This window comes from Nicotiana sylvestris, chromosome 1 (genome assembly GCF_000393655.2).
Source record: "Nicotiana sylvestris chromosome 1, ASM39365v2, whole genome shotgun sequence".
Taxonomy (NCBI): Eukaryota; Viridiplantae; Streptophyta; class Magnoliopsida; order Solanales; family Solanaceae; genus Nicotiana; species Nicotiana sylvestris.
In genome coordinates, this window is record NC_091057.1 from 16,001,802 (window position 1) to 16,073,890 (window position 72,089).

Sequence of the window (72,089 nt, forward strand, 5' to 3'; positions counted from 1 at the left end):
GTATCTCTTCTTACCATCATGCTCTTCCTTGACTCTGTACACCCACTTGTTCTGCAATGCCTTATTTCCTTTTGGTAACTCCGTAAGTATCCATGCTTTATTCTTTTGAAGAGAATTCACCTCTTCTTTCATGGCTAGCTTCCACTTATCAGAGTCTATTACCTGCATTGCTTTAACAAAATGCTCTAGTTCTCCAGCATCAGTTAGAAGTAAATAGTGGAGAGAGAGAGTTAACCTATCTGGAGCATTCGTGACTCTTCTAGATCTCCTCAATGTAGGTTCATGAGTAACAGAATCCGAATTTGATTCAGGTCCTGATTCAAGATTTGGTTTTGCATTTGATTCTATCTCTGGTTCCGGTTCTGGTTCTGATCCAGGTTCGACTTCTAGTTCTTCTTCAAATTCGTCTTCTGGTTCTTCATCTTCAATTTCAGAATCAGTTATAATCCTTCTAGCCACTTCATTTTCTGAGATTTCTTCTAACTCAACTGTTTCAGACATTGTCTGTTTGCTGGTGTTGGTTGGTTCTGCTTCAAGCTTGTCCTTGTACATCACATTTTCATTAAATGTGATATTCCTGTGTCTTAGGATCTTTCTATTCTGATCATCCTAAGACCGATAACCAAAATTATCATCACTATAGCCAATAAAGAAACATTTCTTTGCTTTAGGATCAAGCTTATCTCTATCATTAGAGTTTACATGCATATAAGCAACACAACCAAAAAAATTCAGGTGTGAGAGAGTTACCTCATTTCCTGTCCATACCTCCTAAGGAATTTTAAAATTCAGCGGTATAGAGGGTCCCCTATTTATGAGGTAAGCTGCCGTGTTAACAGCCTCAGCCCAATTATACTTTGGCAATCCAGAATGTATTCTCATACTTCTGGCTCGTTCATTCAGGGTTCTGTTCATCCTCTCAGCAACACCATTTTGTTCTGGTGTTCCAGGAACTGTCTTGATCATTCTGATCCCATTCTCTGAGCAAAATGCTTTGAACTCTTGGCTATCATACTCTCCTCCATTGTCAGATTTCAGATATTTTAACTTTAGACTTGTCTGATTTTCAGCTTCAGCTTTCTATCTTTTAAAGGTAACAAACACGTCAGATTTATTTTTCAGAAAATAAACCCATACCTTTCTTGTGAAATCATCAATGAATGTGACATAATAGCCTGAGCCTCCTAGAGAAGTTACAGGAGCTAGTCCCTACACATCTGTATGCACTAGTTCCAGCTTCTCTTTCTTTGGCGTCCTTCCACCTTTGAGAAACTAACTCTCTTTTGTTTCCCGTAAATGCAATCTTCGCACAAACCTAATTCAACATGTTTTAGGTTTGGCAACTTTTCTTTGGATGACAATAGCTTCATTCCCTTCTCACTCATATGCCCAAGCCTTCGGTGCCACAATGTTGTATCACGACCATGATCAACTGTTGTTATAGTATCTCTTTGTATTGCAGTTGCATACAGTGTTCCCCTTTTGAAGCCTCGTGCCACAACCAAATTCCCTTTGGTTATCTTCCACGATCTGTTGCCGAATATTGTTGTATATCCTTCACCATCAATCTGACCCATAGATATCAGATTTTTCTTGAGGCCAGGAACATGTCGTACATTTTGCAATTTCCATAGCGTGCCTTGTGAAGTCTTTTATGAACTTCACCTTTTCCGGCAAAGTCGAGAGATTCACCGTCTGCTAGATAAACTTTCCCAAATTTTCCAGCAATATAATTATGCAATAATTCTTTGCATGATGTAGAGTAAAAGGATGCACCTAAGTCCAAAATCCAAGATTTGACTAGACTGTCTACACAACAAATTAGTGCATCAACGACTTGTTCAGCAATTACATTTGCTAATTTTCTTCCTTCTTCTTCTTTGGTTCTCTAAACTAGCTACTGTAGTAACCCTTTTTATTGCAATTCCAACAAGTAATGTACTTGCGATTTTTGGATTGTCCTCTTCTCCTTGACTTTGATCTGCCACGACCATAACTTTGTCCTCTTTGGTTGATTCCCCCCTGCTTTCGGTACTAAAAGCAGATCCTAGGGAATCACTTGATTCTCTTCGGCGAATATCTTCGCTTAGAACCAAGTCACTAATATCATTCAATTTGAGTTTGGTACTTCCTGATGAACTGCTAACTGCAGTTACTGTTGCAAACCAACTCTCCAGTAAAGATGATAGTAGAATCAACGCCCTGATTTCGTTATCAATTGTTATATTAACAGAACTCAACTGAGTTAATATTATATTAAACTCATTTATATGTTCCAGGATTGATCCACCTTCTGTCATATTTAAGTTGAACAATCGACGCATCAAATAGACTTTATTTGAAGCAGATGGCTTCTCGTACATATTTGATAATGCCTTTATCAGACTTGCAGTGGTCTTCTCGTTAATGATGTTAAATGCCACATTTCGTGTTAGCGTCAAACGAATCACACCAAGAGCTTAACGATCTAATAGATCCCAATCCGCTTTGGACATAGTCTCTGGTTTCTCCTCGATCAGAGGTAAGTGTAATTTTTTCTGGTACAAATAATCCTCTATTTACATTTTTCAGAATCCAAAATCTTTGCCATTGAACTTGTCAATCTTAACCTTCCCTTCTTCCGATGCCATTTTCACAAAAAATTATGGGATTAATGCCTATGAACAGTACGATGATCAATAGTGTCGCACTATTCTTGTGAATAGTACTTGCACCAGTATTGTACTTTTCTACCAGAATTACACTGTCTGTGCTCTGATACCAGTTGTCTACCAGAATCTCGTCACCTCGTGTGCACGTAGCCCCCACAAATAGGAGCACATATTAAATCAATTCACCTATGGGTTAATTCCCTCTTACAAGGTTATAAAAGAAACTTGCCTCGTCTCAAAGTTTATTTCTCAGTCTACAATTGTGCTTTAAACCCTCAATTCGGTGTCAAACGACTCGAAACTAGTCAAATATTATATAAAATAGTCAATACATGTTCAAAAGTTCATATCCTAATTATTAAAGTGGTTACTCAACCCCAATTGAAGAATTCCTAAAATTCACCCTCGGGCCCACATGCCCGAAATTTCAGAAATTTTCAAAGAAAGTTGTTACTCATAACCTCATGAACTCAAATATATGATTTTCACTAAATTTCCTAACCTTTTTCGTGGTTAAATCTCATTTTTTACCAAAACCCTAGGTTTTTCATTTAAACTCATAATTTATATCAATTTACATGTTATAATCTACCCATAAACTATGTATTTAACTCACATTTGATAGAAATTACTTACCTCAATTAGTTAGAGAAAAAACCTCTTTAACCAGCTCTAAAATCGCCTCAAGAAGTGTAAGAAATGAGCCAAAAATGCCAAAGTCCCGTATTAAATGAGAGTATGTCCCCAACTATTTCCGTTTCTGGGGACCTGGGGCCGCACCTGCGGCGTCGCACCTGCAGAAAAATCATTGCAGGTGCGGTCCTAGCCCAGGCCAGATGGCTCCGCTTCTGCAGATGGGATCCCGCATCTGTGGAGGGTAGGGCACATCTGCGGTTCCTGGGCCGCTTCTGCGGGTCCTTGCTCGCTTATGTGAGCTCGCACCTGCAGTTGGCCCTCCGCAGGTGCAATTGCACCAAAAGCTGAAAGCTTCAACTGATGCTCCCAAGTCCAAACTTGGTCTGAGCCTCATTCGATTAACACCCGAGGCCCTCGGGGCCCTCCCGAATATGCCAACAAGTTTGAAATCATAAAACGGACTCGCTCAAAATCCACAAAACAACATCAAAGTTAAGAATCACACTCCAAACCAGTTGAATCGAAAATATGAACTTCAAGTTCTTCTAACTCACTCCCAATGCACCGATATGTACTTAAACTACTCGGATGACACCAAACTTTGCATGCAAGTCATAAATCACCATACAAATTATTCTCAGACTCGGAATCCCAATTGGATCTCGATAACACCAAAACCTACTCCAAGCCAAATTTAATGAACTTTAAAACCTTCAAAGAGCCAACTTTTACTATTATGCGCCGAAATACTCCCGGGTTGTCCAAAACCCGATCCAGACATACCGCCAAGTCCGAAATCATTATATGAACCTATTGGAATCGTCAAATCCCAATTCCGACATCGTTTACTCAAAATGTTGACCAAAGTCAAACTTATCCTTTTAAGGCCAACTTAAGGAACCAAGTGTTCCGATTTCAACCCTAACTCTTCCAAATCCTGAACTAATCATTCTCGCAAGTCATAAAACAGTAAAAGTACATACAAGGAGCTTTATTTAGGGGAACAGAGTTCTAGAAAGCAAAACGACCGATCGGATCGTTACAGATTTGTGAATTTTGAAAAATTTCGAAGAAAAAAAGAGTGGGCGAGTCATAGCATTCACATTCCTTTAAAATGGAAAAGTATGCAAGATAAATTACGATGGATAAATAGCATGTGTCAAATATTCAGTGATTATTATAATGGAGAGATAGTATTTATCACGATTAAGACTGATATTTTAGCGTGTTACTTTTATGTTGTTAAGGAAAGAAAGTTAAAGATATTTAGAAATTCGAGGAGTTCCAAAAGAGGATGGGAATTTTAGCATTCATAGTTATGTAGAAAGCCTCTTCACATTTGCAAAATAAAATGAGGTACTTTTCTTTGATTTGTTTGTTTTATTAATTTTAGGGGAAAATGTCAGATTTATTCTTCTACTTTAGTAAATTATCCACATTTATCCCTAATTTTACTATCGGTCCAAATACGTCCCCTACCGTTAAGAAAGTAGACAAGAATACCCCCAACCTTAACGGCTTTCCACTGTGGCAAGGGACCCCCTTAATAAAAATGTCACGTAATTAAATAACTCACCTTTACTTTCAATATTAATATTACTTTTTCATTCTAAATTTTATTTTTTTCTTTTTCGCTGTTTTCTCTCTCCTTTTCCCTACCATTAGAATCCCTCCGCTTTCTCTCCCTTGCCCTCCCTGCATTATAGTGGGTAATAAAATTTAACCGAAAAAAATGGTCCCTCTCCTTTAGTAGTTGTCGTGCCTGCGAGATCAATCGGCTGGCTAACCTCTAGAAAATAATCTCTCCCTTCTACTATACCTGCCTGCAACATGCCGAAAAATACCCACCACCACTAGAAACCAAATTTGTCCGAACACCACAGAAAGCCACTAGACCCAAAGAGTTTTTTTTATCATGATTCACCTTCCTTGCCTACCCAAATCCATATCCTGGTCGACAAAATTAAAATGCTATCGAGCACCACTGGCCCCAAAATTACTTGGATATGGCTGATTTGAACAATACTACATAGATTATTAACCAAGCCAAGGGAAAAAAATAAGCAATTTCAGTTCTTGAGTCCTTTTTATTTAAAGAAACAATGAAGACCCGTGATTTTAACAAATGAAGACTGGAAACTTTTTGAAATATGAGAAAAAGATGGTTGATAAAGGTTGATGGTGGTGGAAGGTTGTCTCTGTGTGGTTCAAGGTGGAGGACTTGGTTCAAGGCGCCGCTACAAAGTATCAAATACCCAATGATTTAGTAGTTAAGGTTGATGTAATGGTGGAGGGAAAGAGAATAAGATGTTAGGGAAAAGTAGAGAGAAAAAGAAGAAAAGAAAAAGATTAAAAATTTAGAATTAATTATGTGGATGTCACGACCCCAATCTCCGGTCGTGATGGTGCCCAACACGATGCTAGGCAAGCCCGACCAATTCGTCACTCACAATCCCTTATGTAAAATTCATTACCAATTAATAGGATTTATTGGCAGGTTACCTGATGAAGAAGCTGGGAAGGTACCAGCTGCCTGCGTGGTGTTAAACCAAAATGCTAAAGAGAGCGAAGGGGAAATCATTAAACCTCGATCCAGCTCTCAAACTATATGATCCTCGTCACCAGTCAGCTAATACTGATAGTTGTCCTCCTACGGACCTTTGCCTTCCCTCCGTTTCCTCCTTCCCAACCTCTCCTACAGCATCCATTTCGTCAAAGAAGGACGGAGCAGGCACACTGACTACTCTGATTGGGCGAAAAGCTTGATTCTCATAGATTAGACAATACACATGTGCAAACAAGAAAATCAAACTATCTTCTTATTGATACTATATATTTATCCTTTCCCCTATAGATCCACCTTTCTTCAAAATAAAGATATAGCAACTAAAAGAAAGCTAAATCGAATCGGAATAGGTTACAAATAGAAAGTCTTGTATGAGTCCCTTCTTTAATAGGGGAAGATCTGTTGACTTATCGACCAGAAAGCCTCGAGTGACCCAACTTGATGGCAAGGTCGACCATTTGGACGGACAAGTGTAGACTATGGCAGAAAGGCAGGGGAATCCGGAATCGTTGGTCACCAGACGTCGCTAATGAGTACCGCGTCTTCCCAGTGAAGTAGAGCCGTCTTCATGGGGCCTCAACGATCCCGGTGGCGATGTCCAAAGCGTGACGGACCGGGTCAAATTGAGGAGCTTCCGGCGCCATTTCCGGACCTAGCAGCAGACGGGAATTCTAGTTCGTTGCACTCACCCTTCGTTTCTGTTAATCATTCATGACCCCTGAATGGAAGATAAGAACTTTACTTTCTTCATTTCAGCTTTGAGATGAGCCTACCGGTGACCGCCTCTATGAGGCCCTTTGGGCGGTGCTTTCTCGATCAACTGCCAAATTAACGTCATTATAACTCTGTAGCAATAGATAAACAGTACGGAAAATCCATAAATATCACTATAAATCCCATCGATCTGGTGTCACGAGCCAAGAGCCTCTAATACAAGTCTGTGTAGAAACCTATACATAGAGTTGTCTAGAACGTGGAAAATAAAGGGGATAAGGGGATAAATCGGGTCCTGCGGACGCCCTGCAGCTATCTCGATGACTCCGGAATAAGCTGAACAGCAGTAGAAAGCTCAAACTATGCCTCCGGGATACCTGTATCTGCACACATGGTGCAGGGAGTAAAGTGAGTACTCCAACTCAGTGAGTAATAGCAATAAATAATGACTGACGGAGAGAAAACTCGTAAAAACACTACGCAGTTCTATTTTAAAACGGTGAGAATATCAAAACAGCATCTGAGTGAAGAAGTCAGTTAAAAGTCCTTTAAGACAGTATTCATTTCATTTACTCCTTACGATAACCGGATTCATATTTGTACTGCTGCAGCGTGCAGCCCGATCCATATAGTATCCTGCTGCAGCGCGCAGCCCGATCCATATATATATATATATATATATATATATATATATATATATACTGCTACGGCGTGCAGCCCGATCCAAGAATAGTCGACTGCGCTCACTGGGGGTGTGCAAACTCCGGAGGGACTCCTTCAGCCCAAGCGCTAAACTACTGCGGCGTGCAGTCCGACCCATATAATATACTACAGCGGCGTGCAGTCCGATCCATATAATATACTACTGCGGCGTGCAGTCCGATCCATATAATATACTACTACGGCGTGCAGTCCGATCCATATAATATACTATCGCGGCGTGCAGTCCGATCCGCATAAATATATATACTGTTGCGGCATGCAGCCCGATCCATAGCATATCAAATACCCTCACAATGGGGTTCTCGACCCCTCTCAGTCAATATAGACTTGGCCTCTCAGGCACAATAAGATAAGATGGGGTTCTCAACCCACACGTTACTCTCATTAGGATTTAACATTTTCTAAAGCTGGTTCATATTATGTTTATCAGTTAAGAACATGACTGAGGGTATGATTTCGATAAGAAAAGTGAGGTCAACCAATACAAATGCCCCCTAAGAGTTCTACAGATCGGCACAAGGCCCCAAACATGGCAACTAGCCCATAATATAATGATATTAATTAAGTCTCAGTCAAAAGTACAGTAGAGTCATCAAACGGGATGGACCGAGTCCAAATCCCCAGTAGTAACAGACCCCACGCTCATCATACAGCGTGTGTCTCATCTCAACATAGCACCACGTTGTGCAAATCCGGGGTTTCAAACCTTCAGAACATCATTTATAACCATTACTCACCTCAAGCAGGCCGAAATCCTAGCTTGCTACTCCCTTGTCTCGCAAATCAACTTCCTCGAGCGTCGAATTTGATCAAAACCACAAGTAATAAGTTACAATAGGCTAAGGGAATACAACCCAATCGAAAAGACTCAAAAAATATCGAAAAACACGAAGTTGGCAAAACCCGAGCCCCGGGCCCACTTCTCGAAAAATCAGAAAATTCACATCACCGGATTCCTTATCTCGCCACGAGTCTATACATGTCAAATTTACCAAAATCCGAGCTCAATTGCTCCCTCAAACCCCAAATTTACATTTCAAAAGTCAAGCCCTAATTCTTCCCTTTTTAATCAAATTTCCATGAATTTAGAAGTTGAATCTACAATTAAATGATGTTTTTAGGTCATAAGACTCACCTCCAATCAATCCCAGTCGAAACCCTCTTTAATCCTCGTCCAAAAGCTCTCAACGATGTTCAAAAATGGAGGAAAAATGGGTTGGGTTCGCGGATGAAATGTTTTAACATTCTGCCCAGATCACTGTAGCTCCTTCTATGCGATCGCATTAGAGCCCATGCGATCGCATAACACAAATATTATGCCCCTAGATTTAGCACTATGCGATCGCATAGCACAAGGTCTTTACCCTGTGCGATCGCATGCCTTCCACCGCGATCGCATAGCACAACCAAACAGCCCCTCGAATTCCTTCTATGCGATCGCATGACACCCTCTGCGATCGCATAGAACAAAAATACTCTGCAATTTTTCTGCTGCATTTTACAACTCCAAACTTCCCGCTAACCATCCGAAATCACCCCGATGCCCCCGGGACCTCAACCAAAAGTGTCAACCCATCCTAAAACAACATTCAAACTTGTTCCAATCACCAAAACACCACAAACAACACCAAAACCATCAAATTACATCGGATTCAAGCCTAAATTTCTTAAAAACTTTCGAAATATGCATTTGATCAAAAACCCGACTAAAACACTTCCGAATGATCTAAATTTTTGCACACACATCCAAAATCATCTAACAAAGCTAATGCAACTCTCGGAATTCCATTCTGATCCTCGTATCAAAATCTCACCTACCAACCGGAATTCGCCAAAATACTAACTTTGCCAATTCAAGCCTAATTTCACTCCGGACCTCCAAAATCAATTCCGATCACACTCGTAAGCCACATGTCAACCCCTGAAGCTAACTAAATCATCGAAAATCACATCCGAGCCCTCTAACTCAATAGTCAACATTCGGTTAACTTTTCCCAAACAAGCCTCCCTTAAAGAGACTAAGTGTCTCATTTCCTATCAAAAACCAATCCGATTTAACTCTAACACACCGAATACCGATAATGAAACATTAAGAAGCATAAAATGGGGGAAACGGGGCAGTAACTCATGTGACGACGGGTCGGGTCGTCACATCCTCCCCAACTAAAACAAACGCTCGTCCTCGAGCGGGTCAAGAAACATACCTGGAGCCTCAAACATGTGAGGATATTTGCTCCGCATCTCCCGCTCGGTCTCCCAAATAGCCTCCTCCACGGGCCGACCTCTCCACTACACCTTCACCGAAGCGATATCCTTTGATCTCAATCTCCGAACCTGACGACCCAAAATAGCCACTGGCTCCACATCGTAGGACAAATCATCATCCAACTGGACCATGCTGAAGTTTAAAACATGAGACGGGTCCCCAACATACTTCCGGAGCATAGAAACATGGAATACCGGATGCACACTCGACAGGCTGGGTGGCAAAGCAAGCTCATAAGCCACCTCCCCAATCCTCCTAAGTACCTCAAAAGGCCCAATGAACTACAGACTCAACTTTCCTTTCTTCCCAAACCTCATAACACCCTTCATGGGCGAAACCTTCAACAAGACCTTCTCACCAATCATGTAGGATACATCTTGAACCTTCTGGTCCGCATAACTCTTCTGACGTGACTGTGCCATAGGAAGTCTTTCCTGAATCACCTTCACTTTCTCTAAGGCATCCTGAACCAAGTCTGTTCCCAACATCCTAGCCTCGCCAGGCTCGAACCAACCAACCGGAGATCTACATCGTCTCCTATACAAGGCCTCATATGGTGCCATCTGAATGCTAGATTGATAGCTGTTATTGTAGGCAAACTCTGTAAGCGGCATAAACTCATCCCAAGAACCTCCGAAATCAATAACACAGGCGCGCAACATGTCTTCCAGTATCTGAATGGTGCACTCGGATTGTCCGTCCGTTTGAGGATGAAATGTTGTGCTCAACTCTACCTGAGTACCCAACTCTCTCTGCACGGCTCTCCAAAACTGCGAAGTAAACTGAGTACCCCTATCTGAGATAATAGACACTAGAACCCTATGCAATCGGACAATCTCCCGGATAAAAATCCTTGCCAACCGCTCCGAAGATTAGTACATACTGGAATGAAGTGAGCGGACTTGGTCAGCCTGTCCACAATCACCCAAATCGAATCAAACTTCTTCAAAGTCCGAGGAAGACCACTCACAAAATCCATAGTAACTCGCTCCTACTTCCACTCCGGAATAATCATCCGCTGAAGTATGTCACCCGGTCTCTGATGCTCATACTTTACCTGCTGACAGTTGAGACACCGAGCCACATACCCTACTATATCTTTTTTCATCCTTCTCCACCAATAGTGCTGCCTCAAATCCTGATACATCTTCGCGGCACCTGGAGAGATGGAATACCGCGATCTGTGGGACTCCTCCAATATCAACTCCCGAAGCCCATCCACATTGGGCACGCAAATCCGGCCCTACATCCTCAACACTCCATCACCATCAATGGTCACGTCACTGGCATCATCCTGCTGAACTCTGTACTTAAGGACAAGCAAATGTGGATCATTATATTGGCGCTCTCTGATGCGGTCATACAAGGAAGACCGAGAAACCACACAAGACAACACCCGACTGGGCTCTGAAATATCCAATCTCACAAACCGATTGGCCAAGCCTAAACATCAACTGCAAGGGGTCTCTCCCCAACTGGAATATACGCCAAACTCCCCATACTCATTGCCTTTCGGCTCAAAGCATCGGCCACTACATTGGCCTTTCCCGGATGATACAGAATAGTGATATCATAATCCTTAAGCAACTCCAACCATCTCCGCTGCCTCAAATTAAGATCCTTTTGCTTGAACAAATGCTGAAGACTGCGATGATCAGTGAACACCTCACAAGATACGCCATACAAGTAATGCCTCCAAATCTTTAATGCATGAACTATGGCAGCAACTCTAAGTCATGAACAGGGTAGTTCTTCTCGTGGGGCTTCAACTGACGAGAAGCATATGCAATCACTCTACCCTCCTGCATCAACATACAGCCAATCCCAACTCTCGAAGCATCACAATAGACGGTATAAGAACCTGAAGCTAATGGTAACACCAATACCGGAGCTGTGGTCAAAGCTGTCTTGAGCTTCTGAAAGATCTTCTCGCACTCGTCCGACCATACAAATGGAGCACCCTTCTGAGTCAACTTGGTCAAGGGCGATACAATGGATGAAATCCCTGAACAAACCGGCGATAATAACCTGCTAACCCAAGAAAGCTACGAATCTCTGTGGCTGAGGACGGTCTGGGCCAACTCTGAACCGCCTCTATCTTCTTCGGATCAACCTATATTCCTTTGTTGGACACCACATGCCCCAAGAAAGCCACTGAACTGAGCCAAAACTCACACTTGGAGAATTTTGCATAAAGCTTCTCCTCCCTCAATCTCTATAATACCACTCGCAAATGTTGTGCGTGCTCCTCTTGGCTACGCGAGTACACCAATATATCATCAATAAAAACGATCACGAACGAATCTAGATATGGCCGAAATACACTGTTCATCAAATGCATGAATGCGGCTGGGGCATTAGTCAGCCCAAAGGACATAACAAGAAACTCATAGTGCCCATATCTAGTCCTGAAAGCAGTCTTCATAATATCTGAATCCCTGATCTTCAACTAGTGATAGCCTGAACGAAGATCAATCTTGGAGAATACCCTTGCCCCCTGAAGCTGGTCAAATAAATCATCGATACGGGGAAGGGGATACTTGTTCTTCACTGTTACTTTGTTCGATTGCCTGTAGTCAATGCACATTCTCATTGTGTCATCCTTCTTTTTCACAAATAGAACCGGTGCACCCCACGGTGACACACTAGGCCGAATGAACCCCTTATCCAGGAGTTCTTGAAGTTGACCCTTTAGTTCTTTCAACTCTGTCGGTGTCATATGATTTGGAGGAATGGAAATAGACTGAGTGCCCGGCACCAGGTCAATACCAAAATCAATGTTCCTGTCCGGTGGCATGCCCGGCAGGTCTACAGGAAACACATCGGGAAACTCCCTCACAACTGGAACCGAATCAATGCTAGGAGTCTCAGCTCCAACATCCCTCACAAGAGCCAAATATGATAGACAACCTTTCCCAACCATACGCTGGGCCTTTAGAAAAGAAATCACCCTGCTAGGCACATAGTCAGTCACGCCACGCCACTCGATCCTCGGAACACCCAGTATAGCCAAAGTGATTGTCTTAGCATGACAGTCTAGAATAGCACGGCATGGAGATAGCCAATCCATGCCCAAAATGACATCAAAATCCACCATGCTCAATAGCAATAGATCCACTCGGGTCTCCAGACCCCCAATAGTCACCATACATGACCGATACACATGGTCTACAACAACAGTATCACCCACTGGGTAGATACATGAACAGGTAAAGCAAGAAACTTACGGGGCGTACCCAAATAATGAGCAAAGTATGATGACACATAAGAAAAGGTAGAACCGGGATCAAATAATACAGAGACATCTCTATGGCCGACTGAAACAATACATGTAATGACAACATCCGAAGTAATGGCGTCGGGTCTACCTGGGAGTGCATAGAAACGGGCTTGACCGCCCCATGATCGACCTCCCCCTCTAGGGCGACTCCTGGCTGCCTGACCTCCACCCCTAGCTAGCTGGGCGGGTGGTGAAGTAACTGGAGCAGAAGTCGAGGGTTGACCCCTCTGTTGAGATGAGCTAGCAACATGGCGAGGACACTCCCTCCGCATATGCCCGAATTCTCCACACTCATAGCAACTCACGGGTGCTGGGAACTGGGACTGAAGGGAACCCCTCGTGCCAGAGTGGCTAGCTGATGCACTCGGCCTGGAAGAACCCTGACCAGATGTAGCACGAGACGAACTCTGTGCTGGAAGAGCGCTGAGAGATGGTTGACTCTGCTGAGAACCCTCATAACCACGACTAGAAGATCCACCTCGGTGTTCAGGTCGAGCTGACTGAGCGGGCCCGAAAGAACGACCCCGACCTTTCTGGAACTGGCCCCTCGAAGGAGCGCCACTGAAACTGCCAGAACCTCGAGGCCTCTTGGCCTCCCTCTCCTCTCTCTCCTGACGGCGAGCCGTCTCAATATCACGAGCAATATCAACTGCATCCTCGAAGGAAATACCTATAACTCTCCCTCGAGTCATCAGAATACGAAGGTGACAATTAAGACCATCCACGAACCTCTTAATACTCTCCCGATCAGTCGGAACTATCCATGAGGCATAATGAGCCAACTCAGAAATTCTCGCCTCATACTGAGACACAATCATATCTCCCTGGAGAAGCCACTCAAACTGTCTACGCAGATACTCCCTCTGAGACTGCGGTATCCACTTCTCCAAGAAGAGAGTGGAGAACTCCTGCCAAGTCAAAGGTGTTGCACCTGCCGGCCTACGCCGCTCATACGCTTCCCACCAAGTGAAGGCCGCTCCAGTAAACTGAAATGTAGTAAAAGCCACACTGCTGGGCTCAATAATCCCTGCTGTCTGAAGCATACGCTGACACTTGTCGATAAAACCCTAGGCATCCTCGCCCTGAGCACCACTGAAAGAAGGAGGCTGAAGTCTACTGAACCTCTCGAGATGACGCTGCTCATCATCTGGCATAACTGGAACACTGTACTCCTGAGCGGGTACCACTGTCTGAGCTGGAGGTGCCTCTGGAGTCTGTAATCCCTGCACTACCTACTCAGGTGTGCGAGAAGCGGGGGTCTGATTGCCTCCCCCGGCCTGCGAAGTAGCTGCTGCTGTGGTGGCTGAAACTGCCTGAGCCAGGCCTGTGCAAACTGATAAGATCTGTGCCAAGGCCTCCTGAAGACCTGGAACCACGATAGGCACAGCTGGTACCTGAACTGGTGTTGCTGGAGCATCCATAGTTGGAACTTGATCCGGAGCCGGGGCAGCTGGTGGGTCAACAGGTGTTGCCCTCGCTGCTCTGCCTCTGCCACTTCCACGACCGCATCCACGGCCTTTGGTGGCCTCAGTGGGTGGCACTGGTGGTTGTCCACCTCGTCTGGTAGCGCGAGTCCTTGCCATCTGCGAGAGAATCGAATAACAGAAGTTTAGCATTCGGATCAACAAGTTCGCACGATAAGAGTTTCAAGAATGTGAAATTTTCCTAACAGGTTCTGCAGCCTCCCGAGGATAAATACAGACGTCTCCGTACCGATCCGCGAGACTCTACTAAACCGGCTCAAGACTCGCGAGACCTAGTAACCTAGGCTCTAATACCAACTTGTCACGACCCCAATCTCCGGTCGTGATGGCGCCCAACACGATGCTAGGCAAGCCCGACCAATTCGTCACTCACAATCCCTTATGTATAATTCATTACAAATTAATAGGATTTATTGCCAAATTAACGTGATTATAACTCTGTAGCAATAGATAAACAGTACGGAAAATCCATAAAATATCACTATAAATCCTACCGATCTGGTGTCACGAGCTAAGAGCCTCTAATACAAGTCTATGTAGAAACCTATACATAGAGTTGTCTAGAATGCAGCAAATAAAGGGGATAAGGGGATAAATCGGGTCCTGCGGACGCCCTGCAGCTACCTCGATGACTCCGAAATAAGCTGAACAGCAGCAGAAAACTCAAACTATGCCTCTAGGATACCTGTATCTGCACACATGGTGCAGGGAGTAAAGTGAGTACTCCAACCCAGTGAGTAATAGCAATAAATAATGACTGACGGAGAGAAAACTCGTAAAAACACTACGCAGTTTTATATTAAAACGGTGAGAATATCAAAATAGCATCTGAGTGAAGAAGTCAGTTAAAAGTCCTTTAAGCCAGTATTCATTTCATTTACTCCTCACGATAACCGGATTCATATTTGTACTGTTGCGGCGTACAGCCCGATCCATATAGTATCCTACTGCAGTGCGCAGTCTGATCCATATATATATATATATATATATATATATATATATATATATGTATGTATGTATGTATGTATATACTGCTGCGGCGTGCAGCCCGATCCAAGAATAGTCGACTGCGCTCACTGGGGGTGTGCAGACTCTGAAGGGACTCCTTCAGCCCAAGCGCTAAACTACTGCGGCGTGCAGTCCGACCCATATAATATACTACTGCGGCATGCAGTCCGATCCATATAATATACTACTGTGGCATGCAGTCCGATCCATATAATATACTACTGCGGCGTGCAGTCCGATCCATATAATATACTACTGCGGCGTGTAGTCCAATCCATATAATATACTACTGCGGTGTGCGGTCCGATCCACATAAATATATATACTGTTGCGGCGTGCAGCCCGATCCATAGCATATCAAATACCCTCACAATGGGGTTCTCGACCTCTCTTAGTCAATATAGAATTGGCCTCTCGGGCACACTAAGATAAGACGGGGTTCTCAACCCACACGTTACTCTCATTAGGATTTAACATTTTCTAAAGCTGGTTCATATTATGTTTATCAGTTAAGAACATGACTGAGTGTATGATTTCGACAAGAAAAGTGAGGTCAACCAATAAAAATGCCCCTTAAGGGTTCTACAGATCGGCACAAGGCCCCAAACATGACAACTAGCCCATAATATAATGATATTAATTAAGTCTCAGTTAAAAGTACAGTAGAGTCATCAAACGGGATGGACCGAGTCCAAATCCCCAGCAGTAACAGACCCCACGCTCATCATACAGCGTGTGTCTCATCTCAACATAGCACCACGTTGTGCAAATTCGAGATTTCAAACCTTCAGAACATTATTTATAACCATTACTCACCTCAAGCAGGCCGAAATCCTAGCTCGCTACTCCCTTGCCTCGCAAATTAACCTCCTCGAGCGTCGAATCTGATCAAAACAACAAGTAATACGTTACAATAGGCTAAGGGAATACAACCCAATCGAAAAGACTCGAAAAATATCGAAAATCACGAAGTTGGCAAAACCCGAGCCCCGGTCCCACTTCTCGAAAAATCAGAAAATTCACATCACCCTATTCCTTATCTTGCCACGAGTCTATACATGTCAAATTTACCAAAATTCGAGCTCAATTGCTCCCTCAAACCCCAAATTTATATTTCAAAAGTCAAGCCCTAATTCTTCCCTTTTTAATCAAATTTTCATGAATTTAGATGTTGAATCTACAATTAAATGATGTTTTTAGGTCATAAGACTCACCTCCAATCAATCCCAGTCGAAACCCTCTTTAATCCTCGTCCAAAAGCTCTCAAGGATGTTCAAAAATAGAGGAAAAATGGGTTGGGTTCGCGGATGAAATGTTTTAACATTCTGCCCAGATCACTGTAGCTCCTTCTATGTGATCGCATTAGAGCTCATGCGATCGCATAGCACAAATATTCTGCCCCCAGATTTAGCCATATGCGATCGCATAGGCCTCCCTGCGATCGCATAGCACAAGGTCTTTACCTTGTGCGATCGCATGCCTTTCACCGCGATCGCATAGCACAACCAAACAGCCCATCGAATTCCTTCTGTGTGATCGCATGGCACCCTCTGCGATCGCATAGAACAAAAATACTCTGCAATTTTTCTGCTGCATTTTACAACTCCAAACTTCCCGTTAACCATCCGAAATCACCCCGAGGCCCCCGGGACCTCAACTAAAAGTGCCAACCCATCCTAAAACATCATTCAAACTTGTTCCAATCACCAAAACACCACAAACAACACCAAAACCATCAAATTACATCGGATTCAAGCCTAAATTTCTTAAAAACTTTCGAAATACGCATTTGATCAAAAACCCAACCAAAACACTTCCGAATGATCTGAATTTTTGCACACACATCCAAAATCATCTAACGAAGCTACTGCAACTCTCGGAATTCTATTCCTACCCCCGTATCAAAATCTCACCTACCAACCGGAATTAGCCAAAATACTAACTTCGCCAATTCAAGCCTAATTCCACTCCGGACCTCGAAAATCAATTCCGATCACACTCCTAAGCCACATGTCAACCCCCAAAACTTACCAAATCACCGAAAATCATATCCGAGCCCTCTAACTTAATAGTCAACATCCGGTTGACTTTTCCAAAACAAGCCTCCCTTAAAGAGACTAAGTGTCTCATTTCCTATCAAAACCAATCCGATTTAACTATAACACACCGAATACCGATAACGAAACATGAAGAAGCATAAAATAGGAAAAACGGGGCAATAACTCACGTGACGACGGGCCGGGTCGTCACAGTGGATTATTTAATTTGTGTGGCATTTTTAATTGAGGGGTCTTTTGTCACAGTGGACAACCGTTAGGGTTGAGGGTATTTTTGTCTATTTTCTTAACGGTAGGGACGTATTTGTATCGATAGTAAAACTAAGGATAAACGTGGATAATTTACTAAAGTAAAGGAACAAATCTGACCTTTTTTCCTTAATTGTACATAATTAAAGGCATTTTTGTTTTCTCTTTTTCTAATCGCCCCATAAGAATCAATTCTCATTTTCTACTTTAGAGTTACATTAGTGACGGTGATACTTTATCTATTTTCTTTTGCCAAAATGATTTAAACTTCAAATTGAATTTTACTTGATAAATCTTTTTAGAATTGCAGAATAAATTGGTTTTTATTTTGTTAGAACCGAGGAATGAGGTTTTCTTTAAAATTACCAACGTGAATTGGCAGAAAATTTAAGAGAAAGACCATATTAATTAAAGGGTACCTTTGCACGCTTTAATCTTTTATTTCTTTTTAGGAAAACGACTTTGAAATCGCCCTAAACTTAGCACGGTTTATTAGTTGATGCTTTAAATTAATCGTTGTCTTAATTACCTCTCGGACTTGGATATCCGATAATTGTTACCCCCTAGACGATCTCATCCCAAGGAAATGGCATGCACGCGCCTGCCACATGAATTTTTCTGTCCACATGGAATTTAATAATAAAGTATATTTTTAAACCTTTTTAAATGCATTAAATTTTTAGATCATCTTTTTTCGGATCAAATTTATGACAAAATTTGGCTAAAACTTCAATATTTAGATTGAATTTTTTACTTGGCTAAAACTAATGAAGTTTCAGTTAAACTTTTTAAAATTTAGCCTGAAAAAGAAGTGATACACATTTAAAATAAATATTAATTGCATATAAAAAGATATAAAATGAAATTCGCAATTTCATTAATTCGGCTAAGATTTTTATTTAGATATAAATTATGGAGTTCAAAGTAAGTAATTTTTAATACAAATTTTGCACCCAAAAAATACAACGGTTATAATAAATAGGCATTTGCATCTAAAGAAGAATTAAAAGAGTACACAATTGCAGATTTTTCCAAAAAAAAAAAAAAAAATTACGGAGTCAAAACTTAAATGGTGGCACCAAATGATCCAACCTATGCAAATTGCCCCACTTTAATGGTGTTTTGGTTAAATGCATATATATATATATATATATATATATATATTAAAAGACCAATTCCAGCTTTTTGATTTTTCGTTTAATGATAACTCTTTAGTCGTGTGACTATGTTTTTATTGAGTCCATGGTTATCGAAAACAGTTTTTCTATCTTTATAAAATAGGTGTAAAATTTGCATACAAACTATTCTCCTTTCCACTTGTATAATTATACTGAGTTTGTTATGAACTCAACAAAACGATACCTTGATTAAACTTCCAAATAAACTGATTACAATAGAAATGCAAAGGATATAGTCATGAACTAAGGAAATAGCAGTAGAAAGAAAGGAGATGAGGAGATAGAGCCACAGAGAGAAATAGACGAGGAAGAGAGAGACCATGAGAGGGAGTTTTCCAGATAACAATTCGCCTAACCGTATACTTGCACGAATTGGTAATTATAGTAACTATATTCCTTCTTGTTCAGTAATTCCTTGACACATGTACCTCTAACCTGGGTCCCAGTTGCAGCCCAATAACCTCTTGTTGGGCTGTTTCACATCCTGACTAGTGTGCAACCCACTCCCAGGCCCAAGTACTTCATTTTGGTTTAACCCATTCATAACAATACTCCTGTCCTCGAAAAGAACCTTGTCCTTAAGGTTCGAGTCTGGAATCGTACTAGTAGCATAGTCGCAACAAATTGTCGCCATACCGAAATGTTCACAGTGGCCTAGGAAGAATATGTAGCCCAGTGTACTTGTTGCAGCAACAACAAGCTCGTCAACAATATCAATTAGGCTATGTTCAACATCAAAACTCCATAAGACAAACAAGTTTTTGCCCAGCTCAATGACAGCAAAGGCATCAACTAGAACTTCAAACATATGTGCTACAAGCTTTCTGTACAATATGATCTCAAGTATAGTAATAGCAAATAATTCAGGTTCTTGATCCTTAAAGCCAATTGGATCATAAAATCTTTCTAGTAGCAATGCAACTATACTTTCTCCCGAGCTATTTCCACCTATGACGGCAACTATCTTTGTGAAGGTCACATTTTGGAATTTAGTGTTTCCATATGCAAGAAAATCAAGCTTCAATGATTTTAAAGCAAGCGGAGTAATCATCGAAGGATGAAAGCGCAAGCTCATATCAACACCGTTCATCCTTTTCTCCACATAACAAAGTACACCGTTAGGATAAATGAAATTTCCTTGTCTATTTACTCATCGAACCTTATCGAATGCCTGGATGACCCCATACAAAAGTGCGGCAAGAAGTGTCATAATAAACTCTACAAAAGATGCCTTACTGGACTCCCCTGTTGGTCTACCATGTAAGAATTTAATCTGATGCATCAATCTGATTCCATCCTTGATAAAAATGTAATTCCCTTCCCACAGTGGTTCAAACAATTCATGTTCAACCAAAAGCTCAGAACTATCCAATATAACATTTATGGGAAATTTTGCATTTGACATATGATATTGGGCCACCAGCTACCTATTTTGCAATTCAAATGAAAAAAGAAAGCAGGAATAGACAAGAGTTTTAACAAGGAAAGAATCAATAGCAAATCAAGAGTGACTCATAGAGGAAACCACCAGGAAGGTTTTCAAGGCAGTCTTGCTGAAATAGGACAAGAGCTCATTTAGCTTGGGACTAATACGAGATGTCCAAGAAAGTTCCAACATAACATAAACATACATAACTTCATCAGGAAAGATGCATAATAACCCTCTAAGATTTCTGGCCATCCCAAGCATCGCATTCTCTGCAACAAAAAAGCCAATGCGACAAAGTAATAGCACTTTTGATAGCTGCATATGGTCAGCACTTACAGAGAAAAGTGTACCTTTAGCGTCAGCCTCCTTAACACTGCACCAAATAGTAGAGACAGAGTATAGTGCATCGCAAAGACCGTTGGTTGGGTATCGGTGCACCTCCATAGCACTCAACTGCTGACCCAACTTGTCTATGCCCATCCCAACACTTTCATGGAATATAGCTTGAAAGATGCAGGCAGATACTGTTGCAACAGATTTAATAAAAAATACAAGTGATCCTGTTAATAATGTTCCTCTTATTCTCATTAGTCTGTTCCATAATATTGATACCATAAGCATATCAGACGTCAAATTGTCCAACATATCACGGCATATATATTTCCTTGTACCTCCGAGGTATGTGGTAAGAAACCTTGAACCGGGATCAAAGGAAAATTCCAATCCAAATTGATCAGTTGGAAATCGACGCAAGGATGTAGCACAATAACGTTCACTTAAGTAATCAAATATATCCCTGCTTATAGGTTGGTCATGACTGGAAGCGGTAAGCAAACATTGCAGTGCTAGTAGATCATCAAATATGATAAGGTGACTATAAGCATACTTAACTACAGAAACTGGTTGAAACATTTCATCGGACACCTGGGTTTCAGGATTTACTGAATTGCTCCTCATGGAATTTGTAACTTCCATGTCAATTTCCCTATCCGATATTTCAACGAACACCTTGCAGGCACATCTTCTTGAATTGTCCTTCTCGGAATTGTGCACAGTGTTGGAGAGTCCTTTATCCATATCAGAATCAATCTCTGGTTCTGCAATAAAAGAGGTTCTGAGAATTCCTCTGGTTCGTACTTATCGTGCAAAGACACAGCCAAGTCCGAGTGTTGTGGAGCGTCGGAGATCGTCTTGGAAGAGGCAAGCATCATGTTCTCTATATTGTCGAGCAGGTTGAGCATACGAGTGTTATTATCCATCATCGCCATCATCAGTCCTTGGATGGCGTCGAGATGATAATTGATAATAGTAGAAGAGTAGATAGCCATGGAGGATTGGAGTCCAAATTAATGAATGCACCAATGTTATGAACTCAACAAAACGATACCTTGATTAAACTTCCAAATAAACTGATTACAATAGAAATGAAAAGGATATAGTCATGAACTAAGAAAATAGCAGTAGAAAGAAATGAGATGAGGAGACAGAGCCATAGAGAGAAATAGACGAGGAAGAGAGACCATGAGAGGGGAGTTTTCCAGAAAACAATTGCCTAATCGTATACTTGCACGAATTGGTAATTATAGTAACTATATTCCTTCTTGTCCAGTAATTCCTTGACACATGTACCTCTAACTTGGGTCCCAGTTGCAGCCCAATAACCTCTTGTTGGGATGTTTCACATCCTGACTAGTGTGCAACCCATTCCGAGGCCCAAGTACTTCATTTTGGTTTAGCCCATTCATAATAGAGTTTGTCATTGCTTAACTCTTTAGTTGTTAATCTAATTTTTCCCTCTTACTTACATAGTGATAGAGTCTATTCGCTGTTGCAAATCTGAATATAGTCTGGCTGCAATGGCGATACTGAATACCGAATAGAAACCAAAAAATAGATTCATAGAGTCCGACTAAAGTATTGAAGAAGTCTTGGGGTCAATTTTTCATAACACGTGTTTCAAAGAAAACGTGTACCCTTTTTGTTTTTTGTTTTTTGTTTTCCAAAGCATCTCCTATAAGACTGATGACTCAAGAATTTTGCCCCAAGAAAACACACGCAGATGTTTTTGTTTTTGGAAAAGAAGTTTCTATAAATGTAATGACTTGTACTACTAATTTAATTTTAACCCACGGAGCAATTCAATTATTTCAATACTGAAATATACATCAATGTAGACATTTCAACCTTGCTAGACCATTCAAATTAAATGCCATATTTAATTTGTTTACTAACACTATCTCGGTCTTTGAACTATTAGAGTGTTACAAATATTGGTATTCGCGGAAAAAGATTATACTAATATCGGAATGATTAGTCCATCCGAAAGAAAAAGAGATGTGAAATAAAATGGAAAAGGAATATATATATATATATAGTGATAATTTGATTCTTCGTCCTTAAATATGATAGAGAAACGTGTGTAATTCTTCTTTTTGACAAAAAACTTTACAAAAGATTGAATTTTTAGAGACTCACTTTTGGGGTAAAGTGCTACCAAAAAAAACTCAATTTCCAGGCATGAAATCGACAATCGACATCTCTAATTAAGAATGAAGAATATTTATTATTCCACCACAACTTTTGAAAATCAAATGAGATCAACCAAGACTTTATCTTGATAAAGTCACTCTCATGTGGAAAATTTATAGCAATTCTTTACGCTTATATTTTCGTTCTTACTTTTTACATCATCTTACTAACCATATCTTCTACTACTTGTTTTTCAGAAAATGAAATCAAAACCAGTTCTTTAAAACTAATTCTTCACTGTATATTGTTATTGTATAGAAGTTAAACTTGTGTCTTTATACTTAGATTACTGTATACTGTTATTGTCATTCGTGCGTAGAAGTTGAACTTGTGTCTTCATACAGTAACTGTATACCTCCAGTGCATAAAAGTTAAATTTATTACTCCGTCAATCACAATTTATGTTGGTGCACTTTCCTTTTTTGTGTGTCCCAAAAAAGCATATTACATTGTCTATATTTACAAATAATAAATTTTTATTTTATTTTAATAAATAATATTTCTTAAACTTTTTCCGTTCAAATAATGTCACATATTAACACGAAGGAAGTACTTTTTACACTGATTATTATATTTCGACACAACACAAAAGTCAAACTATATATTGTCAGTGCAAGAGGGAAGTGCACAATTAGCCACTAATTAGAGTTGTATTTATTCTTAAGCCACTATTTAAAATGTATTTACTCTTTAGCCAGTGCTTTAATAAATTTTTGTCCGCCGGACGAAAATACCCTTGTTCTAGACATGATGTCCTTAACTTCATGAGTGTCGTGTAAATATTAAGGACACATTGTCTTGAATTAGCACCTTCTATGTTATGCTTTAGGGCATCATGTCCTTAACTTCATATGTGCAGTGTAAATGTTAAGGACATAGTGTCCTTAACTTCATGAGTGTTGTGTAAATATTAAGGACAAAGTGTCATGTATTTGCACCTTCTGTTGTTAAACTTTAGGACATCATGTCCTTAACGTCATGAGTGCTGTGTAAATATTAAGGAACAACACTCATGAAGTTAAGAACACCGTATCCTTAATATTTACACATCACTCATGAAAAAAGGATAAAACCGTCTTTTCGTACTAATTTTGATGAAATAATGCCTATTTTTGCTCAGCATTAAAAATATCACGTTAAAAAGTAGCTACCCCACGCCATTCTTGATATTTATACAAAGTGGACTATTCACAGATAAGGCCAAAGACTTCTCAAAAGTGTGAACGCAGTTTTAATGAGAACAATTGTCCAACCAAGTGTGAACATCTGCTGACGAAATTGTATGTGTAATTTCTTTCCAGAAACCAAATCTGTCTTTATTTATTATACTCCATTTATTATTAATAATAAAAAGGACAAAAATGGTTGTGTTTTTCGGTTTTTGTTGTTGGCCAGTTCATGTTACAGGTGTGCATATATTTCAAACCATGCAACCTAATTTTGTTTGAATAAAACCACTCCATTCCCAAAAAATACAAACAAAAAACCATATAAACACCTCTTTTTTTTGCATTCAATTTCAACAACTACTACTCTTCCATCTTCCCAACTAAATGCTATTCTTATCCTAACTATGGAACTCAAACGTCTTTGCTTTGTTTTGCCTGCAGATACTGATGAAATTGACAAAATTGATCAAAAACAACAAGCTGTAGACAAACCAAAGAAAAAAAATGAATCTTTCTCTAAAAGAAGTTGTGGGGGTCGAGTTCTTGATTTTTTTCAAGAAACTTTGTCGAAATTAGCTGATTCCAAATGGACAACTTGTTGTCATCAAGATTTTGAAAAAAACCAATTTTCTGGTGTTTTTCATGATACAGAAGGTATGCAACTAGGTGAAAAAGGTGGTGGCGATTATAATCATAATCATAATCATAATCCAAGGATTTTCAGCTATTCTGAGCTGTTTATAGGATCCAATGGATTTAGTGAAGATGAAGTTTTAGGAAGTGGTGGATTTGGGAAGGTTTTTAGAGCTGTTTTACCTAGTGATGGAACAGTTGTTGCTGTGAAATGTTTAGCTGAAAAAGGTGAGAAATTTGAGAAAACATTTGCTGCTGAATTAGTAGCCGTTGCTCATCTTCGCCATCGCAATCTTGTGAGGCTAAGAGGATGGTGTGTATATGATGATCAACTGTTTCTTGTGTATGATTATATGCCTAATAGAAGCCTTGATCGAATTTTGTTCCGAAAACAGGACAATACAGGGTCCCCTGTTCTTGATTGGGAGCGTCGAAAAAAGATAGTAAATGGTTTAGCAGCTGCATTGTTTTATCTCCATGAACAATTGGAGACTCAAATCATTCATAGAGATGTTAAGACAAGTAATGTGATGCTTGATTCCCATTTCAACGCGCGTCTTGGCGATTTTGGCTTAGCTAGGTGGCTCGAGCATGAACTCGAGTATCAAACGAGGACGCCTTCAATGAAAAACCAGCAGTTTAGATTGGCTGAGACAACAAGAATTGGTGGAACTATAGGCTACTTACCTCCTGAAAGTTTTCAGAAAAAAGGTTTTGCTACTGCAAAATCTGATGTTTTTAGCTTTGGGATTGTTGTTCTTGAGATTGTCTCGGGTAGGCGTGCTGTCGATCTCGCGTCCCCGGATGATCAAATCATTCTTCTTGATTATATCAGGAGACTATCTGATGACAAAATGGCTTTACAAGCTGGAGATAGTAGACTTGTTGATGGTTCTTATAAGCTTTCTGACATGGAGAGACTAATACATATTGGTCTTCTTTGTACATTACATGAACCTCAATCAAGGCCTAGTATGAAGTGGATTGTTGAAGCTCTTTCTGGTCATATTTATGGTAAATTGCCTGATCTTCCTTGTTTTAAGTCACACCCTCTTTATATCTCTTTGTCATCTCCAAGTAATAGTACAACTAGCAACACAATCACTACAAGGTCTACTGCTACAACCAGTAGCAGCACGACGCCCGGTTTCAACTCCACTGTCTTCGTTACAGCCACAGGAGAAACTATGTATCTAAGTGCTGAGAGTGGAAGCAGTCAAAATGAGTCTGGAAATAGTAGCAGCAGACGCCAGTCGAGTAATTTCTTGATGGTTGAAACTCCGAGGGAGATTGCATTTAAGGAAATTGTGGCTGCGACGAATAACTTTTCGGATTCAAGAAGAGTTGCTGAGATTGATTTTGGAACTGCTTACCATGGTTTCCTTGACAACAACCAGCATATCCTAGTGAAAAGGCTAGGAATGAAGACATGTCCTGCTTTAAGAGTGAGGTTCTCGAATGAGCTTCAGAATTTGGGACGACTACGCCACAGAAACCTTGTCCAACTCCGAGGATGGTGCACTGAGCAAGGTGAAATGCTTGTTGTATATGATTACTCCCAAAGTAGTCTTCTTAGTCACCTCCTTTTCCATCAGAATCCGAGGAACAACGCCTCCATCATAAGATGGCGTCATCGGTATAACATTGTTAAATCACTTGCCTCAGCGATTCGATATCTGCATGAGGAATGGGATGAACAGGTCATACATAGATGCATAACATCATCTGCCATCATTATTGATCCAGATATGAACCCAAGGCTTGGCTGTTTTGCTCTTGCTGAGTTCTTGACTCGGAATGAGAACAGCCATCATGTTGTTGTTGATAAAAAAACATCGGTTAGAGGAATATTCGGTTACATGTCACCGGAGCATATGGATTCTGGTGAAGCAACAACAATGGCTGATGTTTATAGCTTTGGTGTAGTGCTTCTTGAGGTGGTTAGTGGTCAGATGGCAGTAGATTTCCGCAGGCCTGAGGCTCTATTGGTTAATAGAGTACACGAATTCGAGGTCCAGAAAAGGCCATATGAACAACTGGCAGATTGGAGGTTGAATGGAAACTTTAACTCAAGGGAACTGGTGAGGCTAGTCAAATTAGGAATGGCTTGTACAAGGTCCAACCCCGAATCAAGACCGAGCATGAGGCAGATAGTGAACATTCTCGATGGACATGATAAATGTTTAATGGAAAATGGACGAAAGAAGGAGAGACCGGAAGAATGGAGAACAAGAAATGCTTCTGCTCTTTCCCTTGTAAGGAGAATTCAAGCTCTCGGTATACAATGATCACTCTCTTAGATGTGAAATAGTTTATATGTAGATAGATATGAACATTAGTCCTCCATTAAAAGATGTCATTAAGCTTTCTATCTTATTCCTTTTGTTCTTCTATTTATTCATGAAAGTCTACTAAAGCTATCAAGTTTTGAGTTGTGTGATTATGTTGCTTCAACAGAACATTGTGTAATTTAATGTCTGGCTACTTTGAATGCATTGTGTGAATTCGATCATGATTTTTTTTATTTTATACAATATCAGAATATTATTGGTTACTGTTATTGTTTTTCCATCTATTTTACAGCTCTTATGATACTGTTATTATATTTCTGGTTTCTGTTGCTGGTACCGATCTATTGTCTCTTTTTGTCTTTTTGAGCCGAGAGTCTATCGGAAACAACCTCTCTACTCCTTCGGGGTAGGGGTAAGGTCTGCGTACACACTACCCTCCCCAGACCCCACTTGTGGGATTTTTACTGGGTTGTTGTTGTTTGATACAATAGCAGAATATAACGTTAATATGAAAGCTTATTTGGCACCAACGAATAACGTTTACAGTGAACTATTGTATATGTACAGATACAAGTCTGACCTTGCTTCACATTCTTTCCTTGCTTGTCTTTGGCCTTGAGCACTCGGTCTACCTTTCAGTCGCGTGATTCTCATCATCTGTGTTTACACCAACCCAATCAAGAAATGCGAAAAGAAATTGCCTGAAGCTGACCTTGCCACTCCTGTCCCAGTCCATTTCTTCTGCGATTATTAACCAGATCATCATGTTAGAAGTTATGACAGCAAGTTAATTTGATTTTAAACACTTTACAAGGTGAATGACAGTACTGAATCGAATCCGAGTGACATGAGAAGGGGATTTTTCGGAAGGACAATCGTCGTTTAATGCCTTGACGACTTCTTTCTTGTGCAGCTTCCCATCACCATTTTTATCAAGAAACAAGAATGCCTCAACTATTGTATTGAATGTTGCTTCTAGCTCTGGTGAGCCAATCTTCGACGTCTGAAATAAATATGATCCTAATGAATATAACTTCATATGATAAGTAAACAACAGCAGAGCCAGGATTTAGGGGTGTCAAAATTTAAAGAAGTAAATATATGAATAAGTGGGGGTTCAATACAGAGTATATATATGCATAAAAATAACTTCTACTTAATTTTTCGGCGAAGGGGTGTCAAATGACACCCGTTGGAGCTTTGTGGCTCCGCCACTGTTAATAAATATCTATTAAAATACTCAAAAAAAGAATAGAGAGGAGCACTTTTTTCACGTACATTGCGAGAGGAGGATGAATCCGTCAAGAGATAGATAAGACATAGAAGAACAATGAACTCATTGAATTGAATCCCTTCTTTTTCATCCACATCACACGAGTGAAAAAGATCATCAATTTCCTCCTCTTTAACATGAAATTGCAGCTTCTTTACGCATTTCTTTAGTTCTTCCCGGTCAATAGTCCCATTTGAATCTTCATCTAAGGATATAGGACAAGATAGAAAAACCATAAATTCTTGTTAATAAAATGTAGTAAACACTTAAAAATCCATGCATATACAGAAGGTACTCACCGAACTGTTCAAAGACGCCTTTTATCTCCTTCAACCCCTCTTTGAACTGAGGAAATTTCAAGATTATGCTATTGATTGACCTGAAATTGGTTTGCACTGATGAACTTCTTTTAAGCTCCATCATTTTTGCTTCAAGCTTAGCATCCAATCTTCTGTACTTGTTTGGTGCATTCCAAAAACACAGTATGTTTCCAACCTTGTTGGACAATAACTTGAGTACTGGACATGACTGAGCTGAGCCTAATACAAAGAAAGAGTTCAAGTTAAAGACTAATCAGCTTTTCGGTTGTTTTGTTCGATATCCTAAACAACGATACTTAGCTGTAAGTACAGTACAAGGCAGACAATTCGTCACAATCCCAATTTCAGATATCAAAATAGGCCACATTAGCAAAATTGTATGCTACAAAGTTCTTTTCACAATCTTAAGATATTAGCATTACAAATCACACAATAAATTTACCCCCAAAAAGAAATTATTACAGAAGAAAAGGTGAAAAGGGAAAAGACAGATTATTAATTCTGACAAGAACCAAGAAGCATACCTACTGAATCTTTCATTTCTTTGATGATGAAAAAGAGCTCAAGAAATCAAAAGGGTCTGCTGCTGATTCCTTTAACATGGAGCAGATTCTATAAATATATACAGGTAAGAGTATAAAAGGGGAATAGAAAAGGGGTGAAGTGGAGAGGTGGCAACGAGGAAAAGAGTATTAGAAAAGTAAAGTAGAAATCCCATTATGCTTTTTTCAATAGAATGGAACTTTCTTTCCTTCTTTCTTTCTCTTCCACTAGCAGAAAATACCATCATTGCTTTGACTATAAGCTTCCATTCTATTCCCCTCCTATACATTTTCCAGTGTAAGAGAAGGAGGGAAGGAAGGCGCGCTACGACTAACATAACAGCCAGCTGAAAAACGTTAACTATAGCTAGGCTAGCGCGCAATGGTTTTCTCTTACAGGGGTACAACTGAATCCGTTGTTTAGTTATTACATAAAAAAATATTGCCACTGCTTCTTTTCATTTGTTTTTAGCCTTGGGTCCATAGGAAACAACCTATGTGCTCTCCCAATGTATACACTACCCTTCGTTGTTGTTCTTGTTGTTGTTGGTATGACCATGCAGCAAAAAATTCATCTATTAATTAACCTCAATCAAGAATAAGTTGAATTGTTGAGTAAAACTTAAGACAAACTTGTTTTTTACTCTACTTCAAGATAGACATTATGCTTCTGTATGCATTAGTTTTCCTTCTTCTTGTGTTGGTTAAAATTTTTTGGCGTTTCGGTAATATAGGGAAGAAAAAGTTCAACTAAAAAGTGAGAGTCTCCAAAAAAGAAAAATAGTAGAGAAGAAGGAGAGGGTCACGCGTAATCTCAACTAAAAACGTTATTTGCCTTTGTTTTTACACCAATCCAATGAATGCATATCATGCGACATACTGTTATGTTGATTAATGCATTACTAAGTTTCATCAACCATTTCCAGCATATCATATTCCATGATCCAAATGTCCAATTCGATATCATTTCCTTTGCCACCATATAAACTAAGGCAACCTTTTAAAGTAGACAAACGAAACAACTCATTTTCACCTACAAAATCCGGTGTTGGAAGCTCCTTCAATTTAGTTATTGATCAAGGTTTTTATCTAGAGCCCAATATACACAAACTTGAGTGCTAATACCCTGACTGCATTGCTAGGACAATAGCGCAGGGTTCGAAATTCAATGGCTTATTGGCCCGACCCTCTACCCTTCTGTTCTGACTAAGCAGATTACGGAATTAAATATCTCAAGATTGCTCATCAATAACTGATGAATGTGACAAATTTGATATCACAAGTGTCTTCAATTATTTCCAATAGAGTGATTTGCTTCTTCTTGTACATGACTGTTGTTTCTAAGAAAGCATAAGGTATCCAAACATGTTGGATCTACAGGACGCTCCACTTACCATGTGACAACCGAGTGCATAAGCTGTTGTAACATGTTGTCGTTTTACGCCGGGATTATTATCATTATCCCATAACCAAACGACCTATTACATTACCAATTCCAAGCACGGATAAAGAAAGAAGATTGTGATAGGTAACCAAGGTTAAACTAGTCAATTTGCGATGAATCCGCATGAAAAATGTTTACGCCCCCCACTTGTTGCGCCTGTGTGCACTTGCTCACATTGCAAATCACAAGCACAAATAAAAGAAGAGGGTTGCCATAGGTTAACAACAAATGTAAAACTAGTCAATTTGAGATGAAACAGCACAAAGCACAATACATAATACGCCCCAACTTGTTTGGAACTGAGACGTAATTGTTGTAGCAGAAGAAGAGACAGTAAACCTTCATTTGCAACATTGTGAAATGCCCACAAGCAGGAATGCACTAAAATGTATCAGAAAACAGTAGTGATTAGAGTTCAACTATGCTGTTAGTACACAAGGATCTTCATTTCTGATAAAGGGTACTTAAAAGGTGATGAAATGCAGGGTAAGGTTGCGTACAATAGACCCTTGTGGTCCGGCGCTTCCCCGACCTCGCGCATAGCAGGAGCGTAGTGCACCGGGTACTTAAAAGGTGATATAACTTAGATAACATACATTTGCAACATTGTTTAATCTTGGATCAAACAGATGTAGAAAGGGGGAAACATCACAGAAAATGTGGTAAAAAATACACTGATTTGTTTCCAGAGAGAATTTTGTTCATGTATTACTCATCATCCATTCCACCTGCCTTGTATTGCTTTCGATAGGTGATCCATTCACGTTAGTAAAAGCCTGCGGTCTCTTCTTTAGATCACCGATTCCATTTGATGGGAAGCAGTCATCAAGCAAGCAGTCGCCAAGTCTGGCTGGCACGTGACAAGCATTTTTGTCTTCGATACTTGGAGCAATATCATGTAACGAAGGGACATTAACGATCCCTTCACAATCGTTTGCAACCTTCATTGCTAATTCAGAAAGTTCTTCCCTGTTCACTTCTAGGCCATTCGGTTCGATGGACTGGCTACTAAAAGCTTTACAAGCTTTTTCAAGAATTGATTGCAAATATTTTCCTTGTGCTTCAATACGAAGCTGTAGACGGCGCTGTACCTACTTTGGTAAATCACAAAGATTTTTGTTAGAAAATAAAGAATGTGACACTAAGTTACTGATGTATAACAACTTGATAAGAAGCTGATGTTGCATTTTGTCCGAGCAAAGAAAGCATGCTGCAATTACACATACGACACAGGAGAAACAACCAAAGTCATTGACAGTGATAAAACAACGACGACCAGCAGCAGAACTTCAACCAAGAACCTTTGATAAGACTAAAGTTGCAGTTGGTCCGAGTTGAAGAAGCAAGTTAGCCCTAGTACATACTACACTAGAAATGGCCAAAAGTTACTGACCTCAACCTGGTCTGGAAACTACCATTAGCTACTTATCAATGTATTCGCTTATTAGAGCAACCTACTCTCCTATTGCTCACCACTCTACCCCGTTATAGAGAAGAAAACAAAAAAGATACAAAAGGGAATATCATACAAGAAGCACATAGTGCAAACAACAACAACCCAGTATGATCCCACACGTGGGGTCTGGGGAGGGTAGTGTATACGCATACCTTACCCCTACCCTAGTGAGGTAGAGAGGTTGTTTCTGATAGACCCTCAGCTCAAGAAGACGAAAAGGGACAATAGATCAGTACCAGCAACAGAGGCCAGCTGACTAAAAAAGATATTCAAGATTACGTCTAATGCGAGCACATTTTCTCAACGAATTCAAGATTTGGATTATGAATGAAAATGGACTACAGGAAATCAGATTCATCCAACAAATGGACTGCAGCATAGGAAGCTGAGACGCTGAGTACACTAACACTATCAGTTGAGCAAGAAGAGGGGTGTAACAAACCTCTAGCTGCTCATGTAGTCTTCGCTGGACTTCCATCTGTACTCGCAAAGCCTCAGTTACTTGGAAACCGCTGTTGAATAAATTTAAGAGAGTTCAAATTTGACGCAAAGCAGACAGAACCATTTTTACCAGAAAATTTCTAAAAGACATAACATACTCATTTATATCTTGCGCAATAACTCTTGATGAACCTGATGTAGAGGAACCTGTATCTTGACTCTCTGCTGGACATGACACTGCAAACACAAGACAGTAACGATAAAGGGATTGCGGTTTCAAGTTTTCCAAAGGACTGAGAAGCACAACCATTTCAGCCTTTTTTGCTTCAACGAATTATTCTTCTCTTTCTTTATATTACAAACAATTCTATCATTTATATACTCCCTTCAGAGGTGTTATCCACATTCAGTACATACTTTTATTCGATGAAATCAGTCATCTAAAATTACAAAGTATGTATCAACAAATGAAAAAAGTGCAACCTCCTTGTTGTAATAAGGTGATTTTGGTTAAGGAGTTGGAAGTGGATCAGAAAAACCAATCCAACCTATCCTAGACGAGGTAATAATAGGACTTTGGGGGGGGGGGGGCTATTCTGACCTTAAACCAATAGTGATGATTGTCGATTTGTAGTATTTATGGGAAATGTGGAAGTTACTCAATGGGGTTGACATTTAAGTTTTAGCATAGATGAAGTAACTCATCAGCAGCTCTAATCTTTTCCTTGAATTCGAAGTTACACTTATATATACACTATTCAGATTTAAAAAAACATGGGCGAATTACAAGGACAACACAACAACAACAACAACAACAACAACAACCCAATATAATCTCACAAGTGGGGTTTGGGGAGGGTAGTGTGTACGCAGACCTTACCCCTACCCTGAGGGGTAGAGAGGTTGTTTCCGATAGACCCTCGGCACAAGAAAATGAAATGAGAAAAAGAACAGCAACAACGCGAATTACAAGGACACAGAACAAAATAAAATAAAGTAATTGCAGGAAACTGGCGTATTTAATGAAAAGTTCTTCATTACCGTCTTTAGAATTCTCGGTTGCCTCTTTAGCAGATTGCTTGCCCAGGCGGTATTTCTGCAAAGGAAATATAAAGATACAGACTTTAGCATCTGCCTGAAAACTTAAAAAAAACGGCATCTTACTAGGATTATCCAACTCTCTGAATCAATTACTTGAGATTCCTTTATTAAAGGACCTTATTTACTTCTTCTTTGGATAAAACTGAGAGCTTACTCAAATTGTACTTCATCCTCGTTTGGCTAACATCAAATGCCGAATAAAATTTTTTTTTTAAAAAAACCCACTATACCGTCTCATCAATAAAACCTCAAACACAATTGCAATCAGAAAACATACCTGGAGATGTGACTTCAAATGGTATAAGGTCAGACCTTTCACCCCCATTGTTCTCATAATTGTTTTTGGTGTTGCTTCTGCAAAATGAAGCAACCATCACATAATTAAAATTATGCATAGGAGTACATGTAAACTGTAAATAGAAGGCAACACACAAATGAAATGAGAAAATATTTCTTAAAATTTGCACATAGAAAGATTTCCTGGAAACACCACAACTATTAGAAAAAAAAATTAACAGTCAGAACATCACAACGGCATAATTCTACCAGTATACAAGCAGCTAATTGAAAAAAATTATGATGCAATGAGATACTAATAAATGGAACATTTCATTTATTGATCAATTTAATAGTTCCATCATTCCAAATCTACCACGATTCTTTTAGTTGACCCTTAGAGCCTTCCGACAGTTAAATTAGCATAACTTTAGAAGTCAGGATGGCTCTTCTTAATTTCTTTTTCCATAACGAGTGATGTTTCCTCAAAGGAGCAGCTCAGAAGAAGGATAGTATTTCTAATTTGAAATACTACTACCACATATACTGACTGACAAACATGAACCCTGTCGAGAAGAGAAGAAGTTCAACAAATGACAGCAGAAACTCAGAGCTTATTTTACCAAAGAAGGTAGATGCAAAAACTAAAAGAAAACTGTACGAAAATACAGCTATATAATAAGTAAAAGAAAACCTAATTTATAGTACAGTGAAATCCTTCGAAAAGGAACCAGAGCGACAAGGTCAATCAAGTTGCGATTGTAGGAGCAAAGACGAGCTCCTGCTTTGTATCATGGCTACACGGATGTGCACCAAGTACTTATAGAACTGCTAGAATCCTAATAACACTGTGAATAACATTCTTGTACTGGCTGATATATGCCAAATGACACAGTCCTACTAACACGCACAAGGTTTGATCTCCCACATAAGAACGTATACCTCTATAGGCAAGCGTGCTTAAACTTGCTAATTCATTTTCACATCGAACATCAAACTTTGAGGTCACTTCTTTAGTGCCTAACAATCTTAAGAAGCATATTTGCTATATAATAAAGGGCAGCCCGGTGCACAAAACTCCCGCAATGCGTGGGGTCCGGGGAAGGGCCGGACCACAAGGGTCTATTGTACACAGCCTTACCCTGTATTTCTGCAAGAGGCTATTTCCACGATTCGAACTCGTAACCTCCTAGTCACATGACAGCAACTTTACTAGTTACCGACATGATTTATTGAAGACAAGAGAGAAAATTCAGACTGGCATAACAAAACAAGAGCCTCGAGAAGTAAAGATTGGCAAATGTAGTGATTGGGGAACTAGATTAAGAATATACAGAGAACGACTTTTAACCAAGCAACCCTTTCAAGATTCCCTCCTTCATGGTTTTTATCAACTTTTCAAGTCTAAATTTTTTATCCCTCTTCATTAACTATCCTGAGGATATCACTAAGTTTTCACCTCCAGGGTTCAGAGAGATGCTGTATCCCCTCGGAATATTGAATTGTACCAAGTGCAAGTTTATCTCCAGAAAATATTAGCAACAACCAAATGTTTCTTCACCATTTACTTCTCATGACGATATGCTTACATGTCATACAATTTACATCCTGTACAAGTAAACAACAACAACAACAGACCCAATATATTCTCAACAGGTGGGATCTGGGGCCGGTAGTGTATACGCGCAGTCGTTACCCCTACCTAATGAAGGTAGAAATCGTATACAAGTTAACAGTGGCGGAAATAGCACTATAGAAAAAATACAAAAATATAGGCATAGAGGCCATTATATTGACCTTTTCATAAAAAATAAGTAGAGGTCATTATGTTAACCTTTTCACAAGAAAATAAGTAGAGGCCATCATATAAACATATTCCCTAATTGCCTAGTTTCTACTTTTCCCAAGTGAGAGGGTCAAAAGCTACATACATACATCTCTATCAACATGACCCACAATAATCATGATACTTCTTAATAATTAGGTAATTAAGAATATAAAAGCTTTGTGGCAGGAAAAAGAATGCACTTTTGATAAGGAAAAAGAAAAAGAATACACTTAATAAAAAAACAAAAGTTCCTTAAAATAATATAATTGGACTATGACCCTTTCTTTTTTTGTTAAGCCGAAAAAAAAAGGAAAGAGCAGAAAATCAAATGGCTTGCTTTTACTAGTCCAAAAATGTCTAGAAGAAAAGAAAACACCAAAACTTTATAAAGAACAACTACATAATATATAAAAATTATGACCATGAAAAAAGGAACAACTACTGAAGCCTAATGTACAGCATTAGATTCACATATTGCTCCGATAAATTCAAAAAAGAAATACATACACACTATTCAGGAAAATGGTATATATTTTTGCCTAAAAGGAAGTTTCAAACTTTACAAAGAACCAAAATAATTATACACACAGATTATGACCATGAACAGTTACATCCACTGGTACTGCAGAAATCATGTACAGCACATAAATGCATAAAGTACCCAATAAATTCAAAAAGATACGACACATAAAAATAAATTATTATATTCCTGGAAAAAAATTACCATTCTCAGTGTCGAGACATACTGTCAACAACCCAAATTGCCAAACAATTTGCTAAGAATAAATATGGCAACAGCCCAAAGTATAATTGATGGTAAACTTAAATAGGCGTTTGGACATAAATTTGGTTGAAACTTTAAAAAAAATTGAAGTTGTGTCGAAAAACAGTTTTTGGAAGTTAGAAGTTGTGTTTGAACATGTATTTTTACTTAAAAAAGTTGAAGTTTTCTGAGTGGAACAAAAATTATCAACCCAAAAACTGGGCCAAACAAATTTTTGAAACTTCGAAAATTTTCTTCAAATTTTTTCCAACAACTGATCAATGTCCAAACGGAAACTAAGATATTTTGGTATTTTTTTTACCCTTCTCCATCTTAAAAGAAAATGCAGATTAATAAAACAAAGTTAAGATACTTCCATGTGTCAAAATACTTCAAAAAAGAAAATCTAGTCCAAATTTACCCTTACTTTTTTTCTCTAAGGTTTAAAATTACCCTCCACTATATTTCAGGTTGTAGCTCAGGACAAAAACACAGCTCGGTACATGAGGCATCCCACTTCATGCGGTCCGAAGAGCCACACCCAAAGGTATAGATAACCTACATGTTCAAGCAATAGTGGCTACTTTTGCGGCTAGAACTCGTGACCTAAGGAAACAATTTTATCATTGCTCCAAGTTTCCCCTCCAGATGTACCTCAGGACACATACCAGATTTTCTAATAGAGAGTAAAAAAGAAAAGCAGTCCGTTGCACTAAGTCTGTTCCGCTATGCACTGGGTCCGAGAAAGTACCGGACCAGAAGGCTCTACTTGTACGCAGCTTTACCTGAGTCTGTTTTCACCGCTCAAACATACATCAAATTTAACAGTTACGATAAAACTTACATTTCTAACACAGTAAAATTAAGATAATTTTTTCCTATTTCCCCTTAAAAAAGAAAAAGAAAATGCAGATAAATCAGAAGGAAAAAAAGAGAAGAAGAGGAAAATGAGTGACTTACTATCAGGGCCACCAAGTTGAGTAACAGCATCAACAAAGCGTTCATGGAGTTCAGTAGTCCACCTAAGACGAGGCTTAGGATCAGTTGTTAATACTAAACAAGCATCCCCTGGTAAATTTGTACCATCTATTGAAACTGAATTATGAATATTATTAAAATAATCACCACTTCCTCCTAAATTCCTTATAGGCAATGTTGAGTACATTCTTTTCTAGATTAAAAAAAAACCCACAATCTTGAAAATGAAGAAAAATACTGAATCTTGATGTTAGACTATGTGGTGGGGGAAAAATGAGAGAAATGTGAAAAATTTGGGGGGAGAACAATGGAGGGATTTTGGGGTTGGGGGGGGGGGTTAAAAAAAGGGGGATGGGGTGTTGTGGGGGAAGGACAAACAAGACAGAGTTGTCTTGTTATGTACTGTCCTTCTCTTGTCTCTTTTTGCTGTCTCTGTCTCTGTTTTCCTCTCTCTCTCTTTTTCTCTTTGTGTGCAGAGTTTAAGTAGTATGTGGGGTGGGGCAGTTTGAGGGGGGTTGATTTTTTATTTATTTTTTTGGTTTTTATCTTATGTTCAATATAAAAAACCAAAAATAAAAGTCATCAGGCTCGAGCCGTAAAAATAGCATATTGCAAAAATATAGAATAAGGTCGTGTATAACAGACTCTTGTGATCCTATTTTTTTTGGACCCGCGTATAGCGAGAGCTTAATGCCCGGATTCTCTTTTTTATCTTGTGTTCAGTGTATTTTGGGGTTCGACTAATTCCAAACGCTTCTTACTAAAGATAATTTTATACTCGAAGTGCAAATCGAGACCGTTAGTTAAAAATAGAGGAGTACTTATCATTTAACCACAACTTTAATAATAGTTGTGAGTTTTATATTTCCTCGATATTATTGGATTGAGCACGAAACTAAAAAAATAAAGTATGATTTTTAAAATTTGTGGTCTGAAATATGCTTTAGATATTTGTATAAAAATTATACTCCAGTAATATAATTACACCAGGAACAACAGTAACAACAAAATCAATGAGTTTCCACAAATGAGGTACACACCTTAACCCTACCCTAGAAAAAAGAGAGGCAAAACTTATAATATATTTAAATATAATAAAGTAATTTTATATTTTAATATATTAAAAACGAAAATGTGCCACGTAACTTGGAATATTAAAAGTGGTAGTGTATGGCTACTGCAACTACCTTGTGGTTCTTTCTTTTTCTTTGTCCAACGATCATTTAGTTGGTTCATAAAAAAAAATAGTTTTGACATAAAATTTCACAACTAATGTAATGTTTACTTCAAGTTTTTGTATAACTAAAAGAGGTTTATAGCGCCAAGTTTTTTTTGTGCCAAAAGTACTTTTTTGGGGGGCAAAAGCATTTTTAACCAAAAATTATTAATATAAAATTTAATATACATAATACCAAATCGTTTGGCTTTAGTTATTGAACAAGGAACACTACCACCAGCATCAGCAAATGTACAATTAAAGTAGTATTAAGAAATTTATAAAATATATACAAATATAAATTTCAAACTCAATAACTCAAATAACTAATTAAATCGATGACACATATAAAATAGCCCGTGACAGAAATATATAAATACAAAATACTTTTAAAGTAAGTAATTTTTGCATATCACTATATTATGCTATATTGTATAACAGCTAGTAGTATATTATCTTTCATCGAATTGAATTATGTTTTTCTAGATTTATTTCGGGAAAGAACCCAAACTATATACATACTAGAGGAGGCAAAATAGAGGGAGCAACGTGTGTATAAGTGGCATTTCTTGTTTTTATATTACGCCTTTTGGTAATAAATGGAGATTTTATATCATGTTTGCGACCTTATTATTTATTTTTTAAAATTCTCGCTTGGTATTTGGTATTTATATGTGTGTTCAACTAAAATTGGTTTTGCGCTGAAACTTTTATTCCGAGACTAAAGTACTCCCTAACAAATATTAACTGATACAGATACACTTAATCTTGTTAGCCAAAATAGAAATTAAAAGCATTATTAAAGAGATAAATTTCTCTTGAAACAATCACATGTTAATTTGATGTTCAACATAAATTATAATTATAGGTGCTCCTATAATTTAAAGGTAATAAAGTGCGTGCAGTACATATAATTTGACAAAATAGCATTGTGGTGACCAGATAGGTCATTTAGAGTTTTAAACCTTAAATTTGTGTTTCAAAACCTTTGATAGCTTCTTTAAGCCTTCTTCGATTTGCGTGCGCAGTCCGGATATTTTTCAAAAAGCTTTTATATTAAAAATTGATAAAAACATGAAATTCTGACTTAAAAATCTATTTGAGTTGACTTCGATCAACGCTTTGAGCAAACGGACCCGAATCCGTATGTTGATGGTTCCGATGGGTCCGTATCGTGATTTAGGACTTGGGCGTATGTTCGGAATAGAATTCGGAGGTCCCTAGCTCAAGTTATCACTTTTTGTCGAAATTTGAAAGTTTTAAGGCTTAATAAATCTAAAAGTTTGACCAATATTTGACTTTGTTGATACCGTATTCGTATTTTGGTTCCGAAATTCGGTATAGGTCCATTACTATATTTATGACTTGTTTGTCGAATTTGGTGAGAATCGGAGTTGGTTTAACGTGATTCAGACGTCCGTTTGTTAAAATAGTAATTCTAAAGTTTCTTCGAAATTTTCATTTGATTTGATGTCCGATTCATAGTTCTAGATGTTATTTTGGTGATTTGATCGCGTGAGCAAGTTCATATGATGTTTCTAAACTTGCGTGCATATTTGGTTTGGAGCCCCGAGGGCTTGGGTGAGTTTCAGATAGGTTACGAAGTGTATTGGATTTAGAATTCATAGCTGCTTCTAGTGTCTGCGGCAGATCTCGCATTTGCAAACCCGGGCATGGCTGGGGTCCTCACATTTGCGAGGTAAAATTTCACAATTGCAAACTTGGCATTTCCGTTTTTGCGAAGGCAGAGTCACATTTGTGACTCAGCACCTTTTGTGGCGATTTTCGCATTTGCGAAGAAAGGTCCGCATTTGCAAGGGCATTAGGGTTCACATTTGTGACCATTTTATCACAAGTACGATTACTGGGATTCTGAAATGAGTTCGCAATTACGACCTCCTTCTCGCAATTGCGAACAAGATATCGCAATTGCGACATCTGCAACTGTGTAAAGTTGAGTTAGATGGGATTTCTCTCATTTCTTCAAAATTTCAAACCTAGAGAACCCTAGATGCGATTTTCCCAAGAGCCCTTCTTCCTCAATTCATTGTTAAGTGATTTTAACCTATTTTCTTTCAATCTTTCATTACATTTCATAAGATTTCAATCTAAAATCTAGGATTTTCATGGTGAAAATTGGGGGTTTGGGAAGAATTTTTGTAAAATTAGAATTTAGACCTCAATTTGAGGTCGAATTTCGAAATAAATTACATAACCGGGCTCGGGGTGAATGGGCAATTGAATTTTGTTCTGAATTTTGGCTTTGGACCAAGCGGACCCGGGAGTCGACTTTTGTTGACTTTTTCAATAATGATCTAAATTGAACCTTTTTCATTCGTGGGTAGTTCCTAAGGCTTATTTTGAATCATTTGGTTGATAATTTGCTAGATTTGGTTGGTTCGGAGACTTGTTCGAAAGGCAAAGCCGTGATTGATCCTTGAGTTGATCTTTGGAGCGAGGTAAGTGTCGTGGTTAACCTTGACTTGAAGGATTAGGACTTGTTTGTCTATTTGCTACATGTCTAATTGTTGGGTACAACGTATATGTGAGATGACGAGTACTTATGCGTTGTTGTTGGGTCAGAGCATGCGGGTGGAACTTGTTTCTTGTAATTTATTTCTTTCTTTGATCATGATATCCATACTTAAACTAGTTAATTAGTAAATTGCTCGTTCTTTTCGCATTTATGAGCCATCTGTGATAATTGAGTATTGTTTCTGAAGTTAAGGTTAATATTGGGGAATCTTTGTTGATGTAAGGCATATTCTTGCTTATTCTATCTCTCCTTTTGTTATATGTTCATTGTTACATGGTAAGGGAGAGTGTTAATTCACGAAGGATGATGTCGTGCTATATGTGAGTGTTAATGCACGAAGGGTGATGTCGTGCCATATGTGAGTGTTAATGCACGAAGGATGATGTTGTGCCATATTTGTAAGTTAATGCACGAAGGGTGATATCATGTCATATCTGTGGATTTATGATGAAAGTGAGAGTAAAAGCACGAAGGGTAATGTCGTGTCGTTGTTATTGTTTCATAGTGAGGTTGAGAGTAAAAGAAAGAAGGGTGATGCCGTGCAGTTTTATTCATTATGTTCTATTAATCTTGTCGGTTAAAGGTTTATTGACTGTCTCTTATTATCATTCCCTACGGTTGTTACCGTATCTTGCAACCCTTATCTCATGCCCCCCTCCAATAGTACTTGTTAACTCTTTATTTGTTGTTATGTTGCTCATATATTTACTGTCCGTATAGGTTTATTTACGTGTTTGTCCTGTCATAGCCTCATCACTACTTCGTCGAGGTTAGGTGTTACAACCCATATTCATATATGTTAGTTCATGCCATAAGTTAGTCGACGTAAATCTGAGAAGAGATTATCTTTGAGATGATAAGAAGTTAATCCTATTTGGCCTTAAATGATACAAGGGTGTATAAGAGTGGTTAACAAGTATTAGAAGTTAAACGAATCAAGGATGTTGTAACCCGTATTTTCGGGTAAAACTAGAGGTGCTTAATATTCTCAAGAGGTCGAGTTTTAAGGAATTTGAATCATATAATATTCGTATCATAAGTCTTGAAGTCAAACGAGTTATGAAATAAAAGTCGACAAAAGTTGTTGCAACTTTCGTTCGTAACTTTATTTAAACTTTAGGTCAAATGTTACTAAGTTTTTCTCCTAATTTACTTGGACTTATGGTGTGATCTACCAACCAAATTGAATTTCTATGAGTATATTTTTCAACTCATTAAACCGTTCGTCGATACGATCTCAGAGTAGAAAGATATTCATATTTTTGCGAGACTGCCCAAGTAGCTCTCTATGGGGCCCACTTAGGCAGTTTAAGGCATATGGATATATATAACATACCTCAACCCATTTTAATTCATTATATTTCAGTATATTCAGACCTTAGAACCCTAAAAATACTCTCTCAAAGTTCTCTCATGATCCAAGACTCAAACAAAGGGCAAACAACACAAATCAAGTGTCAGGAATCCCGTGGCGTTAGTAAGTTTCTTGTTCTTCTTGTTGTTGCTGATTTTTGTGTTGTTCCAGCTCGTGTGGGAGGTTGTTTTAAGTGGTTTATGTTCTGTAAATTACTCTCTCAAGTTTGTAATATCAACCCTAGGTCATTTCAAGTCTTCTAAAGTGATTCTAGTGCCGAAAAATCCTAATTGATTGCTAGTTTTGCGTCCTTGTTCTTGTGGCAGCATTGGAGGGATATTTCATGGTCAATCAAGGTCAAATTGGAGTTGTTCTTTCTGCTTAAAGGTAAGGAACCTCTTACTCTACATGTATTTAAGATTATCCAAGTTGCGGCCAAGTCGTTGAAGCTAGAACTTGTGAGATATATATCGAAAGGCTTGTTAGTAATGTTATTGGTTGGTGGACTATTTTGGGAGGCTTATGATTATTATTGATGTTGTTTGGGTTGTTTAGTGATTGTTTTGACTTGTGAAAAGTTATATAAAAATAGGGGAGGTGTTGTCCGTTTCATCGTAAAATAGGTTGTGGTCGATATATAATAGTTACAATGCTTAAACGATAACGATAACATCATTTATCTTATTGTAAACTAAGGAGTCATGACATTTGCATAGCTTGAGGTTGGGCAGTATATACAAGGTGTGTGAGGCTATACATTTCTTTATTTTGCACGACTCTAATTGTACATAATATAATACACGAGCTTCCAAAGATACTCCACATTTAGAAGCTAGCAGTACCTATATTATTTCTCTTCTTATGGAACAGTCGATGTTGATATTGCTTCTCTTATTCTTATGTTATGAATGTTGTTGGTACTTCTTGATTCCTATAAGATCCATATTGAAGAGTTAGTCCAATATCATGTACGAAGGTTACCGACCTTACGTCACTCCGAAAGGTTCAGAATATGATTCCAATGAGTCCAGTATGCATTATATATATGTATCTATTTTACTCTACTGAGCCGCGCTATAATCGGCCGGGTACGGCACCTATTGTGAAACTACTGATAAGTTGAGTTTTATCGAGCTCCACGTGGCCGGGTATGATTCTATCGAGCCTTACGATGGCCGGGGACGTTTTTACCGAGCCTATTATGGCCGGGTACAATATGATGATGATGCCCACAAAGGTGTATGTTTTAAAAGTTTGTGTGTGTGTGTGTGTGTGTGTGTGTGTCATGTCAGTAGCCCTTAGAGGTACCCATATGTTACATGTTGTATATTCTTTATCCAATGTTTACATTACTGTTCTTACTTATGCTTTCCTGCCTTACATACTCTATACTTTAACCGTACTAACGTCATTTTTATTTGTGGACACTGCATGTCGTGTTGCATATCCTGATAGATAGGTAGACGCATCTCCCCCACCACAGTAGGCTGCCCAGTTCAGCGGTTATTGGCGAGATCCCCTCTCCGGACTTTCCGTGGTCTTGGTATGCATTTTTGTTATAGACATTATGGGCATGTCAGGGGCCTGTTCCGATAATGTTGCAGCACTTATGTTCTTTTAGAAGCTCATAGACAGGTGTCGACTCTTGTATAGTTTGGATTGCCTTGTCGACTGATTTTTGTTGTATAGTCTCTCATGGCAGATTGTCAACTCGTACCTGATACATAGCTTCATGATAGCATTATCGTCACATATTATATATGTTCATGCCATTAGCTGTCATTGTTGGTTGTTTAGGATTCATGTCTACCATTTATATTGATCTAATCAGCCCTTAAAGATAGTAAGGAAGGTTAGATAAAATATACATTGGTGCTCGGAAAGTATGGCCCAGGTGCTAGTCATGACCCTCCAGTTTGGGTCGTGACAAACTTGGTATCCGAGCAACTTTGTCCTAGGGGTTGTCTACGAGCCGTGTCTGGTAGAGTCTTGATCATGGATGTGTAGCGTGCCACATTTATAATCGGAGGCTATATGACATCTATGGTTGTTACCTTCTTCCTGAATCTAGATTGTGTGTAGAGTTGAGTCATAAGTGTTCGTCTCTAATATTCACCTTGTTTTTTTCCAGCGATGCCTTCGACTAGGAAGCAAGCGATTAGTGGATGACTTGATAAAGCTGGGGGAGAGGGTACCAGTCAGGCGCCTCCAGCCAGAGCAGGCCAAAGTGAGGCTCAGAGTGAGATGTCATCTCATACCTCATCTATTCCGTCTCCTCCAGAGGATATTAGGAGGCACCCAGCACCTCCAGTTCCTCTGTCGGCACTATAGACCGGGATATGCGGAGTGCGGTGCAGTTGTTGACTAGATTGGTAGTTGCTCAGGCTCAGAGGCAGAATACCATTGCTGTTGATAAACTAGTTAGTGCGAGAGTTCCTGATTTTGTTAATCTAGAGCCTCCAGTGTTTACCGGATCAGACCCCAAGGAGGACCCGCAAACTTTTATTGACCAGGTTCATCATACACTGCAGGTTATGCATGCTAGTGATATGGAGGTAGTAGAGTTGGCTTCTTATCGGCTACGGAATTTAGCAATTTTCTGGTATGATAGTTGGGAGAGATCCAGGGGTCCGAACGCTCCTCCAGCTGTGTGGAAGAAATTTTTTGAGGCCTTTCTTTGTCACTACTTGCCAGTTAAGATACGACGAGCTAGAGCTGATAAGTTCTTGAACCTTTGACAACGTAATATGCGTGTGCGAGAGTATAGTATGCAGTTTGATTCTTTAGCAAGGTATGCTCCCCATATGGTGGGCAAGATGAGTGATATGGTACATCTGTTCGTGAATGGGTTGGGACCATATCTAATAAATGAGTGCACGATAGCCTCCTTGGTGGAAGGCATGGATATCTCCTGTATTCAGGCTTATGCATAGACCCTAGAGGATTGTAAGCGCCAGCAAAGGGCAGATAGGGAGCAGGATAAGGGCCAACATAAGAGGGCAAGATTTGCAGGGTATTCTGATGACTTCAGAGGCAGTATTAGGCCCCAATCTTCGAGGAATTTGGCGCCACCTGTAGCTAGTGCTCCTCTACAGTTTCATAGGCCTCGGTATGATCGATTTACCTATTCTGGTCCAGGTCAGAGTTCACGGGTATCAAGCTTACAATATCATAGGGATACTAGTCAGATGAGGCCACCAACACCTTGTTGTGATCAGTGCGGAAATACCCACTTTGGACTATGCCATCGAGGTTCTGATGCGTGCTATTCTTGCAGACAACCTGGCCACATGATGCGGGATTGTCCTAATAGAGGAGGTGGTGGTATGGCTCAACCGACTGGATCTGTGTCTGGTTCTTCCTCATCAGTTTGACTTCCAGCATAGGGTTTTTAGCAGTCAACAGGTCGTGGTAGAGGTGGAGGTGCAGTGCGAAGTTCGAGTGGTGCTCAAAATAGAACCTATGCTCTAGTAGGTCGACATGATCTCGGGTCATCTCCAGATGTTGTTACAAGTATATTGTCTGTGTTTTCTTACGATGTATATACGCTTATTGATCCAGGATCTACATTATCATATGTTACACCCTTTGTGGCTAATAAGTTTGGTGTTGAACCTGAGTTGATAAGTAAACCACTTGTGATATCTACTCTAATAGGAGATTCTGTGATTTCTAGGGGGGTATATAGAGGTTGCACAATGATGATTTGTAGTCGTCAAACCTTGACGAATTCATTTAAGTTAGAAATGATTGATTTCGATGTGATAATAGGAATGGACTAGTTAGCCTCATGTTATGCAAATGTTGACTGTCGTACGAAGATGGTTAGGTTTCAGTTTCCTGGTGAACACGTCATTGAATGGAAGGGGAACATTGCTACGTCGAAAGGTAGGTTTATTTCCTATCTTAAGGCAAGGAAGATGATCTCAAAAGGTTACATTTATCATCTCGTTTGCGTTAGGGATGCGAAGGCGAAGCCGCCTACTCTACAACCAATCCCCGTGGTTGATGAATTTCCAAATGTTTTCCCAAATGAACTCTCAGGCCTTCCTCCCGAAAGGGAGATTGAGTTTAGCATTGATGTGTTGCCTGACACTCAACTGATCTCTATCCCTCCATACAGGATGGCCCCGGTAGAGTTGCGAGAGTTAAAGGCGCAGTTGAAGGACTTGTTGGATAAGGGCTTCATTAAGCCTAGAACTTTACCTTGGGTTGCGCCAGTCTTGTTCGTGTGGAAGAAAGACGGATCGTTAAAGATGTGCATCAATTATCGATGGTTGAATAAGTTTACTGTAAAGAACAAGTATCCACTTCCAAGGATTGACAACCTGTTTGACCAACTCTAGGGTGCCAAGTATTTCTCCAAGATTGACTTACGTTCAGGGTATCATCAGGTGAGGGTTAAGGAGAAGGATATTCCAAAGACGACCTTCCGGAAGAGATATGTGTACTTTCAGTTCTTGGTGATGTCGTTCGGGCTAACAAATGCCCCAACAACTTTTATGGATCTCATAAATAGTGTATTCGGGCCCTATCTTGATGTGTTCTTGATTGTATTCGTTGATGATATTCTGGTGTATTCTCGTCCAGAGGCGGAACATTAGAGTTGTTAAAATGGGCCAGTCCAACCCAGCCTAGCACAAGCCTCGTGGGCTTTTAAATTTAGTGGGCTAGGACGGGCTGGCCCGCTATATGAATGGGCCTTAAAAATGACCAGCCCAAACCAGCCTTAAGAGGACCGTGCGTCGGCTCTTCAACTTTTTTTAGATAAAAGAATTTCCTTAAATCTTTAAATATTTTTTCGTGACGTAGTTCGATTAATCATATAAACAACTTCTGTTTGCTTAGAGCGTACAAAAAACTTGATATTTGACGAGAAATCTCGTAATTGAAATGTAAATTTTCTATATCTCTAGCTCTTCTTTTTAAAGTTACATGAATATTTTCTTAATACTTTTCTTTCATTTTCCTCAAATTCAGAGATTGCTTCAATAAGTTTATATACTGAGGTTTCTAATTTAGGATTAACATCATTTGCCGATTTCATCATTATAGTCCATAAAATTTTTGAAATTTGCCAGCGCTCAAATTTTTTTGTATGTATTTAAAACTGATCTTTTTCTATACTGAAGAGCACTTTAAATACTAATAATATATTAAATTAATCCAAACTGATTATTGGCCGCTCAAAGTAATATTTTCTTTTGAAAAAATATTATTATTGACCACCTAAAATTTTTTGAGTGTGTTATTAATTAAGCAAAAGAAAAACTAATTTTGTCATATTACATGCATATCAAAAATCTAAATTATAGTTTATATGGAAGGGTAAATAAGCAATCTAGGGTTGAGGAATGGAGATTATAATTAATAGTTTTTTTAATTTTTACTTTTTCTAAATATTTAATAGTTAATTAATTTGAATTTAATTAATTTTTGGCCCACATGCCAGCCCAAGCTTAGCCTCGATCAAGTCTCAAGGGCAAGCAGACCGACTTGGGCGGGACTTATAAGCCTCAATTTTAAATAGGCTAAAAAAAATCCTAGCCCAACCCTAGCCAAGTAATAGGCTAGGTTGGGTTAGCCTCATGGGCCATGCCCATTTTGACGGCTCTACGAAACATGCGGGCCACTTGCGGATAGTATTATAGACCTTTCAGGATTGTAAGTTATATGCTAAGCTCTTCAAATGTGAATTCTGGCTGAACTCAGTAGCATTCCTTGGCCATGTGATATCTGACGAGGGTATTAGTGTCGACACTCAGAAGATTGATGCAGTAAAGAATTGACCGAGATCTCCAATACCATCAAAAGTGTGTAGCTTCCTGGGGATAGCAGGATATTATATGTGGTTTGTAGAAGGGTATTACTCTATATTATCACCATTGACTAAGTTAACACAAAAAGTTACCAAGTTCCAATGGTCTGCCGCTTGTGAACAAAGTTTTCAGGAGCTAAAAAATTGATTGACATCCGCTCCAGTGCTCACTCTCCCAGAAGGAACAAAAGGTTATGTGGTATATTTTGATGCCTCAATTATAGGTTTGGGGTGCGTATTGATACAACGTGGGAAGGTGATTACTTATTCATCAAGAAAATTGAAGAAGCATGAAAAGAATTACCTGACTCATGATTTGGAATTGACTGCAGTAATATATTCTTTGAAGATATGCCGGCACTACTTATACGGCGTCCGTGTTGACATCTACACAGATCACAAGAATTTACAATACATCTTCAAGCAAAAGGAGTTGAATTTGAGGCAGCGTAGGTGGCTTGAATTACTGAAAGATTACGATGTCGAGATATTGTACCATCCCGGTAAAGCCAATGTTGTGGAAGACGCTCTCAATCATAAGTCAATGGGAAGCTTAGTACACATTGAGGCAGGTAGACATGGGTTGACTAAAGAGCTTCATCACCTGGCCAATATGAGAATCAGATTGTTAAACTCTGATGACGCAGGTGCTACTATACAGAATATATCAGAATCATCTTTGGTAGCAGACCTAAAAGCACGTCAATATAAAGATCCTACCTTAGTACGACTAAGAGAGAGCATTCAACAGCGTAAAATTACGATTTTTAAGATCGGAGGAGATGGGGCACTAAGATACCAAGGCCGATTATGTGTGCCTAATGTGGTAGGGTTGCGAGAGAAGATTATGATTGAGATTCATCAATCCCGATATTCCATCCATCCCAGCTTAGCAAAGATGTATCATGACGTTAAGGAGTAGTATTGGTGGGATAACATGAAGAAGTCTATTGCAGAATTTATAGTACAGTGTCCTAATTGTCAACAAGTAAAGATCGAGCATCAAAAACTCGGTGGATTGATTCAGAATATAGAGATTCCGACCTGTATATGAGAGGTGATTAATATAGACTTCATTATTGGATTACCTCGCTCTTATCATAAGTTTGACTCCATTTGGGTGATAGTTGATCGACTTAAAAATGTGCCCATTTTCTGCCAATTAAGACAACTTTACATGACTGAAGATTATCCGAATTATATATCAAAGAGATTATTAGGCTTCATGGTGTGCCGGTATCTATTATATCAGATCGAGGAGCTCAATTTGGGGCTAACTTTTGGAGGTCTTTTCAGAAGGGTTTAGGCACACAAGTGAATCTCAACACTACATTCCATCCGCAAACTGACGGACAGGCTGAACGTACCATTCAAACACTTAATGATATGCTACGAGCATGTGTCCTAGATTTCAAGGGGAATTAGGATGACCATCTGCCACTCATAGAATTTGCCTACTATAATAGCTACCATTCTAGTATTAAAATAGCTTTCGTACGAGGCACTATATGGGAGAAGATGTAGATCACCAGTTGGATGGTTCGAAGTCGGTGAAATAGAATTATGTGTGCCAGATTTGATTCACCAAGCTATTGAGAAGGTGAAAGTGATACAAGAACGACTAAGGATGGCGCAAAGCAGTCAAAAGTCTTATTTTGATGTCCGACATCGTGATTTGGAGTTTGAGGTTGGTGATTGGGTTTTCCTCAGGATCTCGCAGATGAAGGGTGTTATGCATTTTGGGAAGAAGGGTAAGCTGAGTCTGCGGTATATCGGGCCGTAAAAATTCTTTGACAAATTGGACAGGTTACTTATGAGTTAGAATTGCCATCCGAATTGGAATTTTTCCACCCGGTATTCCATGTATCTATGTCAAGGAAATATATTGGAGACCCTTCTCGGGTCATCCCTATCAAAGATGTACAAGTTATAGAGGATCTATCATATGAAGAAATGCTAGTGGCTATATTAGATCGACAAGTCCGCAAGCCGAGAACAAAAGATGTAGTTTCCGTCAAAGTATTGTGGAGGAACAAGAATATGGAAGAAATGACATGGGAAACAGAAGAGGAGATGAAGTCTAAATACCCTTACCTGGTCCAGATTGAAGATAACGAGGATGTCGGGGGAACGCATGATGCATTAGAAGTTGGAATGGGTCTATGAGGTAAGCAATAGCTTGAGAATACTCTTCCTTAATACAAAATGGTAATATACAGATAATGTACATATCCATAATGCTTTGTATAGCCTTGTGAGGCCATACGTTGGGTTTAACTGCTTGGAAATTTGGCTAGTGTCCATTTTATAGGGGAAACTCGGCTGGAAATTTTTGTTAGAAGCCACGATGAGTTAGACTCCCCATAAACCATTACATTCGAGGATAAATGTTCTTAAGGGGGAGGGTGTTACAACCCATATTCACGTACATTAGTTCATGCCGTACGTTAGTCGATGTAAATCCGAGAAGAGATTATCTTTGAGATAACGAGAAGTTAATCCTATTTAGTCTTAAATGATATAAGAGTGTATAAGAGTGGTTAACAAGTATTAGAAGTTAAACGAAGTAAGGATGTTGTAACCCGTATTTTCGGGTAAAACTAGAGGTGCTTAATATTATCAAAAGGTTGTGTTTTAAGGTATTTGAATCATATAATACCCGTATCATAAGTCTTGAAGTCAAACGAGTTATGAAACAAAAGTTGACAAAAGTTGTCGCAACTTACGTTCATAATTTTACTTAAACTTTAGGTCTAATATTACTAAGATTTTCTCATAATATACTTGGAATTATGGGGTGATCTACCCACAAAAGTGAATATCTATGAGTCTAGTTTTTAACGCATTAAACCATTTATCGATACAATCTTGGAGTAGAGAGATATTTACGTTTTAGCGAGACTGCGCCAAACAGCTCTTCATGGGGCCTACATAGGCGGTTTAAGACATATGGATATATATAAGATGCCTCAACCCCATTTTAAGTCATTATTTTTCAGACATTAGAACCCTAAGAACACTCTCTCAAGTTTTCCTCATAATCCAAGACCCAAACAAAGGGCAAACAACACAAATCAAGTGTCGGAAATCCCGTGGCGCTAGTAAGTTTCTTGTTCTTCTTGTTATGGCTGCATTTTGTGTTGTTCCAGCTCATGTGGGAGGTTATTTTAAGTGGTTTATGTTCTGTAAATTACTCCCTCAAGTTTTTAATATTAACCCTAGGTGATTTCAAGTCTTCTAAAGTGATTCTAGTACAGAAAAACCCTAATTGATTGCTAGTTTTGCTTCCTTGTTCTTGTGACTGTATTGGAGAGATATTTCGTGGTCAATTAAGGTCAAATTGGAGTTATTCTTTTTGTTTAAAGGTAAGTAACCTCTTACTCTACATGTATTTAATATTATCCAAGTTTCAGCTAAGTCATTGAAGCTAGAACTTGTGAGATATATATCGAAAGGCTTGTTAGTAATGTTATTGGTTGGTGGACTATTTTGGGAGGCTTATGATTATTATTGATGTTGTTTGGGTTGTTTGGTGATTGTTTTGACTTGTGAAAAGTCATATAAATAGGGGAGGTGTTGTCCGTTTCATCGTAAAATAGGTTGTGGTCGATATATAATAGTTACAACGCTTAAACGATAACGATAATATCATTTATCTTATTGTAAACTAAGGAGTCATGACATTTGCATAGCTTGAGGTTGGGCAGTATATACAAGGTATGTGAGGCTATACATTTCCTTATTTTGCACGACTCTAATTGTACATAATATAATAAGTGAGCTTCCAAAGATACTCCACATTTAGAAGCTAGCAGTACCTATATTATTTCTCTTCTTATGGACCAGTCGATGTTGATGTTGCTTCTCTTATTCTTATGTTATGAATGTTGTTGGTACTTCTTGATTCCTATAAGATCCATATTGAAGAGTTAGTCCTAATATCATGTACGGAGGTTACCAACCTTACGTTACTCCGAATGGTTCAGAATATGATTCCAATGAGTCCAGCATGCATTATATATATGTATCTATTTTACTCAACCGAGCTGCGCTATAGTCGGCCGGGTACGACACCTATTGTGCAACCACTGATCAGTTGGGTTTTACCAAGCTCCACGTGGCCAGGTACGATTATACCGAGCCTTATGATGGCCAGGTACATTTTTACCGAGCCTATTATGGCCGGGTATGATATGATGATGATTCCTACAGAGGCGTGTATATATATATATATGTATCATGCATTTCATATCAGCAGCCCGCAGAAGTACCTAGATGTTACAGGTTGTATATTCTCTATCCATGTTTACATTACTGTTCTTACTTATGATTTCCTGCCTTACATACTCAGTACTTTATTCGTACTGACGTCCTTTTTATTTATGGATGCTGCATGTCATGTTGTAGTCCTGATAGACAGGGAGACACAGCTCTTCCACCATAGTAGGCTGCCTAGTTCAGCGGTTATTGGCGAGATCCCTTCTCCGGACTTGTCGTGGTCTTGATATGCATTTTTGTTATAGATATTGTGGGTATGTCGGGGCCATGTTCCTGCAATGTTGCAGCACTTATGTTCCTTTAGAGGCTCATAGACAGGTGTCGACTCATGTATAGTTTCGATTTCCTTGTCGACTGATTTTTGTTGTATAGTCTCTCATAGCAGCTTGTCAGCTCGTACCTGATATATAGCTTCATGATAGCCTAATTGGCCCTTATTATATATGTTCATGCCATTATTTATCATTGTTGGTTATTTAGGATTCATGTCTACCATTTATGTTGATCTCGTTAGCCCGTAAAGATAAAAAGGTAGGTTAGATAAAATGTTCATTGGTACTCGGCAAGTATGGCCTGGGTGCTAGTCATGACCCTCCAGTTTGGGTCGTGACATTAGGCTCGACACTTAAGGAGTACATTGGGTTTGTTGTACTAATACTACACTCTGCACTTCTTGTACAGATTTTGGTACCGGTCCGAGATGTCCGTGAGGCGTATCTGCTCGGATTGGCATTCGGAAACTCGAGGTAGATCTACTGGCGTCCACAGACCTTGAAGTCTCCTTCCATTTTCCCTATTCTAATGTTCTTTTCATTCAAGATAGTTGTATTTATTTCAAACCCTATTAGAAGAGATTCTACAAGCTCGTGAATTGTGACTCCATATCGGGTTGTACTTAGATATTACTGATTTTTATGTTATTCCGCACTCAGTTTTAGTTTCATTTCAGCTTAATTGATTTTACTTATTGAAATTGATTAAAATTGTTTTAAAAGATCCTCTAACGTTGGCTTGCCTAACAAGTGAAATGTTAGGCGCTATCACGGCCCCGAAGGTGGGAATCCCGGGTCGTGACAAACATATGCTTAAGAAGTTTTATTTCCTTAAATAGTAAATTTCTTCTAACATTCTTTTTGGCTCAAATAGAAGTACTTTTTCATAAAAATTTAGTCATCCCTCAAAATACTAGCCAGCAAATGGGTATTTTTTGTATATTAATATATAATATACATATAATATCAGTATATATAAATTCATATAATTGACTTCAAACGTATTTGGTACTACGTAAATATTGTAATATAACAACGCTATTATTAGTGTTCTCTTATTGAAAGAAGATTGAAGGATTATTTAAAGGAAAGAACTTGATTTCCCATATTTTTCTTCTATGGGATCAAAAGTAATCCTCTCCCTTTGTTTTTCCTTGGTTTGATTTGAGAAAAAAACTCCTAATTTTCTTTTATCCTATTTTTTCACATTCATTGGTTTTGTTCGAAACATAGAAGAAATAAAAGAACCAGGAAGTCAAAGGACAGTTTAAATTATTTCCATTCTCAGAAAGAGCAAGGACAAAAACATAGATTAAACGAGGAAAATATGTTGCTCTATGTGAATTTTAACATATACTTGTATTTTATTATTCCTTCGTCCCGATTTATGTAGTCGTATTTGACTGGACAATAAATTTAAGAATTGATTTTTTTTAAAAACTTGTGACCTAAAACAAATGATAGATATTTCTGTGATTATAACTCTTCTTACTAATGTGAATTAATTAAAGTATTTTTATATACAGAAATATGACATTCTTTTAGCTTTTTATTAAATTACCTTATCTCTAACGGTTGCCCATATTCTTTTTGGAACCGTACAAAATATTTTTGTAGAGAGAGAGATTAGCATACACAAAGCCATTTCCCCTTTTTATAATAAAAAAAATAATGGGCAGATTATTTCTTATCATAATTCATAAATAATGGTTCTCTTAATAAAATATCATATGTCAAAGTGCCTATTTTCTTTCAGCCTACGTTGTAGCTAAAAATGAAAAAACAAAAAAATAACAAGGAACTGTTCTTAATTAAAAAGGGCATGGCATGTTAAGTCAAGAAACAATAATAAGCAAATGAAAATACACGTATCTTGTATACTTCAAATAATTGCAAATATATCTCATTTGAAAATTAAGAGAGAAAATAAGATTGTATTAAATAGTAGACTCAAAATTTTATAAATTTCAAATCATTGAACTCCATGATTGCAGAGTTGTCAACTCAAAGCAACTAATTAACTCTAATAATATATTATGAAGAAATTGCTTTAATGCCTAGTGGGATTAATTAAACTTAAGTACGCTCTAAGCTTTAGTTAAGTAAGACAATCTTGTCTTAATAATGACTTGGATTAGTGGCTCATCTCATCTTCTTATAATCACAGTGTTAGGATAATCAATTTGTGCGCATCTTCACTAATTACTAACTATTACCTCCCACCAACACATGTACCGAATAACACTATCTATTAGAACTTTAACAAAAGATAATAAATTACCTAATATCTTCGCCATCGCTGAAATTTAACTCGAAACCTCGTGATTTTCAATCTTATTTTTTTAAAAAAAAAGTAATATGAGTGTTTTGTCTCTATCCTGTTTTAAAGTGAAGTACTAGGGTAGAATTAACTTAGTCTAGGTCAATAACTATACACCAATTGATTAAAGTAGTCCTAAGTTTATTCTTTTGGCCCCTTCTCCTAGTCAATGTGACATTAAACAAGACAGGACATAGACATTTTTGTAATGTCATCTCTACAAACAATTTTTGAATTTATTTCAAAAAAGGAAATATATTGTCAACTAGGTTGCTGCAAGTGTCAGGCCATGACTCTAAACATCAGTTTAAGAGTCCGTTTGGACCTAAGAATATTTTTTTTTTGAAATCAGCGTTTGGTCATAAAATTTTCAATTTTCACTTGAAGATGCATTTTGGAATTTTTCGAAAATTTGAAAAACTCCAAAAAGTTATTTTTCAAAATTTCACTCAGATTACTCGCAAATCTTCAAAAACAACCAAAAATTATATTCATGTCCAAACACAACTCTAATTTTCAAATACCATTTTCACTTGAATTTTTTTTCCCACTTTTTTGGGAATTTTACAATTCTTATGTCCAAACGCCAACTAAGTTTCACTTTTCTCTCAAAGTATAAGATAACACTTCATCAAATTCAACCCAAAGTACAAAATAATCTATTAAAATATTTTATATGCTAGAATTTAATACTTTGTATTGGGACTACAGTTGAGAAATGTAGCTTATTAGAAGTTGTGACTTGTGACAAGCAATATAGGAAGTACAACTTAAAATTATTGTTTAGACAATTATATAAATATGAGAACTTTATCTTCTCTTATTTATTTATTTATTTATTATTATTTCATTCTTTTTGAATTTAAAATATTTGCACCGCCTGTGGTGTTCGTTAAAGGGGAAAACACTCCCTGTCAGTAGCGGAACCACTCTTTGCCAAGGGGTGTAATGGACACTCCTTCGCTAGAAATTTATACTGCGAAAATAGGTAAATATATATATATATATATATATAATATGTTGACTCCTTTTTTTTGTATATTTTTTTTTATATTTTGACCCTCTTAATAAGAATTCTAACTTCGCCATTGCTCCCTTTTAAAGATTTTTTCATTCTCATCGTTCGAATCCAAAATTTCTAGATGGACAGTTGATGGAGAAGTTGTGACAAGGAACATGAAAGTACAACGTAAAAATATTATTGAAACAATTATATACATATTTAGACATTTTCTTTCTGTTTTTATATCATTTTCTTTTTTATGTTCATACCTTGGACCACTATGTAATAAATTTTGCACTTGCCACCCACATTCCTTCTCTCCAATGATTGAAGTGAAGTTGGAATTGTCCAAACAAAAAATGACCATTTATCAACTTTACAAATTAAATGAACTGGGTTTTTTTTCCCTTGGTACGTATTTGTTCACCTCATCATTGGAATTTATTATTACCTTAATTTTAGAGTGTCATAATAATAATAATAATAATAATAATAATAATAATAATAATAATAATAATAATAATAATAATAATAATAATCAGCAGCAGCAGCAATAGAAGAATTACACTAAAACAAGAATTTCTAAAGAGACATAGGTAGATTTGTATAGCACGGTCTAGCCAGTTTTCGGACTGGTCATTCAAACATAGCCAGCGTTTACCAAGTCATTGAACAATAGCCATTATTTTGCTACAACAGAGACCGGTCCAGCATAATATACTGGAGTTTGGAGCACCGGTACTCCAATCTCCTGCATATTATGCTGGACCGATGTACTTTGCTGGCTCCAGTATAATATACTGGAGACTTGAGCACCGGTGCTCCAAACTCCAGTATATTATGCTGGATCGGTATATTATACTAGAACTCCAGTATATTATGTTGGAGTATTTTTTCGGATTTTGAACAGTCTTTTCGTTCAGATTTATCTTTACATGAAAAGTGGCTAAATTTCGATTACTTTTGAAACTGTGGCTATTTTTGAATGACCACTTATAAATCTGACTATTTTTGAATTTCTCCCCGTTCAAATAATAGGGCTTTTTTCACTTTTAGCCCGCGCTAGAAAATATTTACATTCCGTAGCCGAAAAAAATATAAAATTTGTATAATATATATATATAAATTTTTTTCGATTATTATTTTGATAGCAGCTATACAATGTCATTTACTCTAAATAATAATGCACATATAAGTTATGACTATGTAAAATATCCTATTTGGAGTCATCAATTTCATTATTGGTTAACTTGAACTAACACATGGATAGAAGGGATTTATAACTATTTTAGTCAAATAGTTCATCCTAATCTAGGCTGTTTCCACTTTATTTAAATCACAAGTTGAGCAAAGGGCAATTTGACAAACCACCAAATGCCAATAAACTACTATTGAAACTATGTCAGCAGCTACTACTTTATGGGTTTGAGTTTATATATATTACATATTATAAGAAGATATATGTTTAGTTCGTTCTTTAATTATTTATGATTATGCTATTAAATAACTATTCACATATATATTGATGGTTGGTAGTTAAAATGGAAAAGTGTCGAAACTGCACCTAAACTATGCGAAATTGATAATTTTGCCCTCTGTTAAAAAAGTATCTCGTTCCTACCCTTGCCGTTAACAAAGTGGATCACTTTTATCCTTATGGGCTAACCGTAGCAGTTAGAGCTGTCAAATTTGGCCCAAGGCTAAATGACCCGGCAATATTGTTGAGTCATAACCTTCTATAATGAGGTACAGGGGACAACCAGGTCATGACTAATTGGATTTTGTTGGCTGCATAAGATCTTTACTTAATAATTTAATAGTAGACATGTGAATAAAGCAACTACTGAATATTCAGAAACTAAGCAACTTGGAAATTAGACATAGTATAATATACCTTCAATAGCAAAATTAGTGTGTATTGAAATTGGTTGAGTCAACTACAAATTTTGGTTAGTACGAACACTTATATTAATGACATGAATTATGATGTAAACTCAAATGAATACTTAAAAAGTCTTGTATTTATACTCGTCCACGCAAAATAAGTTTGAAATTCTAAGATAATTGCAAAAGCAACCATATGTAACGATCCGACCGGTCGTTTTAAGAATTAACGCCTCGATTCCCTATTAACTGTTTTCTCCGTGTTTGTTTCTGCTATTTTGAGTTGCCGGGAGGATTCGTTTTGTGTTTTGGGTCACTTAGTCCCTAAATGAGAGCTTAAGCTTTAGAATTTGGACCGTAGTCGGAGTAGTGTGAAGACGATTTCAGAATAGAATTCCGTTGGTTCCATTAGCTCCTTTGGATGATTCCGGGCTTAGGGGCGTGTTCGGATTGTGTTTTGGTGGTCCGTAGCTTATTTAGGCTTGAAATACCGAAAGTTGAATTTTTGAAGTTTCTGGTTCGATAGTGAGATTTTGATATCGTGGTCGGAATCCGATTCCAAAAGTTGGAATCTCAAGAATCCTATACCTGATGATAAAACCAACCAAACCAAGTCCGAATGACCCCAAATTTTGCACAAAAGTCACATTCAGCACTACGGAGCTATTCCAATTTTCGGAATCAGATTCTGACCCCGATATCAAAATCTCATTATCGAATCGGAAGCTTAAAAAATTCAACCTTCGGTATTTCAAGCCTAAATAAGCTACGGACCACCAAAACACAATCCGAACACGCCCCTAAGCCCGGAATCATCCAACAGAGCTAACGGAACCGACAGAATTCCATTCTGTGGCCGTCTTTATACTACTCCGACTACGGTCCAAATTCTAAAGCTTAAGCTCTCATTGAGGGACTAAGTGTCCCAAAAAACTCCAAAACACAAAACGAGTCCTCCCGGCAACTCAAAATAGCAGAAATAAACACTGGGAAAACAGTTAATAGGGGATCGGGGCGTTAATTCTTAAAACAATTGGCCAGGTCGTTACATCCTCCCCCTCTTAAAATATTCGTTCGTCCTCGAACGAGCATAGATACATACCTGAAGTAGTGAAAAGATGAGGGTAACGGCTGCGTATATCCTGCTCGGTCTACCAAGTTGCCTCATCGACCGGCTGACCCCGCCATTGAACCTTCACTGATGCAATGTTCTTTGACCTCAACTTTCGAACCTGCCTGTCCAATATCGCCACTGGCTCCTCAACATAAGATAGATCTTTGTCCAACTGGACTGAACTGAAATCCAACACGTACGACGGATCACCGTGATACTTTAGGAGCATCGAAACATAAAATACCGGATGAACTCCTGCCAAGCTGGGAGGTAAGGCAAGCTCATAAGCAACCTCCCTAACACGTCGCAATATCTCAAAAGGACCAATAAACCTCGAACTCAATTTCTCTTTCTTCCCGGATCTCATAACGCCCTTCATAGGTGAAATCCGAAGCAAGACCTACTCTCCAACCATATTGGAAATATCACGAACCTTCCAGTCCGCGTAACTCTTCTGTCTGGACTGGGCTGTACGAAGTCTATCCTGAATCACCTTAACCTTCTCCAAGGCATCCTGAACCAAGTCTATGGCCAATAATCTAGCCTCACCCGACTCACACCAATCCACCGGGGATCTACACCGCCTACCATACAAAGCCTCATACGGTGCCATCTGAATGTCGAACTGATAACTGTTGTTGTAGGCAAACTCCGCCAATGGTAAGAACTGGTCCCAAGAACCTCCAAACTCTATCACACATGCACGAAGCATATCCTCAAGAATCTGAATAGTGTGTTCGGACTGTCCGTCTGTCTGGGAGTGAAATGTTGTTCTCAACTACACCCGAGTACCCAACTCATCCTGTACGACCCTCTAAAACTGCAATTGAACTGAGTACCTCTGTCTGAATGATGGAAACTGGAATACCATGCAGACGAACAATTTCCCGGATATAAACCTCCACCAACCGCTCCGAAGAATAGGTAGTACACACAAGAATGAAGTGCACGGACTTGATCAGCCGATCCACAATCACCCAAATGGCATCGAACTTCTTCAAAGTCCGTGGGAGTCCATGATGATTTGCTCCCACTTCCACTCCGGAATCTATATCTACTGAAGCAACCCGCCCGGTCTCTAGTACTCATACTTTACCTGCTGACAATTAAGGCACCGAGCTACAAATTCCACTATATTCTTCTTCATCCGCCTCTACCAATAGTGCTGTCTCAAGTCCTGGTACATCTTCGTAGCACCCGGATGGATGGAATACCGCAAATTGTGGGCCTCCTCCAGGTCAACTTTCGAAGCCCATCAATATTAGGTATACAGGCCCGACCCTGCATCATTAATACTCTATCATTACCAACAGTCACATCTCTGGCATCACCGCGCATAAGCTTGTCCTTGAGGACGAGCAAATGAGGGTCATCATATTGACACTCCCTGATACGATCAAATAAGAAAGACTGAAAAATCATGCAAGCTAGAACCCAATTGGGCTCCGAAAGATCCAATCTCACAAACTGACAGGCTAAGGCCTGAACATCCGTCGCCATGGGGCTCTCCGCTGCTGGTAAATAAGCCAAAGTCCCCAAACTCTTCGCCTGGCGACTCAAAGCAATAGCCACCACATTGGCCTTGCCTGGGTGATACAAGATAGTGTTATCATAGTCCTTCAGCAGCTCTAACCACCTTCTCTAGCACAAACTAAGATCCTTCTGCTTGAACAGATGCTGCAAAATCCAGTGATCAGTGTAGATCTCACAAGGAACACAGTACAAATAATGACGCCAGATCTTCAAGGCGTGAACAATATCAGTTAACTCGAGATCATGGACAAGATAATTATTCTCATGCACCTTCAGTTGTCTGGACGCGTAGGCAATCACCCTACCGTCCTGCATCAATACCGCTCCAAGGCCAATCCTCGAGGCATCACAATAGACAGTATACGACCCCTCTTCCGTCCATTAGAACGGAGCACCCTTCTGGGTCAGCCTGGTCATAGGTGCTGCAATAGATGAAAACCCCTCAACAAATCGACGGTAATAACCCGCCAAGCCCAAAAAACTGCAAATCTCTGTAGATGAGGATGGTCTGGGCCAACTCTGCACTACTTCCACTTTCTTCAAATCCACCTTTATCCCCTCAATCGATACCACGTGACCCAAGAATGCCACAGAATCCAACCAAAACTCACATTTCGAGAACTTTGCATATAACTTCTTTTATCTCAAAGTCTGAAGCACTGTCCTCAGGTGTTGCTCATGATCTTTCCGACTCCGGGAGTAACTAGAATATCATCAATAAAGATAATGACGAATGTCATTGGTCAACCCAAATGACATAACAAGGAACTCGTAATGACAATACCGAGTCCTAAAAGCAGTCTTCGGGATATCTGGCTCCCGAATCTTCAACTGATGGTGACCAGAATGCGAGTCAATCTTTAAAAACACTCGTGCACCCTGTAACTGGTCAAACAAATCATCAATACGAGGCAAATGATTCCGGTTCTTCACTGTAACTTTGTTCAACTGGGGATAATCAATGCACATACGCATAGAACCATCCTTTTTCTTCACAAACAAGATAGAAGTACCCCAAGGTGATACACTAGGCCGAATAAAACTCTTATTAAGCAATTCCTACAACTGCTCCTTCAACTCAGGAGGAGCCATACGATAAGGAGGAATAGAAATGGGCTGAGTTCCCGATAACAAATCAATGCCGAAATCAATATCTCTGTCAGGTGGCATACCCGAAAGATTAGCTGGAAACACATCAGAAAAGTCCCGTACTACTGGGATTGAATCAACTGTAGGAGTATCAATACTAACATCTCTCGCATAGGCCAGATATGCGTCACACCCCTTCTCAACCATTCGCTGAGCCTAAAGGAAAGAAATAACTCTACTGGGAGTGTGATCTAAAGTACCCTTCCACTCCACTCGCGGTACACCTAGCATAGCCACTGTCACGGTTTTAGCGTGACAATCAAGAATAGCATAACAGGGCGACAACCCGTCCATGCCCAAGATAACATTAAAATCTACCATGCTGAGCAATAATAAATTGGATCTAGTCTCAAAACCACTAAGAGCAACCAAACACGACTGATAAACGCGGTCCACAATAAGAGAATCTCCCACGGGAGTAGAAACATAAATAGGGGAACTCAAGGAATCCCGAGATACGCCTAAATGCAGGAAAAAATAAGAGGACACATAAGAATAAGTGGAGCCTGGATCGAATAAAATCGATGCATCTCTATGACAAACCAGGACAATACACGTGAAGATAGAATCGGAGATGACAACCTCGGTACGAGAAGTAATGGCATAATATCTGGCCTGTCCTCCCCCTCTAGGGCGACCTCTACCTCCTCGACCTCCACTTTTAGCTGGCTGAGCAGGTGGGGTAGCAACTGTTGCTGTAACAATAGCCTGGGAACTCTACGGGGCACACTGTGGCTGAGAAGTCTGTGGAGGTGCACCCCTCCTAAGTCTGGGGAAATCCCTCACAATATGGCATGTGTCACCACACTCAAAATAATCTCTGGGAGGACATGGTGGCTGTGACTGGCTCGGGCCAGGTCTGCGGGATTGACCACTGAAAGCACCCCATGCAGGAGGCGCACTAGATACTGGAGGTGCATAATAAGGCTCCTGAGGTCTATAAGGACCTGGAATACCACTAGTTGTTGGAAGAGCTGAATGAACGGCACGACTCATATAACCCCTACCATGACGAACTGCAGCTGGAGCACGGGCACCAGAATAATGGCCCGACTCTCAAGACCTCTTGGCCTCCCTCTCCTCTCTATCCCGAGCATGCATACCCTTTACTCTCCTAGCAATGCTCACCGCCTGCTGATATGAAATATCCATCTACAACTCACGAGCCATGCTAGACCTGATGCTGGGAATGAGACCCTTAATAAACCGGCGAACTTTCTCACGAACTGTAGCAACCAAGCCTGGTGCATGCCTAGCCAAGTCAGTGAAACAGACAACATACTCCGAAACAGTCATAGTGCCCTGGCGCAAATGCTCAAACTCTATGCGTCACGCGTATATGAGGCTCTAAGGGACAAACTCTCTCAGGAAATATCTGAAAACTGAGTCCAAGTAAGGGATGCTGCCTCAGCTGGACTATCCAACTCAAAAGTATGCCATCACTGGTAGGCTGCTCCTCGAAGCTGGAAGGCAGTGAAAGAACCCCCACTCGATCCTGATATACCCATAGTGCGGAGGATACAGTAACACTCATCCAGAAATCCTAGGGCATCATCTGATGCTAAACCACTAAATATAGGAGGCTTGTACTTCTTGAACCTCTCAAGCCTCCGCTGCTCATCCTTTGAAGCTGATGCCCTGTCCTCGGGCTGAATTGGGGCCACAGGCGGTACCGGTATAACCTCTGGGATTTAATCAACTTGGACCCATTACTCAGGAGTACGAGAGTCTGTGCTCCTACCCCGACTCGGGATGTGGCTACAACAAGGGGAATCAACCCTACCTAAGCTAGAATGGTATACATGCTCACGAACTGTGCAAGAGTCTCCTGAAGAGGTGGGATAGTAGTAGTAGTAGGCGTATCAGGTGCCTGGACTCTGGTTGGAGCTGCTGATGGCTCTTCTATGGCAGCTCGCGTGGGTGCTCATATTGCACCACGAGCGCATCCACGACCTCTACCCCGGACCCGACCTCTGACGACTCTAGCAAGAGGCGCGGGTGCTTGGTCATCTCTGATAGCACGTGTCCTTACCATATGTGAGAGAATAGAAAACAGAAGTTTAGAATTGTGATATCAAGAATCTCGCACGACAAGAAAATCAAATGAAGTGGAATTTTCCTAACTGTTACATAGCCTTTCAGAGATAAGTACAGACGTCTCCGTACCGATCTGTGAGACTCTAATAAACTGGCTTATGATTCATGACTCCTATGAACCTAGAGCTCTGATACCAACTTGTCACGACCCAAGTTCTCCCTCTATGAACTGTCATGACGGCACCTAGTCTCTACGACTAGGTAAGCCTAACAATTTGCGAAAAAAGGAAATAAAGATACAAAACTAGCAATTTACGGGAATATAATAAAGAAATTTTAAAATGCCACTCGGCATATACCATAATAACACTCTCGACCAATAACAACACTCCCAAAATCAGGAATCTCATGAAATCATAAGTTGTGGAATAACTAAAGTGTTCTACTCCAGAATGTCTAAACAAAAGTAAATACAGAAGAGCTAAAGCTAGAAGGGAGAATAGAAAAGGACTACTCGGTCTGCGGATGCGACAAATATACCTCGAAATCTCTGAAGGTCGCCTCGCTTCACTAATAATATAACTGGGCCGAAGTAACTGGATCTGCACACGAAAAATATATGCAGAAAAGGACATGAGTACACCACATCGGTACCCAGTAAGTGCCAAGCCTAATCTTGGTTGAGTAGTGACGAGGAAGGTCAAGGCCCTACTGGTTATATACTCAAATTCGGATTCTTCAATTGGGAAACTTTTCTCCCATTTTCAAACTTTTACCCCCAATTTCCTTAATTAGAAGAGAAAAACAATAATAGATTATAGTTCTAGGATCAAAATCAAGATAGAAATTGTTACCCAATATTTCTCCTTTAAAAACCATCGAGAAATCGCCCTCAACCAAACTCCAAATCGTTTTTCCAAGTTATGAGTTCAAACCATCGTTTTTCCCTTTTACTGCCCAGCGATATCCGCTTTTGTGACCATGGGACCGGTCCCGCTTCTACGGTATATAAACCGTACCTGCGATATTTCATTAAAAACCTAGATTCCGCAGGTTATACTGTTAGTGCTTTAATTATACTGTTACGTTTTATACTGTCTTACCTTGTTTTATGTATATAACTAGTAGGGCCTGACCTTCCTTGTCACTACTTGACCGAGGTTAGGCTTGGCACTTACTGGGTACCATTGTGGTGTACTCATGCCCTTTCTTGCACATGTCTTTCGTGTGCAGATCCAGGTTCTTCGGCCCAGTCATATTATCAGTGAGGCGAGGCGACCTTCAGAGACTTTGAGGTACATCTGCCGCGTCCGCAGACCGAGGAGTCCCCCTCTATTCTACCCTCTAGCTTTAGCTCTCCTGTATTTACTTTTGTTTAGACATTCTGGAGTAGAACACTTTGTAGTTATTCTACAGCTTGTGATTTCATGAGATTCCAGGTTTTGGGAGTGTTGTTATTGGTCGAGAGTATTATTATGGTATATGCCGAGTATCATTTTAAACTTTCTTTATTATATTCCCGTAAATTGCAGTTTTGTATCTTTGTTTTCTTTTTTCGCAAATTGTTAGGCTTACCTAGTCGTAGAGACTAGGTGCCGTTACGATAATTTACGGAGGGAGAACTTGGGTCGTGACACTACATCAATACGACAACATCAGTTACTATGTCTCAATTCCAAACAAGTTTTAAATTGCACATACGAAACTGTATTGCACAGGCAACACCCTAAAAAGATTAGGGTTTTCTTTCTTGATTAACTATATCTATTATCAAACCACTAACTCCATGTTAGCTTATTCTAAACATTTTAAACATTCAGCTACTTTGCCATTTTGTGCCTAACAACAATAAAAAATTCAGTGAAGTCCTACAAGTGGTCTGCAGAGTGTAGTGTGTACCGTGTGCGCAAGCCTTACCCCCACCCTTGGGAGGTAGAGAGACTATTTCTGGTAGACCCTCGACTCAAGAAAATAAAAGGCAACAATAGCAAGCAATATTAACCACAAAGCCAACCATAAAGTTTCTCAAAATTAGCAGGTTCCATGGGCTCTCCAGGAATAGATGTAGACGTTAGGTTACGGGTTTAACTACCCATAACTTTCAACACGGAGTATGAATTTATATGTAAAAATTACTAAAAACTCAATAAGTATTAGATTTGAACCCATAATTTTAACAGTACAATGAGTTTAATGTATAAAAATCTTAAAAGCTACATTCACTAAATTCAAATCCTAGATTCGCCTCTGCCAATACAGGAGCAGGGCTACAACAACAACACGACACCTACATACAACAGAAGAAAACATTGTTAGTACAATGTATTTGTAAAATAATTCTGGAGAAAATAAAATAACATACACAAAAATATATAAGCGAAAAAAAAATTAATCCGAGCCCACTGAATTCACAGTGTTTCCTTAAGGAATTTAATCCCCTCATAGTACCCAAGGTTATGAATTATTTCCTCCCATGATATAACAAATTACACACTGGTGTAGTGGTACTTAACCCAGTGTTTCAGTGAACACAAAGTTCGATAGCAAATCACACTTACTATTGCTTTCTTTGAAGTTAAAACAATGTGGAAGAAGGAGGAGAAACTCAGAAAATCATATTGAAAATCTGAGAGAATGGACTTGTATTTATAGCTAATGTTGGGCTGAATACTGAAGATGTAATGACCCGACCGGTCGTTTTGAGCTCTAGTGCGTCGTTCAACAGTTTGAGGCAATGAGCAGCTTCACTTTAGGTATTATGACTTGTACGCATGATCGGAATTGAATTCCAGGGAATTCGGAGTTGATTTGGAAAGAAAATTCTCATTTTGGAAGCTTTAAGTTGAAAGAATTAACTAAGATTGGTTTTTTGAGCAGACGACCTCGGAATTGGGATTCGAAGGTTCCAGCGGGTTTGTATGATTTGACAGGTTTCGGCATCGAATGTTGAAGTTTGAAATTCTAAAGTTCATTAAGCTTGGATTGGAGGTCGATTCATGATTTTAGCGTTGTTGGATATGATTTGAGGCCTCGATCAAGCCCGTAATGTATTTTGGGACAGGTTGGTATGATTGGTTGGGGTCCCGGGGGCGTCGGGTGGATAGCCCTTGGGCTGGAAGTGTAAGGACCCCAACCAATCATACCAACCAATCCCAAAACACATTACGGACTTGATCGAGGCCTCAAACCATATCCAACAACGCTAAAATCATGAATCGACCTCCAATCCAAGCTTAATGAACTTTAGAATTTCAAACTTCAACATTCGATACCGAAACCTATCAAATCACATCCGATTGACCTCAAACTTTGCACACAAGTCATATTTGACGTTACGGACCTACTCCAACTTCCGGAATCGGATTTCGACCCCGATATCAAAAAGTCCACTTCCGGTCAAACTTCTAAAAAACCTTCAAATTTCTATCTTTAGCCAAATGACTCCAAAATGACCCACGGACCTCCGAATTCACTTCCGATCGCGCTCCCAACACCAAAATCACCATACGGAGCTATTCCCAGACTCGGAATCCCAAATGGACATTGATAACACTGAAATGCACTTAAACCCAAACTTATGAAATTTTTCCAAGATGCTAACTTCCACAATAGGTGCCGAAACATTTTTGGGTCTTCCAAAACCTGATCCGAACATACGCCCAAGTCCGAACTCATCATACGAACCCGCTGGAACCTTCAAATCCCAATTCCGACGTCGTTTGCTCAAAAAACCAATCTTAGTTAATTCTTTCAGCTTAAAGCTTCTGAAATGAGAATTCTCTTTCCAAATCAACTTCGAATTCCCCGGAATTCAATTCCGATCATACGTACAAGTCATAATACCTGAAGTGAAGCTGCTCATGGCCTCAAACTGCTGAACGACGGGCTAGAGCTCAATACGACCGGTCGGGTCGTTACAGAAGAGGTGCAACTCTTCAGAATGACTGTTTATGCAAAACGCCCATAGCATAAATGCCATAATATAAATTGCTAATTTATGCATAAATCGGGAATTGAAGAGGGAAGTTAATTTTCAGTTACACAACTGAAAAACTAAAAACGGTTCCATTGGATTTTAATATTAATATTCTGTTATTAAAATAAATATTTAATAACATTTTTGTTAATATTTACTATGAACAAATAAATTTGGTCCAAAAAATTAATCAGTCAATCATTTGACCAAATCCGAAGCCGAAGCCGAAGCCGAAGCCGAGCCGAGCGACGACGACGGCGCGAGACTTGCCTTCTTCTCAACTCTTTAAGAGCTAGAAGAAGAGTAATTGCTTATATACTCATTAAAACCCTCTCCCTCTTCCAATATGGGACAATGTCTCTTTATCGGGAGGGGGAGGAGGGAGAGAGGGGGAACTTAAAATTTCATTTCCCTCCATTTTCCATTCACCATCTTTTAAGGCATACTAATGCTTAAAACCCCAACAAACATTACATAAGGGAACAACAGAGCATGTCCAAGTTAAAGATATCAACTAAATAAACGTAAAATAAAAATGGTTAAAGCAACAAATCACTCACAGTATCATATGTGAAGAAAAAATAACGGAAAGGAATACGCTAATTTCTCAAACACTAAGTATTGGTGTACTAAGCTCCTATTATGTGCGGGGTCTGAAAAAGTGCCGAATCATAAAGGTCTATAATATGCAACATTACCTTGTATTTTGTACAAAATGTTGTTTTTACGGCTCGAACTGGTGACCTTCTGGTCACATGGCAACAACTTTACCAATTACGCCAAGGCTCCCCTCTAAACACTAAGTATCGTTAGATCAAAATTCTGAAACAGATTATAACCTTAAAACTATAAAAAGTAACAATGACTAACAAGACCACCTAACAATTGTATTGGTGGTAAATAAGTGATACGTGGAACAATGAGGAAATGACAACTAGCATATTTCATTAAAAAAGGTGTATGAAGGACGGGAGATGCGGGGAAAACACCCGCGAGATAATAAAGAAACAACATTCGAACCTAAACAGCTATTGAAGAGGCACGAGCGAAATGAATCAAGACTAGAAACAAGAAAGATTCACGAACCTACAATTAATGGGGAAAGGGAATCAGAATTGTTACAAAATCCTTATAAACACTTACGATTGCCGATCATAATAGACAATTAATACCATTAATGCTCATAATAATTTTGCCATAAATAGGAGGAAACATTATATTTGTATGCTCCTATATAAGGGGGTAGAAAAAGACTTTTACTTTCTCTTGCTTATTCAGTTAAATCAATTGTTCTTTCTTTTCGGCCTATTACTGTCATTTTTATTTCTTTCCAAATAAATTATAGAGGAAGTAAGGAATTATTCGGTTATCGGTAACCTGATTTCTTCTAAAAATAAACTTTGACTAAAAATCTTATTTTTTGGTTGAACAACAATATAGTTCAAAGAATTATATGTCCTTTGTATGTGGATAGCTTGTTCTATATTTGGAATAACAAATAGAGTTTAAAAGAACTTAGAGAAAAGTACTCTTACAAGTTATTTGTTGCAAGATTGTGATCTTAGCTTTTCTAGCCTTTGTTTTAGAAAAAAGATAAACTAGGCTTTCAACATAGATTTCCGTCTCGCACCCGCGATGAAAGTTAACACCTTCTAAATATCTTAACAAGTTATTCTTTGGATTACATATCATGTAAGTTGATTCAAACTTAACCAAAATTTTACCTTCATCTAACATAAAAAAGGGTGGAAAAAATAACCACGCCACATTTGATCATCAAGATACTTAATGGTAAAAAACGTTGTCCAAGATTCTTTAACCCCGTATTCTTTCATAACCCAAATATCTAGATGAGTTTTCCTGACATTTACACAATACTAAAAAGTCACTTCACATTACTCCCAGACTCAAATAATCATTTCTCCTTCTCTGTAGCAGTACTGTTCCATCTCTCCCATCGCTCGCCAGTCAAATCAATCGATATGATGTTTTGTGTTGAAGTAACCCAATGAAGTTTCCCATTCACAAACTTATCTTGAAACATAATGCACCATCTGAGCATCAACATTTTTCTAAAAATCACTCTTCAGACTATGCATGTTGACTTCACCATGTGAATTGTTATTAAAGTAAATCACTACCTTATAATTATCATGTAACTCATCATATTCAAAACCGCACAATCTCAAGAAAACATATCCAAATCACCAAATGTATGCCTAGGATAAGGCAATTTCTTGTATTTCAATCTCTTTGTTCTTTCATTGAACAAATCAAGATTCGTTGACCTCCATATAATTTTTCGACTTAATTTTTTTTTTTTATGGACTTTTCTTTAGAATGTTATGTCATTGTTAAGGTTTCATATTACCTATTGCATTTCATGTTGAAAATTTAATGACTCATTTGTTTATTCTTTTTAATTTTTATAATTTATTAAGCTTGAAAGTATAGACGAATATAAGTTTGTTGTGAGATTAATGAAAATGAATAATTAACATGTATTACAGAGAAACTTTCCTAGCAACCAAGAACCTGTTTCGTGAAGTTTCTGGAAAATTAAAAGTACTTATATTTTCAAAAAAATAAAAAATAAAAATACTCCTTTATTTTAGAGACAGTCAAGCCTTAACTTTTTTCATTTGGGGTGTGTTTGGTATGAAGGAAAATATTTTTTGGAAAATGTTTTCTAATTTTTTCATGTTTGGTTGGATTAAATGTTTTGGAAAATATTTTCCTTATCAACTTATTTTCCTTCAATTAGAGGAAAATATTTTCCTTATCAAGATAAGGGAAAATATTTCCCAAAACTCCTTCTCAACCTTCCCCACCCTCACCAACCCACCACACCCTCTCTCTCCAAAAAAGGTTTTTTTTTATTTTTTTTCAAATTTCAGTTTTTTCGTTACCACCTCCCACTATTTTTTTTTACCTTATTTTTTTTTTTGTAATTTCAAATTTCTGGTTTTTCGTTTTTCTGCACCCTCTTCCCTAGTCACGACCCAATTTCCATTTCAGGTCGTGATGGCGCCCAACTCTGTTGTTAGGCAAGCCAATACTAGTCAATCTAGTGACTTTCCGTTTTAAATAGGTTACTAAGTGAATATTATTTTCTCATTTATTCAAAGGTTTAGGATTTTGCAAATGAAATACAATTTAAGCGGGAGCAATTAAGTAAAAATCGAAATCACGTAAGCAAATCCATAATCATAAGTCTACTAGCGTGTGTGCCAAGATCTGGTATCACACATATGTGGGCATCTAGTAGAATATACAAAAGAATACTAGTCTACTGTCTGAAAGGAAGTAGATAAAAAATATAATATAAAGAAGACTCCAACGCTACAGGACGACTTAAAAGGCAACTCACCGTGAAGTCTCAAAAAGGGAATCTGATCTACGCGTCGGAGTAGTGACCAGATGCACCTTCCTCAAATCCTGTACAATCAAGTATAGAAGTGTAGCGTGAGTACATAAAAATATGTACCCAGTAAGTATCTCGCCTAACCTCGAAGTAGTGATGAGGGACAGACTCCGACACTTACTATGGCCAACAATATGAAGTTCCAAATTTAAAATATAATGTATGTAGATAACAATAAATTCAGAACAAGAATAATAACTGGAAAATCTTTCCATCATATTTAAGAATCCAAAGCACTTTCTTCATTTAAAACATGTGACCTTTTAGGCAGCAAATTATACAAATTATAAAGAGCTCCAGTTCTATTATCACACACAAAATACCACTGAGGATGCTCGGCCCGATCCAACATCAATATAAATTGTGCACTGCCAAGGGTTGAACGACACGAATCGTAGATGCATCTATTCACCCTGCTTGCAAATTATACATGCGATACAGTCAAATATAAATTTAAGGAATTACCCCACTCGTGGATCATACGTGCGATGCGGTCAAGTATAATTTTACCATTTAAATCATAGCCCCTTTTGATTCTTTTAAAAATGAAAACAATTCAACTTGAAGCTTTTAAATCTTTAGTAATCCTCAACTAAATTCCTTTTGTTACAATTAGCACGTACAATCAAATAATGGTGTCCACAAAGTATGGTGTCAACCTAAAATTGCCCGGACATAACAAGAATAGTAGCTACGTATGGAATCTTGTCACTTCGTGCGAATACGTAGCCCCCACAATTAATCACATATTAATTAAGTTCACCTATGGGGAAATTTCCCTCTTACAAGGTTAGAAAACAGACGTACCTCACTTCAAGGCCTACTTTCCGGTTCAAGTTTATGCCCCAAACCCTTAATTCGGTGTCAAACAATCCAAAACTATCCAAATA

General features: G+C 38.7%; 3 protein-coding genes across 3 annotated transcripts; 1 reads left to right on the forward strand and 2 right to left on the reverse strand.

The window, feature by feature from the left end:
- The first annotated feature begins 24,230 nt into the window (after positions 1-24,230).
- LOC104247459 (receptor like protein kinase S.2) lies at positions 24,231-27,126 on the forward strand. The gene has a single exon (XM_009803482.2). It carries the CDS (start codon positions 24,344-24,346, stop codon positions 26,858-26,860), a length of 2,517 nt encoding a protein of 838 aa, XP_009801784.1. The 5' UTR covers positions 24,231-24,343; the 3' UTR covers positions 26,861-27,126.
- Positions 27,127-27,361: 235 nt separating this feature from the next.
- On the reverse strand, positions 27,362-29,079 carry LOC104247457 (probable calcium-binding protein CML22). Its single transcript, XM_009803481.2, has 5 exons — positions 28,981-29,079; positions 28,436-28,675; positions 28,142-28,341; positions 27,692-27,866; positions 27,362-27,604 (listed from the first exon to the last, which is right to left on the reverse strand). Exons 1-5 carry the CDS (start codon positions 28,994-28,996, stop codon positions 27,492-27,494), a joined length of 744 nt encoding a protein of 247 aa, XP_009801783.1. The 5' UTR covers positions 28,997-29,079; the 3' UTR covers positions 27,362-27,491.
- A 1,631-nt stretch (positions 29,080-30,710) lies between these two features.
- Positions 30,711-37,572, reverse strand: LOC104247456 (protein PHR1-LIKE 3-like). Its single transcript, XM_009803480.2, has 6 exons — positions 37,268-37,572; positions 33,718-33,794; positions 33,381-33,435; positions 32,498-32,576; positions 32,341-32,410; positions 30,711-31,533 (listed from the first exon to the last, which is right to left on the reverse strand). Exons 1-6 carry the CDS (start codon positions 37,470-37,472, stop codon positions 31,144-31,146), a joined length of 876 nt encoding a protein of 291 aa, XP_009801782.1. The 5' UTR covers positions 37,473-37,572; the 3' UTR covers positions 30,711-31,143.
- Between the last annotated feature and the right edge of the window lie 34,517 nt (positions 37,573-72,089).

What these genes read in the sequence shown, in the direction of transcription:
- LOC104247459 (XM_009803482.2), top strand. Translation starts at nt 24,344, where the DNA reads ATGGAACTCAAACGTCTTTGCTTTGTTTTGCCTGCAGATACTGATGAA.
- LOC104247456 (XM_009803480.2), bottom strand. Translation starts at nt 37,472, where the DNA reads ATGTACTCAACATTGCCTATAAGGAATTTAGGAGGAAGTGGTGATTAT. An exon ending in TCAACTTGGTGGCCCTGATA is followed by an intron (nt 33,795 to 37,267) that starts GTAAGTCACTCA and finishes TTCATTTTGCAG; the next exon opens with AAGCAACACCAAAAACAATT. An exon ending in ATTGCGCAAGATATAAATGA is followed by an intron (nt 32,411 to 32,497) that starts GTATGTTATGTC and finishes TTTATTCAACAG; the next exon opens with CGGTTTCCAAGTAACTGAGG.
- LOC104247457 (XM_009803481.2), bottom strand. An exon ending in ATTCATCCTCCTCTCGCAAT is followed by an intron (nt 27,867 to 28,141) that starts GTACGTGAAAAA and finishes TATTTATTTCAG; the next exon opens with ACGTCGAAGATTGGCTCACC. An exon ending in TGTCACTCGGATTCGATTCA is followed by an intron (nt 27,605 to 27,691) that starts GTACTGTCATTC and finishes TAATAATCGCAG; the next exon opens with AAGAAATGGACTGGGACAGG.